At 40.7% G+C, this 63,603-nt stretch overlaps 2 protein-coding genes across 4 annotated transcripts; one reads left to right on the top strand and one right to left on the bottom strand.

The window, feature by feature from the left end:
- Positions 1–3,047: 3,047 nt before the first annotated feature.
- On the bottom strand, positions 3,048–21,510 carry FASTKD2 (FAST kinase domains 2). Of its 3 annotated transcripts, none has more exons than XM_080798993.1 (12): positions 21,444–21,510; positions 19,388–20,208; positions 16,148–16,251; positions 15,391–15,499; positions 14,762–14,885; positions 14,351–14,490; positions 12,606–12,778; positions 8,692–8,855; positions 7,518–7,724; positions 7,041–7,122; positions 5,502–5,616; positions 3,048–3,479 (listed from the first exon to the last, which is right to left on the bottom strand). In XM_080798993.1, the coding sequence occupies exons 2-12, from the start codon at positions 20,108–20,110 to the stop codon at positions 3,360–3,362; spliced, it is 2,061 nt and encodes a 686-aa protein (XP_080655119.1). In that variant the 5' UTR covers positions 20,111–20,208; positions 21,444–21,510; the 3' UTR covers positions 3,048–3,359. The 3 variants fall into 3 exon arrangements, with proteins under 3 accessions (XP_080655119.1, XP_080655120.1, XP_080655121.1); XM_080798994.1 differs by lacking the exon at positions 21,444–21,510 and adding an exon at positions 21,308–21,441; XM_080798995.1 differs by lacking the exon at positions 21,444–21,510 and adding an exon at positions 21,046–21,164.
- Positions 21,511–30,060: 8,550 nt separating this feature from the next.
- On the top strand, positions 30,061–47,174 carry MDH1B (malate dehydrogenase 1B; the record flags this gene model as incomplete). The annotated part of the gene is made up of 10 exons (XM_080799451.1): positions 30,061–30,190; positions 30,741–30,883; positions 32,864–33,360; positions 36,918–37,059; positions 38,404–38,567; positions 41,527–41,666; positions 41,972–42,023; positions 43,197–43,277; positions 46,467–46,535; positions 47,134–47,174. The coding sequence occupies exons 2-10, from the start codon at positions 30,765–30,767 to the stop codon at positions 47,172–47,174; spliced, it is 1,305 nt and encodes a 434-aa protein (XP_080655577.1). The 5' UTR covers positions 30,061–30,190; positions 30,741–30,764.
- Positions 47,175–63,603: the final 16,429 nt, after the last annotated feature.

The raw sequence follows: 63,603 nt of genomic DNA on the forward strand, positions 1-63,603 counted from the left end.
GTTATATAATAAAGCTATTTTCTTTTTAATATGAGGGGAGGGGAGGGGTCACAAAATGTATTCCAGAAAGGTGTTTACATTCTACCAGCTTCATATGCAAGTGCCTACCTCATCACACCTTCTTCAGCAGTACTGGAATTCTTAAAAGGAAGAGGAAAAAAAAAAAAAAACACAGCTATTTTAAAAGACAAACGTATCTCATTTTTTTGAATGTGCATGGTTTGATCAGTGGTAGACTGAAATTCGTGTTGATCAGCTCTTTGCTCATTTTTCTTTTGTTACATTAGTGTTTCTTATCAACTTATAGGAGCTCTTTAAATATTTGTCAAAAATATGCCATCTTGGGGCACTTGAGTGGTTCAGTAGGTTAAGCGTCTGCCTTCAGCTCAGGTCATGATCTCAGGGTCCTGGGATTGAGCCTCACATGGCATCAGGCTCCCTGCTCAGTGGGAAGCCTGCTTCTCCCTCTCCCACACCCCCTGCTTGTGTTCCCTCTCTCCCTGTCTCTCTCTCTCTGTATCAAATAAATAAATATCTAAAAAAAAATCTATTTTTCCCCTTGACTTGATGTTTACCTTTGTGTATACTTGATGTAATTGTAATCTATCCAGATATTTTAAAGAAGTTCAAGACTAAAAAAAATAATCATCTTAACACTGCTCCAAACGCACACAAGACTCAGTCAGAACACAGATTTAGACATAAATGAAATTGAAGTCTTTTCCAAACACCTAATTTCTTTCACAAGGTGGCTCACTTATTGCCACAGACCGCATCAGAAGCAAGCTGTGTATATAAACGCATCAACTTCCATCTTTCACATTCACTCTTTTGTTCGGTTGATACAGTAAAATGGGTTAGTTTCATCATTTCTACAGCGTGGAGATAGTGGTACTAAGATACAAAATATGTTGTGACTTGATCAAGAGTTGCCAGAATTTGGATTTATAAACTCCCATTTTATTGATCCTCTCTCACTGTATGAGAAATAGGTCTGTGAAATCAAACTGGGGCTGTGTGGTTGGGTTTTTTGTTTTGTTTTGTTTTGTGTAAGTCAATTGAATGAATACCAGAAAAGGAAAATATATGAATATTCTCCTCGAGGAATAAATTTCTCTATTCTGATAAGACTTATATATTATTAAGCTGTTTCCCTTTGCTGTACCTGGAGTCTCACAAGACTTTTTTATACTACAAACCAATAAAGAATACCGATCCTAGTAATACTAGTATAAAAGAGGAATGTGTTTATCTGCCATGCCAATTGATACAAATGCAAAGAAACTACTTCCCCAAAAGCTAGTTACAAGTCTTCCTGAAACTGTCCAATCTTTTGACCATGAGTCATAATTAGCCACTAGAAGCAACAGATACATGATAGTCAAAGAATGAATCTTTGTTTCTCTAATAAAATATTTTCAATTCTCATTCTGAAGCTTCTAAGGATTAAATCATTTGACCAAAGACACAAAGCTCCTCAGTGCTGTCCAATATGGAACCAGAATCCAGACTTCCTGAGACCCCAGCCAAAGGGCAGTAGAGGAAGGAATGATGTGAGCCCTAACCTTTTCTAAATGCAGCCTGGATAAGCAGGTAAAATCTCTGACAGTTGAATAGTCCTGTGCTGGAGATTTTTTATGACCGACCCAGGGTTCAAGTCTCTCTTAAGCCTGTTTCAGCTCGGGTTCACGCTCCAGCCCTGCCCTATTACCTGCATAGTCGTGGCAAATAATTTATTCTATTAGAGATAAGGAAATGAGGGCCCCCCAAGAGGATCCTACTAGCAGCTACACCTCAATGAGTTAATTAAGATAATGAAAAGAGAGCACAGGTGAGTACTTCGCTGGGTCTGGCGGAGAGCAAGGTGTCCAGGTCTGCGTATTTGGGGCATCTTAGTTCATTTGGGCTGATGTTAACAGAATCCCATCAACCCGGTGGCAATAATTTATTTCTCACAGTTCTGGAGGCTGGGAAGTCCAAGATCAAGACTCTGGCAGACTCAGTGTCTGGTGGGGGCCCTCTTCCTGGCTCATAGGTGGTCATCTCACTGTGTCCTCACATGGTAGAAGCAACAAGGGAGCTCCCTGGGGTCTCTTTTATAAGAGGGGTAATACATTTCATGAGGGCTCCACCTTCGTGGACTAATCACCTCCCAATGCTCTACCTCAACTACCATCACATGGGGCTTAGGTTTCAACATATGAATTCAGAGGCGGGGACATACACATCCAGTCTCTTGCAAGGAGGTAAAAATCATCATACCAACTTAATATGGTGCTCAGGATTCATAAGCGAAACTCACTGTGTCCACAGTGAGCCAACACTAGGTAGACAGCTATACCGCAGATCTGAACAAATATTTCAGTAAAAGAATTAACAAACATAACTGAAAAACAGTCCTCAGGTCTGACTCACAACGTAGTTCAGCTATATATTTAATCTAAAAGACTTCATGAAATGGTGGGAAATGGAAAGGGGAAAGAAGGGAAAGGAATGATCTCAGCAACGGCAAAAGTGATGTTAGCAATCCAAAGCCTAAATAAATTCGGGCTCCTTGACATCTCTGCACGGTCTCTTCTGTGCATCTCTCAGCGTGGCCCACGAACCACTTCCATCTCAAATGCCTGTTACGAATGCAGACGCCCGATCCCCACCCACTCTGCACATGCTACTTCATTTCTTCTTACACACGCTGCGGTTCGAGCACTTGGCTAAACTGCCATGTGGTCAACACTGAAAAATATGGTCAATGCCCGAGTCCTAGAACGGCTTACAGCAAGAGTGCAGATGTACAGATTTTGAACACAAGACCTGCCCAAGCCACCTCGGCCGCAGCCCATCACAACTAAGGAACCAGTGTTTAATGCATGAAAGCTAAAGAGCAAAAGTAAAACCTACAGCCCACGAATCTGTCAAATATCTGGGACCTAGAGAGAATAGGTATGGTTGGAAAAGTGACCCTTCTGGGGTCACCTTCGAAAATGCCAAGAACATTTCTTCCACTCTTAAAATTGATTTTTTTTAAAGTTTTTTGTTTTGTTTTTTTTAATTTGAGAGAGAATGAGTGAGAGAGAGCATGAGAGAGGAGAAGGTCAGAGGGAGAAGCAGACCCCCCAAGGAGCTGGGAGCCTGATGTGGGACTCGATCCTGGAAGTCCGGGATCATGACCTGAGCCGAAGGCAGTCGCTCAACCAACTGAGCCACCCAGGCGCCCTTAAAATTGATTTTAACAGTGAACTGAAGCGTCACGTTCTGCTACGTTGAGCAGTCAGGTGAATTCCATTGACAACTCAATTGTAGTCTTTATTAAAATTCTTTTACAAACTTATGTCTGCTAATACGAAAAGGCTGCTTTGACTTTAACACGTGCTTTGCAGATTTACATCAGCAGTAAGAAAGGCTTCAGTTGAGTAGAGTTTGGTCTTCAAAAATGTGATTACATCCTTCTTCTCCAGCCTTTCCACCTCCCAATTATGGACCTTACCAAAGAAAGGGGAAAATCATCAGTTTGCAAGAAGATAATGACATGTAAAATAAAAACTAGTTTTGAGATCCAAGCATACCAAAGTAACATCAAGCCAACTTTAAAAAAAAAAAAACAAGTGTTCTCACTACATTTGTATCTTCAGGGTAAATGCCCAGTAGTGCAATTGCTGGGTGGTAGAGTAGCTCTATTTTGAACTTTTTGAGGAACCTCCACGCTCTTTTCCAGAGTGGCTGCACCAGCCTACATTCCCACCAACAGTATAGGAGGGTTCCCCTTTCTCCTCATCCTCGCCAACAACTGTCCTTTCCTGACTGGGTAATTTTAGCCATTCTGACTGGTGTGAGGTGGTATCTCATTGTGGTTTTGATTTGTATTTCCCTGATGTGGAGCACTTTTTCATGTGTCTGTTGGCCATTTGGATGTTTTCTTTGCAGAAATGTCTGTTCACGTCCTCTGCCCATTTCTTGATTGGATTATTTGTTCTTTGGGTGTTAAATTTGTTAAGTTCTTTATAGATTTTGGTTACAAGCCCTTTATCTGATATGTTACGTGCACCCGCATGTTTACAGCAGCAATGTCCACAATAGGCAAACTATGGAAAGAGCCTAGGTGTCTATCAACAGATGAATGGATAAAGAATATGTGGCATATATATACAATGGAATACTATGCAGCCATCAAAGAAAAACCCCAAATCTTGCCATTTACAATGATGTGGATGGGACTAGAGGATATTATGCTAAGCAAAATAAGTCAATCAGAGAAAGACAATTATTATACGACCCCACTGATATGAGGAATTTGGGAAACAAGACAGAGGATCATAGGGGAAGGGAGGGAAAAATGAAACAAGATGAAACCAGAGAGGGAGACAAACCATAAGAGACTCTTAATCTCAGGAAACAAACTGAGGGTTACTGGAGGGGAGGGGAGTGGGAGGGATGGGGGGGGGGTGGAGGGATGGGTGGCTGGGTTATGGATATTGGGGACGGCATGTGCTATGGTCAGTGCTTAGAACTGTGTAAGACTAATGAATCACAGACCTGTACCCCTGAAACAAATAATACATTATATGTTAATTAAAAAAAACAAGTGTTATCTTATAAATTACTCATATTTTAAAGGTTTAGTAAGACTATGTGCTAGGGTTGAAGAAAGCTCTACCAGTGAAAATTCTAAAAACTTTAAAGGCCCTCTAATGGGTGCAAAAACTCTTTTCTTGTGATAATCTTCCTGAGAATCTATATAATATCCATTAAGGGAAAAAAGTCTTAAATTGTAGCCCATTAAGAGAAACGTGTCATCTTAACCTCAATAATCCACACGTAATCCATGTTTGGATACAGAAGTACCATAATGAAGATGAGAATTTCACACTTCACCTTATGTGCAAGACCAAGTGAGTGGCATTTAGACAGACATAGATATAGACAGAGATATAGAAATATATATGTAGATAGATAGATAGATAGATAGATTCATTCATAAGGTTCTTGCTCCATACAGAGACATCTGGAAAGGCTGGCCTAGCAAAGCTGCAGAGCTCAGAATCAAAATGAGGTGTGAGGAGGAGGGAAAAAAACTCTCTTCTCACGTCCATCTAGCTTTTTCCAGTGACAAACACCTGACAACAGCCTCACAGCAGCCCACGATAACACAAAGCTCTAATTCACATCTTTACTTCCCTTGTTCAAGAAACTCTGGAAATTGAGTATCATGTCATGGGTCTTAAGTTAAATAAGAAAACAAATTATTTACATTTTCCTCTTAACAAAAAGGAATAAAGTTTACCAAACATAGCACTTATAAAACTCCTAGTAAATAAAAGTTATCCGCTGAGTAGGAACCACATCATGCACAGAAATGTTCTTTTCCAAAGAAAAAATAACTAAGGTACTTATTCCAACACTGTCGACAATTCCTCTAGAGTCCTCGTAACCAAGCTCAACCACAAAATCCCCAGCAGAACAGACATCAGTAACGGAAAAGTACTTCGTTTGCATTTTTTTCTTACCAAGATTACGTGAAAACCCATTATTTTCAAATGTCGCAATTTCATAGCAAGGAATCCTCTGGGATGGGCTAAATCCAAACAGTAAGTAGATCTAGGAACACACAGTACAGCTACTCTGAAAATGAAAATGCACAAAAGGAGACCCATTACTAATGAGATTACATCTACAATCGGGCTGCATTCCTCTTCTTTGGAGATTTCAAAGTCGAGTTCTCTGCTGACCACGGTTGTCACGGTTGTCACCGTTCCCTCCTACCCAACTGTCCTCCACCTCCTTGTTACTTGGCCTCTGCAAATACTCCAGTATATGAAGGCTACAGAAACCAAAAGCTTATAATAATGCTTTATATGATTATCTCTCAACCATCTTTAAGGATGGCTATATTCTTGATGAGCAAAATATCCAAAGAGGAAAGCATTTTATGGCCTTCCTGTGTAGTGTTAATCTCTGATCTAAATATAATTATTTATGCTACTAGAAGTACTGATGTAAAGAAACCAAATGGCAAATGCTCTCGTTGTACATATTGTCTCCCAGAGAGAGAAGCATTTAAAAACCAGAAAGGAGAGAGCAAATACAAAGAAGAAAACATGAAGAGAAAGGCCAGACTGTTAAAATGATAAAATCTGTACGTGTAACGAAACGTGGAAGGTGTAATTTGTTTTTTTCATTGTTCTTGGCCTTTTGGAAAGATTAAGTTGGTTGGAGGGAAAACAAGACCTTTGTATCCTTACTGTCTTCTGTTATACTTTGGCTGTTATCTGAGATAGCATAAAAGAAATGTTATTTTTTAAAGGAATGCTCATTATTTCCTTACTTCTCCGCAGTACTTTAGGCTGAGAGCTACTATATTATGAGGCCCAAACAGTGCAGTACCTGAAAACGAAAAATAATCTTTCACAGAGGTTTGAGAGAAAGTCTTTCTTTCAGGGGAGATGGGTAACGTGTATAGGGAGGGTCACCGTGAAAAAGATGGCCGAGGAACAAGCTAGATGGATTCAGAAAAGGGGTAAAGGTTACAGAGTTGGAAGAGAATGCAAAGGCATGAGTGGACAGAGTGTGAAGCCCTACAGGTTTCCAACGTTCTCTGCCTCTCTCTACTGTAGTTCTGTGCACATCCTATGAAGCAATGAGGACAGAAGCTCCTTGGGGTCACAATCCATGTCTGACTCATCTTTGTGTGCCCCTCAGGGCCTAGTAGCACCTTTCCACAAAGACTGACTGAACACGCGGTGTGTGCGACAGGACCTGAAGCATCTGCACGGATAGCTTCCATCATGTTAACGTAGTTTTACTGTAGTACTCAGCTTTAAAACCTAATCTGTAAAAACTGCCTAGTTCATTACATGGCTCAACTCCAGTCCACTGTCTTTAAGGAACGTCTGCATTTACACCTACGCAGTAGATTAATGGAGGAGAAGTCTCTTGGTATATCACAAGCTCTGCAGAAACAGGTCTTAGTATTGTTACTGCTATTTAATATGAAGTCTTTGAGAATTAAATTCAGAAAGCTCAGCAAATGAATGTATGTCAGCAACCTTTGAATATCGGCAGCAGAAGTTACCGCGTCGGAAAATGGAAGCACTTGACTCCTGTTAGTATCCATTCTGACTTCAAAATCTGAAAGAAAACAATTTTTCAAACATTGCTCAAAGTGATATTCAGTTTCAAAACGTATACTAACACTACCAATAATGATAATGGCATCAGACACAACACGAGACGAGCTTACGATGTGCCAGACTCCAGTCTGGAGTTTACACGCATCATCTCATTTGTTGATCACGGGAACCGTATGAGGTTCCGCTACGTTTACTGCCATTTTATGGACAAGGGGAAGGAGGCAGGCAGCTCGCGGACACAGCACTAGTACGTACAGAGCAAGACTCCCAACCTGGCAGTCCAGCTCCAGAGCCGACGCTCCACTAACCTGCCATGGAAAACTCTTCATCTTTGTCCAAAATAAAGGAAAAGAAGTAAAATACAATAGAGGAAAATCACAGAGAGCCCCATACCGATATGATAATTGTGTGGCAACTGTATGTCTTTTGAGAAGTATCCTTCTCCCAGAAGGCTACTTAGCGCGTCTGCTACCTTCACATTTGGATATAACGTCGTGGATGGCCGTGGTGGCAGGTCGAAGTCTATGGCCTTGTGACAAGGAATATCCAGTTTTAGGCAAGCAGCCAAAATACGAAGCTTGTGAGCATTGCTCTCGTCACCTAAAAAAAGGAGAAAGAAAAATATACAGTTAAGAAGAAATATTAACATCAAGCTTAAGACATTGTATTAATGTACCTATATTGCTAATGATCTGTTTCTTATCAGGAGGAATCTCTGTGTCTCCCTAGTTCCCACAGAGCCTACATCGGTGCCTGGTATTTGATAATGCTTTAAAGTTTAGAAGATCCTTCCAGGTGACTTAGTGTAAACTCTTCACTGAATGATGAGCAATGCCCAGGAAGGTTCAAATGCCTTATGATTAACCAAAGGCCAAGCTGGGACTCAAATCCATGTTTCCTGGGTTTAGGGCTGTTTCCCCCACGGTCACTGCCTAAAAAAATCAGCACGTGCTATTCTGCTTCACAATTTGACTTTGGAATTTCCATTGTTCTTAAAAGAATTTAAACTTCTCTATTCTCAGACACATTACTGAATTACCCAGCCAGATATTGCTTTTCTTTGTAAAGACCCAAAGTCAACAATTAATTTCATTCCAAGGGTAAGTTAAGTTCACTACTTTGGAAACTATCTGACTCCTTGATCTAAAAGCTTGTGTCCTCATTACAGGCCAGGAGTGACAAAGTGATTAGGGCTGCAAAAGCTGACTGAACTCAGCTCCAAAGGTGGTATGTAAGGATTAGGAAATACAAACACCTCCGATCGAGGCATAAAGAACACGGTGAACATGCGGCCTTTGCACAAGTGTAGACGGTATAAATGAAAGGAACAATGGGGATGTGTTTCTGATCCTTGCCTTCTATACGTAAGAGTCTGTCATTAAAGGAGGCTGCATAGGTTTGCTAGCTTGAAGCACTGACCTCTGACTTCACCATTTTGGGTCCTTTCCTCAGTAGCATCTGCGTGTTTTAACTAACTCTGCTCTAACAATGACCCCATTCAGAATCACAAGGTAGCTAGCTAGTGGGACTGCCTTATTTCGGTCACGACCGTATGCTGACATCATACCTGGTATCAGCAGCTCCTTGATGACATCCTTTTGGAGAAGTGGATTAATAAGGGCCATGGGGAAATGATTCATCAAGCAAAATGAACACACAGCACTCAATAGATTTTCAGAAGAGATGTTGTGAAGATAACCAGTCAGAGAATTAGCCATAACTTCTTGGAACCTCCAAAGGAACAAAGGAAAGTCAGCTTTCAAATATAAATAGAAAACAAGGTTGTGGTAGAGAAAGCGGGGTGTCAGAGAACCAGTGGCTTTAAGGAGTCCAAAGAAAGGAAGCGAGAAAATCAGACTGGCAGTATCCGCATGTCTTTCACGTCAGGTGCCTATCTCACAATAAATATAGATTCTCAATAAATCTTAGTTGGCTACTGCTACATGTCTTGTACAGAGTAAATACTTCATAGGCTGTGACTCATTTAATTACTATTAACACTTTATGGGGTAGGTATTCTTCTTCTTCTCATAATAAAGATGAGTAAACAGCTTCAGAGAAGCTGAGGAACTTGTCCAAGAACAGCAGGAAGTAGCAGAGACAGCATTGGAATGCAAGTTGTCAGGCTCCAGAGCCTTTTAATCATTCTCCTGAATTTTTACCATGAGTATGTCTGTAAGGTCTGGAACACTCCCAGTTTTACAAGCAATTAAAATGCTCTAGCTATCAATATTCTGAGTTAAAAGAACTTCCAGCCTAATCCTACCATGTAGAACTAATGTTCTACAGTATGACAAAGCAGTTAAGCATCGATGAAGAGAGCGAAGATCAAATTAGGCAGGGTCTCTTGCTCAGGGTGACATGATAACAAATGGCACAGACAGGTTCTGAACCCAGGTTAGGCTTGGGACATAAGCTATCTAACGTTCTGTAAGAAAAAAATGAATGACATGCAAAGGATGGTGATGGCACATGGGAAAGGAAGTAGACAGAGCAGCTTTGCGGATATGGAGAATTTCCGGAAGTGGAAAAGATGCAGTGAGCCCTTCCGCACGAGGCTGTATAGGAAATGGCCTCAGATCAGCTGGGAGGTCCCATGGGCAGCAGCAGATGGCTGAGGGACGGAGTGGGAGGCCGCGACAGGCTAGGGCAGGACTGTGGGAGTTACTATGGGGTGGGAAGAAGGGAACAGGTCCTAGAGAGAGCAGTGAGGCAAGAAAGGGTGGGTGGCAGATGACCGCATTTGGAGACTGGGGGGGTAATCACCTCTCGGATCTTCTCATCCCACTTCTGTACCTCCTGCTTTAGTTAACACCCAACTTTACATCCTTCCCCGCACATGCTCTGCTGTTTCTTTCCTCCCTGACTTGAATACGGTGATCCCTTCTGCTCAGAATCTTCTTTCCTGCTTATCTTTCTATGGTTGCCTCCTATCTCCCCACCTTTGAAGATCTGCTCAGGTACCACCTCCTCCAGGCAGCACTGCTTGGAGGTAGCCCCACATCACCAGGTTAGCGTCCTGGAGCATCCTTCCTCTACTGTCATATATTCTGCATAAAATCTATCACTCCAATTTTCATGCTGTCTTTGCCAAAATCTGTGTCTATCTCACCCATTACACAGAATCCTGGCAAAAAGGACTATGTCATGGGAAGCCTGGCCGGCTCGGTTGGTGGGGCATGTGACTCATGATCTCAGGACTGTGAGTTCAAGTTCCATGCTGGGTGTAGAGATTACTTAAATATCTTTAAAAGACAAAATAAGGATTGTGTCTTACTCATCTTTGTCCTGAGTACCCAAGTACTTGGTATAGGTTTTCTGGCCAAATAAACAAATTTAGATGAGGAAGACACAAAGAAGAGAATGTTTGTCGAAAAAGATGAATCAAGAATAAGGATGTACAACAAGTTGTATCCACTAAATATGTATAGCTTTTTACATGTTAACCATGAGATGAATAAATAAAAGTGGTTTTAAAAATCATTTCATTTAGTTTTTAGTAAAAAACTGATGGAGGAAGAGCAGAGGGAAGGGAGAGGGAAGAGGAAGCCGGAAAAGAGAAGAAGAAGATCTATGGTGACCACAAGTAAGCCACAGACATTCTGGAGTTCAGGAGCACACGGAGGCCCAGAGATGCAAATCTGGGATTATCTACAGGGTGGCAAGTACAGATCATGAAGAAAAAAAAGGACTGAAGTGACAGTTGAAAAGCTACATGTTTTCTTTCTTAGGTTTCAAACCCAGGAACACACTCTGGATTTAATACACCCTCTATCCCAGAAGCCACCACATAAATAAAATCATTAATGTACCACATGTGGATATACAACGTGCTAAGCCAAATTTTCTACCACTCTCTGCTAATCAACTTCTCACATGCTCTGAGTTAGCCTGCTTCTAAAAATCCGCCACTGCAGCCAAAGACACCATCCTCCTCTCTCTCTCTCTCCCCTGAAGTGTTCCCTTGGTACCTCCATTTACTGCCTTCCTCTGGAAATCCAAGGCTTACCTCCTGAAGTAGTATGGAAGAACAGGGAACATGATGCAAGGATGTGGACCAAGCTGTCTCTTGGGATGGCCACAGTGAATCGAAAGACTCCTTAACCACCCAGTGTTTGTTCTCCTAATACCATGGAATCCATGCGGCTGTTCCTGGAGTTCTACTTACCACTCAGCTTGCCACTGTCAAGAAAGTGCTCAAGGTACATGGGAGCCAGCCTCAGAAGAAAACCAATCGAGGGGACCAGAAGACGACGGAATTTGGGGGATACTTGGAAACCTTCATTAGAAGCCTATTCCGTGCCAGGTCTTGTGCTAAGTTCAGAATAACAAGAACCTGGGTCTGACGCTGGAGAGCCTTCCAGCTGAGAAGCAGACACGGGCTTTCTGACAAATAATCACAGCTCTGTGTCAAGGTTCAACCAGGGATTCATATAAGATGTGACAAGCACAGGGGCTCTGGCGGCAACAAGCAGGGAAGGCACAGGGAAAGCAGCACGAACCAAGTTCTTCAGCACAGTGCAGGCTACGGCGGGCGGGCAGCCGGAGGCCAGCACTTCTTTGGGTACGTACTCCAAAGGGAGGGTGTGGGACCCAAACTCAATCGGATCTCCTCTTTTAGAAATGCAAATCCTGACGGAAACCCCAAGGACAGAAAGCCGTGGAAGTCAACTCGCTCACCTGATGGCGGAGACGGTCTGTGACTCCTGCCACTGAGACCCTGGGAACTGGTCCAGTTTATTCCTGCCATCCTGTGACTACACTGCAACTCTTTTACACAGATTCACCCACTTAATCCTCTTAAAGACTCAATGTGATTAGGAGTAACTCTTATGTCTTCTCCCCATTTTAACAGATGAAGAAACCCAAGCACAGATCAGTGGCTTGCCAAAAGTAGCTTATGAATGGCAGAGCCGGGCTTCAAACCTGAGTAATACATCTCCAATGTCTGCGCTTCTACAAAAATGGCATCTTACATACATTTTCTTTCATTTTTAGTGAACTCAAACTGATCCAGAGAGGTAGAAAAGATGTTCTGGGGGGGAAAGCAGAGGTATGAAAGAGCCCAGCATGTCTGAGGAACTGCTGTATTTAGTAGTAGAAATGCATGGTTGTGGTTAAAAATGAAAATTATAGAAAGCAGTAATTTGGGACCAAATGAATAGTCACGGTCAAAACTGAACTATGAACTCAGGGGCTGAGGGAATAAGCTAGGAGAGTTTCAAATGAAGACTCCTACGCTGAATTAACAAATAAAACCATAAAGAACAAAGAAACAAGCAAGACAAAAAAAAAAAAAAAAACAAAACCACAGCAAAAAGAACTTCACAAATAAAGACTACCAAGCCTTGTTTCTTGATACAGATGGCAGCCACGGATGTGTTCACTTGTAACAATGTATTAAGCTTATGATAATATGTAACCTTTCCTTGAAGTATGTTACATGGCAATAAAAAAAAATTTAAAAGAACAAGTACATACTCTGAGGTCTGGCATTTGTAGAAGTGATTGAGAGAAGAATACACATGAAGAATACAGATAATGCTTTTCATGTTTAGAGAGGCAGGATCAGCTATCACTTTCTTCATGAACACGTCCATCAGATCAGTATGTCGAAAGCCAAGGTTTTCAAATAAAATGAGGAGAAAGATAACCTTTAAAAAAGAATGAATTGAGGGAAAACTTTTTAATAATTATAGAATGCTACCAGTAATTTTTTTTTTAGAGCTCAAAAAATTAAAACAGCAAGAGAACTGTCTGAATGAAGAGAATATTCCCTAAAGAGAAAAATTCTCTTTTCCTCACAAAATCTATTCCAGCAGTTCTTGAATTAGATATTAAGTTAATAAGCAACCTCTTTTTATAAATGAGAACCAGGGCATACAATGGTTTCCATAATTCCATCTCATTTAAAAATAAATCCTTCCTTACATGCTTTTCACACATCAGATCTAAAAACTACATTAACATACAATGGAGTATTACTCAACCATCAGAAAGGATGAATACCCAGCTTTTGCATCAACATGGATGAGACTGGAGGAGATTATGCTGAATGAAATACATCAAGCAGAGAAAGTCAATTATCATACGGTTTCACTTACTTATGGAACATAAGGAATAGCATGAAGGACATTAGGAGAAGGAAGGGGAAAATGAAGGGAGGGAAATCCAAGGGGGAGATGAACTATGGACTACAAGAAACAAACTGAAGGTTTTAGCGGAGAGGGGAGGGGGATGGGTGAGCCCAGTGATGGGTATTAAGGAGGGCATGGATTGCATGGAGCACTGGGTGCTATACACAAACAATGAAACCTGGAACATGACATCAAAAACTAATGATGTACTGTATGGTGACTAACACATCATAATAAAAAATACCTTAAATATACCTTTTCTAAGGTTTTTCAAAATGACCAACTCAATTTTGAACTATTCCCTCTTCCAAACCTAGACAGTTTCTACATTCAAAACATGTATGAGGTAACTCAAGAATTTCTATATTCAACATTGAGTTGTACAAATGAGAACAGAGATTAATACACTGTGATTAAATTAAAATTTCCAGTTCACTTCTCATTTCCCTCTTGGAGATTCCCACTATTAGTATTTCTTTTTCCAAAACCAATTTCCATGGCAAACTCAATATGCACCTTACCCTCCAAAGTAAAGTGAACCTAGGGACTGAACACAATTACCACTGTTTCAGTACAAAAAGCAGCTTTTACCAGCTGCTTCATTAGATGTTTCTATTACTAATACAGCCCCCAAATTTAAAGGTCCTTACTCTGGGAGAAACAAAACAACTTTCCATAAATAGAAGATAGACATAGTCACTAAGTAATGACATTTTACACCTCAAAACGCATAAGCCTGTCACATCATCTGTTTTTACTATTCTAAGTCTAAAAAAGAAAAAGAGAAAGACAGAAATAATCCTAATTATCCAAATTATCATACTATCTTTTAAAAAGCAAACAGAAGAACAAACTTTGGACAACATAGTTTCTCTTTCGGAAAGACGGTTAAAAGATTAAATAGTATATTAACAGGAAACTTCCAGACAGAAATGGTAAGGAGCTATTCTTTCAAAAGTCATTTCAACATTGGAATATTTTGGTCTCTTAACTGCTATAAAGCTGATACAGAAATACCCAGAATGTTAAATGAATTGATCTGCTTCTTGAAAGTTTCTGAGGTTTATTCTAAACTGTCAACAAACTTACTTGCTTTAACTTCCAGATGTCAATAGTCGTAGCCACATAATCTGCTATTCCCTTAAAAAGATCGAAATTATGGTACCGGAGGTCTTTGCAAGACTGCAATATGTTGATGAGTACTTTAAAAGGACACCCATGGATATTACCTTTAAAAATGAGTTAAATAAACAAACAAAAATTACCAGATAGCTTTGAATGTAAAATCTAAGATACTCTACACTCAAAATGTTTGTTTCTTTAGAAAAATATAGCACTGTATTTTGTAAAAGACAAACACAAAAAAACGACAGGCAAAATTAAATTTAGATCTAATCATATCATCAGTTATTGTCTGTATAACAGTAAAGTTTTTAAAACAAATACAGTCCAGAACAGTAGGTCAGATGCTAAAAATCATGAAAGAAAAATTTCCCTTACCTATGACCATCTTACTGCACTCATCCAGAAGAACAACAGAGCGGTGATTCATGGCAGCTAATGCCTCAAACATGTGCTGGCTATTCAAATCAGAAAATCTGTCTAATTCTCTCAAGGCTTTCATCTAAAGAAAAACAAACTTCAATTTATAATTTCTGGCAAAGTAAATTAAACTTTTATTTTTAAGTAAAAAGGATAAAGTTTGAGCAAAGTGACTCAAATAAATATACAGGTCAAATATATACATTTATATATACAGGAGCACCTGGGAGGCTCAGTGGGTTACACATCCAACTCTCGGTTTCAGCTCAGGTCATGATCTCCTGGGTGGTGAGAGTGAGCCTGGTGCTGGGGCTCCACACTCAACGAGGAGTCTGCTTGAAGACAGTCTCCCTCTGCCCCTCCTCTCACTCCCAAATATATTCTCTCTCTCTCTCTCAAATAAATAAATAAATCTTTAAAAATATGCACATATTCATATATACAAATAAATACAAATCTACTTCTATTACTTCACTCTAGCAAAATTGAACCTAAAAGCACAACAAAGTCTAGGACCTAAGAGCAGATAGTAAGAAATTTTTTTTTCCCAATCTTACCCACTTTAAGAAAATTCAAAATGTGTTTACCTCCAGTTTCCTTTTAAGAGCAATTGGTGCATCTTTTCCAACACATCTTATCAGAGCTTGTAATGTAAAGACACGTTCTATATTCCAGACTCGCTGATCAGCTAGTATCCTGTAATTAAACACAATAAATACCACAATCCTAAATTCTGAAAACCAGAAGAATTATTTTAGAAGTCATATGGTTGAGCTCCTACTTCTAGGCGAGGAAGATGGACCCTACAGAAATAATCTACCTGCCCAAGGGAATGTAAGTAGCTAAAGATTGAAGACCAACCTAGCACTATTTCCTCTCACATTATTCTACTATCATGAACAAACAAACACATCAGGAGATTATAGTAAGATATCCCAATGCATAGGCAAAGACAGAGGAAATTAAGTCTTATTCTCACTGACCTATGACATTAGATCAGTTGCATCAATTTTATAAATTATAAAACTCAAGCTCTTTTTTGGGCCAGTTCCTTATCATGTAATCCCACAAAGTAACTGTTATGAGCTGAATACATGTCCATGTGCTCCCAGCCCACGTCAGTTATAAGATCAATTTAGAATTCAACGTCACCCATACTTTTTTTATGCTGGACCCTAAAAGAAGCATTATTTCTAGTGATCCAGAATCAGGATTTTAAGTTAAATAAGGTATTAAAGTCTCTCCCCACCCAAATAAGGCAAGTCAACTTTCATTGTGGTTTTTGATTTGAGATATACACGGAGTAGAGAATGCCACATGAAGAAAGCATAGGAGAGCGCTTACCGCAATCCTGCTCGAAGAACGTCCACGTTCTTACATGGTTCCATTGCCTCTAAAATAGCTGACAAGACTGAAAGACATTTCTCATCACACTCATTGATACGTTCCTATTGAAAAAATTACAAAAACACTGCAGATAAGCCTATTGTAGACTACCTCACCTAAGCAAAAGCACTGAAGCTTTCAATTAAATGATTAAGTATCAAACCAATAATTCATAGTCAGCCCACAATAAACATCTTTGAGAAAAAAATGTCCTATGTAGTGAATTTTCCAAATAACCAATATACACTTTTACCTATCAACACATTTTTTACATTTACCATTACCACTGAAAACCCACTTGATATTGATTGCATGCCTCTGCTTCTGAAATAACCTTTATCAAACACAATTTTTACTTCTTCTTAGGACTCAAGCTCAGCATGAAGACAAGGGGCAATTTGTCCGTTCCTAAAGAACCTTAGACGGCTGTCCTCTTGTAACTTCTCTATATGCTTTCCTGGCATCAAACTGTAACTTCAGTTGCGAATCTTCTGATCCACATCTGCTATCACATTTTACCACCACTATCTGGGTATCAAGGGGAGCTCCAGGCTCCAATTTCTTTCACATCTATTGGGTTAAGGCACTTATCTAGATTCTAGAAATGGCAGAGGGCATAATTCAGAAAGTTAATAGTAATGACACAGCTTGCTTAGTGCTCTACAATTTAATCACAACCAATTCATACACCTCACAAGAGTAGTTGTCATCACAGGTGGGAAACTTGGGCTGAAAGAGGTATGCTTTTTTGCTAAAATGGCATGACTAACAAGGTACAAAGTCTCAGGTCAAAATCAGGTACTAAGTAGAAATGGATAAGGCTGAAAGAAAAAGAAAGGAGGGTTTCCATAGCAATTCACAACATCCCATCAATATCTGCTGTGAAAGAAAAGACCGTTTGGCTAAAAGGCAAATTCACTCATGACTCACTTACCTGTCATCTTTAGCTAAAATGTCTTTACAACATTCCAACAGGTCAATGAGACACAATCATACATATATATATTCTGACTCCAAATATCCACTCATACCGGACCAATGCAGATGCTATGCTGATTTGGATACCTGTCCAAAATCTAGTAAAAGCATTACCAACCAGGTAGTGACTTATTACAATCACTTTTAAATAACTACATAGGGAATACAGTCTACCAAATAAACATGGATATATTGTGTGGTTTAAACACACACACACACACACACACACATAAAAATTCATTCTTAATGAAGGACATACAGAAATCACGGTAACATAAAAAGTTAAAGTTAAAAACTTATATCCTTAAAAACTTAATTTTATAATAGGATAGGACTATAGGGGCGCCTGGGTGGCTCAGTGGGTTAAAGCCTCTGCCTTTGGCTCGGGTCATGATCTTAGGGTCCTGGGATCGAGCCCCATATCAGGCTCTCTGCTCACTGGGGAGCCTGCTCCCCCCCACCCCCCCGCCTGCCTCTCTGCCTACTTGTGATCTGTCTGTAAATAAATAAATAAAATCTTAGGGAAAAAAAAAAAGGATAGGACTATATATGAGATCATCCTCAAGAAATTTAAAAATTATTTAATTCTGATCACTGAGTCTAGAAGTCAGTGTCCACCCTTAAAAGGTAAATTATTACTTCAATGGACTATCATTTCTTCATTACATCTGGTGCTTCAGTGAGATCAAAAAGGACACTGACTCCCTTTGAAACTTTTTGAAACTAAAAGTGGCTCTTCTAACCAATTTCACCCTTCCTCCAGTCCATTTCTACTCATACAGTGATCTAAAATATAAAGTTGAACATGTAAACACTTTGCTTAAAATACTTCAATGGATCCCCAATGCCCATATGATAATTCCAAACTCCTTACGAGAGCATAAAAGGCTTTATGATTTAATCCCCCTCCTCCCGATTCCAGCCTCATATCTTGCTCCTACACCCGTAACTGCTCCTCCCCAGCCAGAATCACACAATTTCTTCCCTACTCCCTCAAACACATAACCCCAGCAGTCTATACTTCAGCACCACTGAACTACTTTCAGCTCCCCAAAGCTGCTGAACTTTTCTTCTGGATGAAGGGGCAATCCTCTTCTTCAAATACTACCCCCTTCACTATCCAACTTTCACTCACAAACTGCTGCTCGTTCCTTGGATTCAACTTGGATATCATCTCCTACTGAGCTTAAATCCTTGTTCTACCATGAACTCGGGGTTTGTTAATTCACCCAGCAAATTAAGACCTACAAATATGATATTAACAGAAAGGTAAACTTGGGCAGGTTACCTAACCTAAGCCTAAATTTCCTAATCATTAGTAAGATGAAAGCAACTGTTTTACAAGGTACACTGAGGATTACATGAGGCAATTGTTTTCAAACTATATACATATATCTCTGCCTCAAACACTAATCCTGTATCCTCCTCCTGTCTCCTCTTCCCATCATAAAGGCCTTCTCCTAAGTTAGAAGTCTGTTATACACTCCTACAAGACAGTGTTTTTCTTTCACTGTGCTAGAAGCTCTCTTGTGGCCATTATTTTGTCCATAATTATATTCCCTTGAGCTCAGCTCAGTTCGTATAATGTAGCAAACGTCTGACTTCCTAGATGACATTGGTTATTTTTGCAATTGCCTACAAAATATGTCTTCTCCTTTACATTATAAGAACAAGAATCATGTCTCCTAAATCTATCTAGTGACAAGTGTAGTAAATTGATACATAATTGACACCAAATAAATGTTTACCATATGAATAAATGAATTCACTAGCTGTTGACTTCAGCCAAGTCGTTTAACATCACTAAATCTGTTTCCTCATCTGCAAAACTGAGGTAAACATTGACCTGGCAGGGCTATTGAGAGGATTAAGTAAGTAAAAAGTGTAGGTACTCAATAAATATTAGTTCTCCCCTCTTCTCTCTTACCTTCCAACTAACCAGCCTTTTCTTGTATATTTGATATCTCTCCTCATTTTAGTTTATTACTATTAGTCACCTCTGGCAAAGAAAAATGGTGCAAGCTTTCATAAATTTTCATAGCAAAAGGAAGGAAAGACCTGGTTAACTTATGGTCTCTAAATCATATATATGCAGAAATAAATATAAACTACCTATTCCACTAATAATTTCTTCCAAGAAGGATACATCTCTATTTCCCCTCATTCTTTTAAGATGTGCCAGCCGTGTAAAACGATATTTACGTCTCCTTTTGATTTTACCTGGACCACCCTCAGCAAAGTCTGTACCAGCAGAGTGTTCTGAGGAATTCCAAGCTTCACCATAGCATGAAGACTGAACAGCAGGTGGTCATAGTGCATGATCTTGGATTCTCTCATCATTTGTTCACACAGCTGATTAAATGCAGGATGGTTAAACATCAGTTGCTTTTCAACACGCTTCTGGTCATCAGACATCCGTTTAGCAATTATCCACATTGCTGAAAAATAATTACTACTGGGAAATGTAGGTCGTTCTGAAAATTTATCTAACACATCACTCAGAGAACTACACTCCTCAGACAGTTTTTTACTGTTGACAGGGGTTGGTTTTGTTTCCTTGGTGAGCACATCTTCACTGGAGGCCTTATGATGAAATGCTTCCTTCTTCAGTGCATCATCAGGGTCAAGAGAGTGTTTTGAATCAAATGACAGTCTTCTAGGACAAAGCGGTCTGTCGACTGTAAGGACTGTTTCAGTGCCTATCCCCTTCGTTTGAAAATTATCTCCTGATTTAAAAATTAAGGCATCCTGAAATAGATGTCTAGCAGATGACTGCACTCCATTACCAAAGTCACTGAAAAGAAGGTTTCTTGGGTTCCAGTTTGAATAAACAACTTTTGGTCTGGAAAATCCCAAAGGATAGAGCCTTATCGTTCTGCTTGTAGGAACTAAAGTACTTAATTGTCTGAGGTTCAATAAAATGGCACTTGCTCTGTTATTCATTGTGCTATCCACTCAAACACTTTCAAATCACTTTAAAGTAGTCTCTGATACAATACCACTTCAAGAAGGAGTGAAAGAGAAGAAATGCCGTTGTTTTCCTGTAGGGAAAGGAGTTATAAAAGGAACAAAAATTAAAGCAAAACTTTTACTTAATGAAATGAAATGAACTTAATAGACACCAAAGTGGGAACCTATAGAGACTTTAAAGATTAAAACGGTAAAACTACTACGGGCACCAGGGTGGCTCTATCGGTTAAGCGCTGCCTTTGGCTCAGGTCATGATTCCAGGGTCCTGGATAGAGCCCTGCATAGGGCTCCCTGCTCAGCAGAGAGCCTGCTTCTCTCTCTCCCTCTGCCTGCTGCTCTGCTTACTTGTGCTCTCTGTGTCAAATAAATAAATAAAATCTTAAACAAACAAACAAAAACCCAGTAAAACTACTTTACCAATATGGACTTCCTCCACTTCTCCCACAATGTGTAAACTGTCTTAGAGAAGCCAGGTTACCTTGGAAGTAGTCGTTGTATAAATGAGTTTAAAAAATAAAGAGAAATCTCTGGTGAAAAGTGTTCCCACAAAGTTTCTTAAGAAAGGGATTTTAGATATGATCTCTTTGATATGAGGAATTTGAGAGGGGGGTTAGGTTGTGGAGGGTAGGGAAGGAAAAAATGAAATAAGGTGGGATGGGGAGGGAGAAACACCTTAACAGACTCTTAATATCCCGAAACAAACTGAGGGTTGCTGGGGGATGACGGGGGTAAGGAGAGGGTGGTTGGGTTACGGACACTGGGGAGTGTATGTGCTATGGTGAGGGCTGTGAAATGTGTAAGCCTGATGATTCACAGACCTGTACCCCTGGGCAAATAATACATTATGTGTTAGTAAAAATAATTTAAAAAAAGAAAGAAAGAAAGAAAGAAAAGGGATTTTATGTTACCATTGCTTTGGAGATGCCTTCAATGAAAAAGTTTTAACGTTGACGGATCCTTTTTAACATGAAGATTTAGCAACGGCAAACCCGGACTTTAAGAATAGGGACTGGGACAAGAAGAACCGCTGAGGAGAGGAAGCAACAAACCAAAGTGATGCTTGCACGCTACCTGCGACTGGGAGGGTGACACAATCGGCCAGTATCGCCAGATCTCATGAAGTGTTAGGAGATAATATTTCCCAAGCTGGGGCACCCAGAATTAACCCACCTCCCTAAAGTTAAGGCCCAAGCAACTCCCGAGACTCTTCTCCAATGGCAGGAAGTCTAAGGTGTAGCACAGCAAAGTGCTCCGCCTATTCTCGTTGCCCACACACCTGAGGTCAGAACCCCGTGGTCTCACTCACCTGAGGTCAGAACCCCGTGGTCTATATAGGCGCAGCCATGACAGCTTTCCAGCGAGAGGGACGTATCGCGAGATTTTACGGATCCCTCATAGGTCAAAAAGCTTATGTTCGCGGTCGTCGGAGAGGCTTGTTCAGTGAGAAGAAAGTTTACCGAAGAGAACGACTAGTTTCCTCGGGTTCAGGGATAAGGAAAAGCACGAAGCTTTTTTTTTTTTTAATACATGTTTATTTATTTATTTGACAGACAGAGATCACAAGCAAGCAGAGAGGCAGGCAGAGAGAGGGAGTGGAGGAAGCAGGTTCCCCTGCTGAGCAGAGAGCCCGATGCGGGGCTCGATCCCAGGACCCTGGGATCACGACCTGAGCCGAAGGCAGAGGCTTCAATCCACTGAGCCACCCAGGTGCCCCCCCCCCTTTTTTTTAAAGCACGAAGCTTTTAAAGACAATGTATGATCGTGTGCTCCAACACCTAGCCTCTCTGGCAGGGTCCCCGACCCTGCGCTCAACTTCAGAGTGCGCCTGCGCCACGCCGTGGTTGCCAGGAAACCGCCGAGCCGCGGTTGATGCCGGTGGGTCGAAGATTTAAAATGGCCAAATTCGTGCTTGCGGGTGAGTGGTCCCCACGTCCGCCCGTGGATCGCTCAAAACATCGACAACTACTCACCCCCTGTGGTCTCTGGGCAGTGATCTTCTTAACTGCCTTTTGTTTGGCAACTCCAACCTCTATATGGGCCACCCCAGGCTTCTTATGCATTTATTTAAAGATGTTTATTGGGCAGGGTCCTGTGCAAAGCACTCCCGGACCCTGGGGACACAGAGGGGGAAAAGATATACCCGGGCCCTCGAGGAACTTTCAGTCTTACGGAGTACAGAAGCATGTAAACAAGTAATTTTGATTCACTGTAATTAATGAAATGAGGCAGATGTGCACAGGGCTCTGGGAGGTGTTTCGGGAGCTGATTTTTGAAGGTTTGGGATGGGGAGACCATTCCAGAGAAAGGCACAGAGGCTATAAGTCTCATAGCCTAATGGAGGAACTAGATATGGAGGAAGTGACTGGATCTAGGGCCAGAATGGGAGAAGCAGCCAGATCCTTGCACTTCAAGTGTACCAAACAAAGGTGTTAAAACTGAAAGCAATGACAAGTCTTAAAAATTCTTTGAGCAAGAGAATATCTTTATTGGGTTTGCATTTTAGGAAGCCCATCTTTGTCAGCAAATGGAGGAAAGGGATGGAAAATGTCACTGGCATCCATAAAACCACTAAAGGGTCTTAGTAAAAACAACAGGCTATTGTACCTGCCTCCGTCCCTTTTCAGCAAGTTTCCTGAAAGAGTAGACTGCTTTACGTATCTTCAGATCCTTCTTCCACTGAATCTGGCTTCTACTTCTGCCTCCTGTCAGAAATGGCCTTCACCAGAGTCACCAATGACTTTTACAGAAGCTGTCCAGTCCTTACTGGAACTTTCTGATGCATTAACACAATTGACATTTTCCTTCTGCCTAGAAACCTACTTCCTTTGCATCTTTATTCATTCAGAAGAACATTTTTGAGCCCTGACTGATTATATGTTGGGAAGGCAGCAATACAGACACATACAAAGAATATTGTATTTGGGCCGGTGGCAGAGGTTTCTATAGGAGCAGTAGCAGGGGCCTTTAGTCAGGCAAAGCCTTCCCAGAGGGAGAGGTTTTTTAAGAATAGACCTTTAAGCAGAGTTACCTACTGGAAAGGAGGTAGGGAAGAAGAGAGTGATTAACGGATGGGTGGCAGGGACTGGGGTTGGAATGAGGAAAGCTAGAAAATGGAAATAGATTTAGTAGGATTGTAGCAAAGGGTACAAGAAAGAGAGTATCATAGGCTGAAGCCAGAATTAGGTATAGATTCTTATGAGCCATGTTCAGTGTTCCAAACTTTATCCAAAGTACATAGAACGCCTTTTTGGAAGGAGAGGACATAATCAAATTTGCATTTTATTTGAATGGTGTCCTCTATGGAAAAAGAAAGATTAGATGCCAAGACCCCAGTTAGTTGCAATAGTCCAGAAAGGAGATAGTGGTGGCCTGGCCTAGGATGGTAGGCAATGAAAATGGAAGGAATTGAGTGGACTGGAGAGATATTAGGGAGGCAGAATTCATAGAACTAAATGTCTGATTGGGTTGAGGAAGGCAAGGGAAAAGAAAAAATTAAAATTATTTCCAACCAGTGGTTTGGGAAAATGGGCTGATGAGTCATTAAAAAAAAAAAAAAAGTGGAAAAGTAGGCTTAATACTCTGGATATTCCTAATTCTCTTAAATAACTGAACATAAAGAACATAAGAGAAGGAACAAATTTAGGGGGGGAGTTGTGGCAAAATCTATCCTAGATATGCTGAGGGCCTATGAGACATTCAGAGGGAGATGGAAAAATACAGGAAGGTATAAACATCTAAACAAGGCGATAGCTCAAAACTGGATGTGCAGATTGCTGCCTGAACCCAGGAAATGGAGATCAGCCAGGAAGAATGCAGAGAGTATGCAGATGCTTTGAGGAATGCTAACCTTCTAGTGGATCGATAAAGGAATAAGAACCTACAAAGTATAGTGAGAATGACCAGAAAAGTAGGATGAAAACCTGAAGAATGAACCCAACATAGTGGGTGTTTCAGAAAGGTGGAAGAAGGCAAATGCCAACAAGAAAATGTCTACAAGAAAAGGATCAAAATGTATCCATTGGATGGAGTGACATGGAGGTCCTCGATAAGCCTCTAGAGAACTGTGGTCAAAGCCAGGTTGCAGGGGGACGGGAAGTAAACGGAAATTGAGAACTGGGGATGGCGAGTATAGAGAAATCTCTCAAGAAGTTTTAATAGAAGAAGACGGGTGGAACACAATAGCTAGAGAGGGACACACGCTTTATGTTTCTTAAGACAGGAGAAATATGAATGTAACTTGACTGTATTAAATAGGATGGGAAAGGACCATTAAGAATAGGGATAAGATGGGGGTACCTGAGTGGCTCAGTGGGTTAAGCTTCTGCCTTCAGCTCAGGTCATGATCTCAGGTACTGGGATCGAGTCCCGCATCGGGCTCTTTGCTCAGCAGGGAGCCTGCTTCCCCTTCTCTCTCTGCCTGCCTCTCTGCCTACTTGTGATCTCTAGCTCTCTGTCAAACAAACAAATAAATAAATCTTAAAAAAAAAAAAAAGAATAGGGATAAGATGGTAAAAGAGATGTTAACCAATTAAGCAGAGTTGGCGGCAGTTCTGAGGGAGGAAGAGGGTGGTGTTTAGTGTCTACGTGGTGAGGTTAGAGCTGAACAGGAAGTAGAAGCTGCCTTCCATGAATAGGAGAAAGAAGGAAAGGATGAGTCCAGATGCAGACAGGCTTGAAGGTATGATAGCAGGAGGTTAGGGGATTCCCCAAATGATGACATTTTGTATGACTTTGTTTTGTTTTTAGATCACTCTTTTTTTTAAAGATTTTTATTTATTTATTATGTTAGAGAGAGGAAGAGAGCACAAGCAAGGAGAGCAGCGGGCAGGGAAGAAGCAGGCTCCCCACTTAGCAAGGAGCCCAATGCAGGACTTGATCCCAGAACCCTGGTGTCATGACCTAAGCCGAAGGCAGACACTTAAACTACTGAGCCACCCAGGCATCCCTGATTTGGTTTTGGTTTTATAAAGCAGAAAGCAAGTTTCTCTCTTCTGACAGTGTGGGAAAATGGAGAGAAGGAAGAGGTTTGCAAGAAGTGGGCCACGTTTGGAATGGAAATTGTAGAGAACAGAAGAGAGTGCTGATAAGGAAAACAGAAGGATCTCCAGGCAGAGTTGAAGGCCAGTTGAGGCTGGTGACCGTGAATTCATAATGGCACCTCTCTGCTTGCTTCTACCATGTTTCTCCAGGGGTGCCTAGAAACAGAAAGGGCAGGCAACTGTGTTCATCCAGGGTGAGAGACTTTTACCAAGCTGATTTGCCAGAAACATAGTGGGGCAAGATAATTTAAAACATGAGCCAGAGTGTGGTTTGAATTCATGAACCATGGATTTGAACTAAACAGGGAGGCCAACAGACAGGGAATGGTTGAGAGGGCTTGTGATTTAGAAGTCGCTGTGAAGTGGAAGAACTCATGACTGGGAGTAACTGGGGAAGACTGTTGCAGAGGGGTTCTGCCCCTCCTACTCCCATCAGATATCCAATCCATCAACTCTGGTGGCTTTATCTTCCTTCGTGTTGATGGCTGCAAAATATGTCTCTTAGGCCCTTACATGGGGCCTGCACTTCAGACATAGGTACAGCTACCTGCTGAGCATATCCACTTAGATAGACTGCACATACCCCCAGCTGCACTTGTCTGTAATTAAACGTCTTACCTGTGGCTTCTGTCCAGTAAGTGCAGGATCATCTACCCAAGCCAGAAAGTAGGAGTTATCCCAGACTTTTTTCTCTCCCTCAGCTTCTCTTCCCCACCTCCGCAGTACCACTCCCCACAACACATATCAAATCTACATGTGATTTTACCACCACTCCTCACTTCACCCTTTGCCTTTTACTGGCTACTAATGAGTAGGTCATTATTAGTAGTTCATGCTTAGTTAGTAGCATGGCAGCCCCTTAGAGAATGTGAGGTCTAGCATACTCCTGGAGAAGAGTAAATATCCAATAGCCTTTTCTTCTTTCCACATTTTATTACTTAAGATTTTGACCTCCTATGAGATAATTTTTTTACTACTGTCAACAAAAATCAGAATTTATATGATTTATATTTATATTTATATTTATATATTTATATTTTATATTTTATATATATATTTATATTTATATTATTATATTAGATTTTTATATTTATATGGTGGCAGTTTATACTATAATTCTATGTTATAAAATGTATCATAACTATATGATTAGTTCTATAATTATATGACAAATACTTATAACTACATGATGGTTTCTGTGTGATATAAGAAAATGTTGCAAATTTGAACTCTTTTAGGTAGAGCAGATTGCCCATATTATGCTAAAGCAGAACTCCTAGCAGACTACTTACAAAAGAATCTTCCTGATTTTCGGGTACATAAAATTACACAGCATCCTCAGGTTTGGGAGGTAAGAAGACTTTGTTGTTTGTTAAACTCACACACTCACAAAAATGTGTTCTGATTTAATGAAATACTATTAGTCAGTGTATCAGATGGGAATGCAAGTTGGTGCAGCCACTTTGGAAAACAGTGTGGAGATTCCTTAAGAAATTAAAAATAGAGCTTCCCTATGACCCCACAATTGCACTACTGGGTATTTACCCCAAAGATACAGATGGACCTCCAATAATGGATGTTCATGTTCTACTGATATTTTAACAATAATAAAATTAATTCCTACTTAGCAGTCTCAGAACATTATGTGTTTTTTTCCTTGCACCTAGTAAAACAAATGAGGCCCTAGCCAATCAGTAGAATAAATTTAGCTGTTTTTTTCTCCCAAGAATCCAGGTAACCTATATTATCCTTTTTAACATTTCATTCTCCTTCATTTGATTTCTGACATGAAGCACTTGCTTATTTGAAATACCCTTCTTTGGGACTGTGTTTCCCCACAAACAGACAGAGATTTGGGGGAAGGAGTTTCCTTTGGGGGGGGGAGCTTTGGGAACAATGCCCTGGGAAGGAATGAGGACAGCAGAGCTGTACAGTGGGAGAGGTTGAACCACTGTGGTGCTGTGGCAGAGGGATCAGCCAGCCCTGACCGCTGAAGCTGGGGTGGCCCTTCAGAGATACCTCAAATACAGACAAGGGAGCAGGGCTTTTGTACTGACACAACTAACAGTCCTTGGCTGCAGGCTGCTTCTGGGCAGGGGACTTAACTCTAGGCCAGGGAGCCTCTCTGAGGTCATTTCCTGGAGAGAGACTCAGCACTGAGCCGTCATGTGACCCAGGGAATGAGTGTCTCAGTCATAAAGGGGGAATCTGAATGACATATGACAGGATCTGCTACAGCTCACCAATTGTTGTGTCTTTTGGATCTACATGCTCCATGTAAGTTCACACCATCTAGGAACAGCTCTTCTGGGGTTCTAGGTGGTGTCTTTCCCTGGAGAAACTTGACAAGAGGATAGTCAGTGAAAGGAACCATAGTCTCTACTGCATATCATTTTAGACCTGTAACAGACACTCATCACTGTTCTTATCTATGATCCAGTGTCGATCCCCCTCCCCTTCTGCTGGTCTAGGTGACTTCCAAGGTATGATGACCTAGACCTGTATCTTCAGGGGTCTGAGTCCTAGTTTCCCAGGATGTGACTGGATGTGACTGCGGCAAGTGTACACTTGCTGTCAAAATTGAGCAAGGCAGTACTGAGGATACCCCAGTGGCTCACCTAGGTGCCTGCCCACATGTCCCTGATCAGCAGGGCCAAGTACTCCTTCCAAAATGGTAACTCCTCTCCTTGACTGCTGTCTCTTGGCGTAGGAGCTCAAAGTGACCAAGCGGTAGCCATACCTTAGCGTTTAATGGAAGGAACTCTTCCTGATAGAAATACCCTTGCACCTCTGGAATTTAAAACCTCCAGATCCATAGAAACTAGAGTTAAGTGGGCTTGGGGAAGCACAAGTGGGTCACTGGGAGTGATAGTAAGCAGGATCACTCTTAATTCCATCCCTCAGTTCCTGGACTCACGTGTTTCACCTAGTGGGGAAGGCACTATACTGAATCATGGTGTATATTGCATCCTGAAAGACAGTGCTTTATCCTTATAAGGTAGCAACCTCTAAGCACCTTCAGTGGACAGTCCTATCCCTCTCTCAGGCCACAAGGTGATGTAATATATGATAGGGCCAGTGCATCCCATGGTTACATGCCCAATCCCACACATGCTTTACTCCAAAGTGGTTCAAAGTGATGTTATACAGAATCCCATGTTGCTAGGTTGAACATTTTATAAGCTCTTGGGCAGGGTGCTAGTCAAACCCTATAGGCATAAAAAGTAGTTCTTTGCCCAGAATCTATGTTGATTCCAGTCAAGATGAATCACTGCCCTTTCTAGGTTGGAAGGGGTGAAATGCAATCAGCTTGCCACTAAGAGGCTGGTTAGTGTCTGTGCGGGATAGTGCCATCATCAGGGAGTCAGTGTTGGTCTCTGTTGCCAGCACATTGGACACTTAGCCACAACAGTGGCTCGATCAGCTTTGGTGAGTGGTGGCTTGTTCTCTAGGGCTGTGGCATAACCTCTGTCTCTTTTGTGAGCCCATTGTGCCTTAGCAAAGTGACTTTATCTGCTGGATTTTCCCGTGCTTTTATCACGATAGATGTCCTCTGGTGGGCACTGCCCCAGCCTCTTTTATTTCAGGATTCTATCCTCCTTGATTCCACTGGGGAGTCCAGCTCTATAATAGCATGTTCCTCAATAGCTCTGGCCTAGGATGGACAACAGTCCTTATCATTTTGATGAATGTGGTCATCCTTCAGGCCCTTCTGGAGAACATAATGGACTAGTAGGTTTCTAGTCTTCCATAGTAGCATATCCACTCCAGCATGCCCATTTTTCTAAGCTTTCTGATTCCTTCTCGCATTGTCTTCTGTGGTGTTCTGGCATTTCTGTTCCATTTAACACGAACCATCACTTTGTCCAAGCTTTGGAGAGCCATCCTAGCAACATGTTACCACTGTCTTCTGAGTGCTTGCCAGGATATGCACCCTTGGATTGTGGAAGAGTGATTTACATTGATAAATTCTCCTTTGTCCAACTTTATATCCCACTCTTGATTTGGCACCCTCAGAGTCCAGTCCTATACTTATTCCCCCAGTCTTACCAAGATGTCAACATGCCCCCACTTCATGCTGAAGGTCCTTTGGGGCAGAATCCCTTTCCTCCAGAGGCCCAGCACTTCACTGGTCAGGCTAGGTAATGATTAGGGGAACCATGGGGAATCCTCACAGCAGCATTATTTGCTTTAAAGGAAGATAAAAGCAGAAGAGAGATCTTCAACATCATCAAGAGAAATTAGTTTCTAAGATTTTATGTGTAAGGTAGTCTCATTACCCATGCCTCCAATGACAAGAATGTTGTCATGTACTTTACTCACAAGAATGTTGCACTTTGTCTCTCCTCAGCTCTTGTCATTGGAAGGCCTGGTCTACACACACCAAATATTAATTATTTAAACTCTCTCTAATGAATACTATTATAAATCCACAGATAAATTTTAACTCATTAATTCATACCCACATATTTAGACAGTAATACCAAATTTAGGTGGCCCTAAGACTGGAGATAACTCACATAGAAGAGCAAAGGAAGAACCAGTTGAATTTTTTTTTAAATCAGATAACTTGGAAGACTTGGCTTCTCTTTTAAGCTAAGCACTTGCATTCCCGGTCTCCTCGGCAAAGAGAGCAACTTTCAGTACATTTACTTGGTCAACAAATTTGAAGAAGTCTTTTGTATTTGATTAATCTGTTATTTCACTCACCACTATTTTCTCTATTTACATTTTACAGTGTAAAGATATCTAAATTTTATTATGTATATTCAGTGGTAGGGGAAAAAAAACAAGGTAGTTTGTGTTTGAATTCTGCGGTATGGAAGTGAATTCTGAAACAGATTCAACGGATGACTTCTCTTGGAATATCATTCAATAGGAGTGGTTGAAAGATCTGTGTGAAAAGAATAAGTGGAGACACGAAAAGTCCCCCGTCATTTGGAGAGAGCTGTTGGATCGTGGAGGAAAGGGGTTGCTTTTGGGAGGATATAATGAATTCCTAGAATACGCTCAGGTATATGTGTTAATTTTGTTCGTCTGCTCAAAACATTACCATTCTCTCACGTTGCTCTTCAGATGTCTTGCTTTCCAAAGTATTCTCTCTGTTCTCTTTATTCTTTTTTTTTCCATTTTTTAATTAACATATAATGCATTATTTCCCCCAGGGGTACAGGTCTGTAAATCATCAGGCTTACGCAATTCACAGCACTCGCCGTAGCACATACCCTCCCCAATGTCCATCACTCAGCCACCCTATCTTTCCCCCCACGTCCCAGCAACCCTCAGTTTGTTTCCTGACATTAAGAGTCTCTTATGGTTTGTCTCCCTCCCTGGCCCCATATTGTTTCATTTTTTCCCTCCCTAACCCTCATGACCCTCCCCCCCACCTCTCAAATTCCTCATATCAGAGAGATCATATATGATAATTGTCTTTCTCTGATTGATTTGTTTTGCTTAGCACAGTACCCTCTAGCGCTCTCTCTATTCTTTAAAGTTTTGGCTTTAAACAAGAACTTTCCATTATAATCATTGTCAGTTTTGACATTTTCTGTCCTAATATTTAGCTTTACTATGGTGTCACCTCTAGCATGACTACTGAGCTGATGAAGTTAATTGCTCAAGAGAACCTGGAGACACATAAGGAAAAAGAACTGGAAGAAGAAACCAGGAAAGATCTCATCCACCCTTTGCAGGTTTGGATCACCAGGTGGGACAGTCGAACTCCAGGATTCATGAGATTGGGTGTTACATTTAGAAAGGACAGTAATATGGGATTAAATCCATGGTGGGAGAACATCTGAATCTCAAGCTTGAGATTTGTATGTATAGATATGTACATGTATAGATATGTGAATATATACATATATATCCCCCAATATAGCTTCATATTTAAGTTTTAGATTATAGGTATGTGTACATACACACACGTATGAAATCTAAGAGCAACTGTATAGCAAAGATCATTACGTCAATAACCCAGTCCTTAGCTCTTGTCCCCTCACTCCATATCTCTCATGCTATCTGCTGCTTGTCTTCTTGCTCCTTGCCGCGCCACCCTTCCCTCCCATTCCCTTACTTTCTTTCTCTTCTCCCCACTCTGGTCGCACTGGCTGCTGCCTTCCCACTCTTTCCCGCTTGCTAGAGCTATCCTCCTGTTGAGTGCCAGCCTCAGTAACCAATGTGTGGCTGGACCAGCCTGTGGTTCTTATTACGTTTGCAAGACCCCCTTAGCAATAACCATCAGGAAACATGGGAAAAGGGGGGTTGTTACCTACACATCCTGGAAATGACATGGCACCCCTGAAGCCACACAGTGAAGTCACCGGTGGGGAGAGACAGAGACAGAGACAGAGAGAGAGAGAGGGAGAACATGTGAGCACACATGGGCCTGGGGCTTTGCTTTTATTGGGGTTGAGAGTGGGGGACTTAGGTTTTGTGGGCTCACTCTATATTGCTGAATTTAAAACTTAGGAGTGGAAACTTACAGCTTGGAAAGAGAAAAAACAGGTAGTCCAGCTGGCTGGTTATTGACATCAAAGATCTCTAAAACAATGGAGCCTCGGAGTGGGAGGACCCCTAGCTCCATAGTGGTGTGGCCGGCAGTACATTTATTACAGATAGACATCTTTGAAGCGGATACCTCCTCAGCAATTAAAACTTATAAAAAACAGAAAGCAAACCTGTCAGGGTTCATTACTACACCTCAGTTTTGCTCCTTCTTCCTTTTTCTTATCTCTTGCTTCTCACTGCATTCAGTCTTGGGCACACCTTAGTTAGCACCTTTTGTCTCTGCACTCCCTCTCTCTCTCCTGGTGTCCTTTGCTGTTCTTCTCGCTCTCTCTCCCTCCCCGCCCCTCATTGTGTCTCTCACACACTGCCCTTCTTTCTTACTACACCTGCATGTATCCTAACATAATGCTTCTTTGGGAAATTATTTGTTATGAAATAGTTCAATACAGAAAAGAATTAAGAATGATGTACCTCATTGTACAACATGAACCTCACACCCAGATTGAATAAATATTACATCTCCTTTAGATATTTTTAAATGATTAAAATGGTACAGATACAGTTGAAACCTTCATTGAACCCTTCCCTAAACCCACTGTGAAAATCAAAAATGCCCAGATGCATTTCCAAACTCCCATCGGGCTGATTACACCTGTAGATTGGTAGTCAAGCTATAGAGTACCCAGATACTTGCTGAATTGTGGGTACAGATACATGATACCTAGCCTAGGCTGATCCTAGGCTTCTTTACAAGGATTTAGAAAAGATAGTCCTCTCCCCAAAAAATGTCATTACTTTATAGATGAAAGTATAAAGTAGGAAAGAGCTATGGTTAAATAAAACTTGTTATTTCCTTGCCTTTTTATAAGAAAATGTAAATATGTAATTAAAGTACTATGAAACCATTCTTTTAAATTTTGCTTTCTCCATATTCTATTTTATTTGAAAAGTCTTTTAAACAAGGACATTTCTTATTTGGGGATTGTTTTCAGATGGCCAGAGCAAGGGATTAGTAGCGAACTTTTTTGTTTGATCACTAGTAGCGAACTAGTGATCGCTGTCTGTCAAATAAATAAGTAAAATCTTTAAATAAATAAATAAATAAATAAATAAGAATAAAGGCTTAGCAGGAACAAAAGATTTAACTGTTCATAATCTGGCTTTGCATTTTTATTAGTGCATCTGGTCGTGTCTGCTACAACCTGATTCCCATCTTGACAAGTGGCGAAGTATTTGGAATGCACACGGAAATTAGCCTGAATCTATTTGACAATAAGCAGGCAGAAGAAGATCTCCACATTATCGTGACAGAGACGCGGGACCTGGTGGCCCCCTTGCTCCGGAGCATCTCCATCTGCACCCAAGTGGAGGACGCCTTCCTCCAGGCGCACGTGATCATCATCCTGGATGAGAACACTGACCAGGAGGTATACAGTCTAGAAGACTGCATCCGAAGCCGGCTTCCCCTGTGTAAGCTCTATGGATACCTGATCGAGAAAAATGCTCACGATTCCGTCAGAGTTATTGTGGGAGGAAAAACATTTGTGAATCTTAAAACATTTCTGCTTATGAGATATGCCCCAAATGTCGCCCACAACATCATCGCCGTGGCGCTAGGTGTGGAAGGCCAAGCTAGAGCTATACTGGCCAGAAAACTGAGAACAACCCCCTCATGTGAGTGATCTTCTGTTTCTGATTCTATTTTTTTTAAGATTATATTTATTTATTTGACAGACAGAGATCACTAGTAGGCAGAGAGGCAAGCAGAGAGAGAGGGGGAAGCAGGCTCCCTGCTGAGCAGAGAGCCCGACGTGGGGCTCGATCCCAGGACCCCAGGATCATGACCTGAGCTGAAGGCAGAGCCTTTAATCCACTGAGCCACCCAGGTGCCCCCTGTTTCTATTTTTCAACAATATGATTTCAAATCTACTAGGAAGAACACCATGCCCCTTAGGATTATTCTAGATATTTGGAATAGAAAGTATGAAGCAGATACAAAGAACTCCCTACTGTGTGATTTGCCTGCGGTGCAAACATTTTTTTCTTTCAGTTTTTCCTGACAGGCTGACTTTGTCCATCACTTAAAAGATTAAACCAGTGTTTACTATAATAAGATTTCTATTTTTCATGTTATAATTTGACACCTAATATTTCAATTTTTCATAATAATAATCAACTAAGGTAATCTGTGTTTAAAAAAAATCATCAGGGATGTGTTTAAGTGGCCCCACCCCACCCTCACCCATGTAACATCTGCAAGGTTATTAAACTTGTCTGCAGGGTCCTGCTCTCTGGTCAGTCTCTGCCCCCAATTAGTCTTGGAACTGGTAGACATCAGAACCTCATGAGGATGAGACTAGATCAGAAAATGGATTATTGTGTTTAAAAGGGGAGTGCTGTATTGGAAAACATTTATCATCTTTAACAAAGATGTTAGGTGTCGGTGCCTTTAGATGGAGCAGGTGCAAAAAAGCTCATTGAGAACACAGGGAGGTACAAGGCATTCCCTCAAGACAGTGGGGAGATGATGAAATGTAAGCCTGGCTTGCTCTAAATCAGGGCTATAAAGGGCTTCCAGGAGCCCCTAACACATTAGAGCAAGAACTGTTTCACCCATCGCTTTACAGTGAGGCCCTAGAACCATCTCTTTTGGTATTCTCGCATGCAAATCTTCAGTGCCTCACCCCCAGGACCAGTGATTACCCTAGCCAAATTGCTATAAAATTTTTCAGTAAGAAAAAGAAAAAAAAACATTTTCTAATCATTTTATCTCTGTGCCAACCTTACATACAGGCATGTAGACACTGCTTTATCACAAAAGACTTCTGATATGTCTGATAATGACATCAAAGTGCCAAGAAGAGGCAGTGTTACAAAATTTAAAACAAGGTGGGGACTTTCAACAAGAAAGCTGCTCTCATATGGGCCTGGTGGTGCCATAAATCGTATGCTCTCCTGTACCCAAAGCCAATAAGCATATGAGAAACAGAAGAAAGAGAAACGGAGAAATGTTGGGTAAAGGAAAGAGAGACTTTGGAGGGACAGCAGTCAATGGGAATGGTCGCAGAGCATAGCCAACAGCGCCAGTTGAGCAAGGGGAACTAACACCAACGATGTCCCCTTGACATCAAGGGGAGTCATTCAGGGAAGAGCCCAGATCCCAAGAAGGTAACAGATCTTTCCAGGATATCCCTTGAGTTTTGTTCACACATAACCCTATTACGTGTGACATATCCCTTGGGTTTTGTTCACACATAACCCTATTATGTGTGACATCAGACCATGTGCATTGGGTTGGTTGAAACTCTGTTGCGAGTGACAGCAAGTCCACTCAAAGAGGCTAGTCAGAGAGAGAACTTTTTTCCAGGCATGGGTGGATGCTGAGGCTTCGTTGACGACATCGGGACTGACTTGCGCTCTCTCTTGACCTATTGCTCTGTTCTACTTTCCTCAGCATTGGTTTGATTCTCAGTCAGGCTCTCTGTACGAAGCAGCGAAGTGGCCACTGGTGTCTCCAGACTTATACATTCATAGCTGAGCTTACCCCAGGAGAAAGAGCGCTTGCTCTCTCGAGTGTACAAAAGTAGCAAAATAATATCTCATTGGCCAGGCTCGGGCCATTTGGCCGTCTCCAAATCAATCGTCATGGCCAGGAGTCTGGAATCTGGGACTCATGCCTATTGATAGACCTGAGGGGTAAGGACAGCCCCACCCAAACCATATGGACTGAAATTGAGAAAGGGTAGTTATTTAAAGGAAAACTGGGATGCTGTTAAAGAAAAACAGTAGCTTGCAATGTTAGGAGGAAAAACAGCAGATGTCCACTATGATTTTCTCTAGCAGAGCTATATAGAGCCTCAAGTCTGATAAGAAAATTATTTTCCCTACTGCCTGCCTTTGAACACAACCATGTGAGAATGTGATACTTGGAGCTGCTGCAGCTGTTTTAGGACCATGAGGGGCAGGCCAAGAGAATAGCGTCTTTGAGCTGCTAAGCAACCACCAGTGTTACTGCCTACCTCAACTTGTTATTGTCCGAGAAAAGTGAACTCCTAGATAAGCCAAGTCAGAAAGGATATTTCATTCCTTGAAACCACACAGCAATCTTTTTTTTTTTTTAGTTTCTTTTTTTTTTAAATTAAATTTTTTATTTATTTTCAGCGTAACAGTATTCATTGTTTTTTCACCACACCCAGTGTTCCATGCAATCTGTGCCCTCCCTAATACCCACCACCTGGTTCCCCCACCCTCCCACCCCGCCCCTTCAAAACCCTCAGGTTGTTTTTCAGAGTCCATAGTCTCTCATGGTTCACCTCCCCTTCCAATTTCCCTCAACTCCCTTCTCCTCTCCATCTACCCTTGTCCTCTATATTATTTGTTACGCTCCACCAATAAGTGAAACCATACAGCAATCTTACCTCATGCATAACAGTAGAGAATTTAATCTCCACCGTAGGAAGTGGTATGACTTTGGAAAGTCTTTAAGCAAATAAATAAGTTAATAAATCAATAAAATTACTTATTTTCACTTCAGTTACAACGTTCCTAGAAGGTCCACAGTTTTAGAATCATAGAGATTTTAATCCCTATTTCTGTCTAACCTCATCCTCTTACTTTCCTTCATAGCACATATCACTTTGTATAGTAGTTGCTTTCTTACCTGCTCCCCTCCACACCCAGAATGTTGCAAGGGTTTGGGGTGATGCGTTTCCTTCTAAACCTTCCACTTAAAAATGCCTCACACACAGAATCTAATTCACTTACTTACTGATTAGAATGTTCCTGGGGTCCTCTCATTATAACGCCTTCCTTCTGCAAGGAAATGAAACCCATCCAGGAGTTAAGTGATTTGCCCAAATTTCTATTCCAGTCTAGAATCAAGAACTCTTTGTCAGAACCAAAGCAGCAGATAAAAAGTTCTAATGGTAAGCAGAGTGTTTACATTAGGACCATACCAGTGGTATAATTTTCAGTAGCAATGTCTTCCAGGGAGCATTTCAGTATTTCTTGAACTCACTTACATGGTCTACGTATGAGCATGATTAGGAATTGCCAAACGCTGATGATTCAAGAAATCATCCATGTCATTTGTACATTCAGGGGAAGCATAAACATAGATCATTTTATAGCAAAAAGATCAATCCTAAAACAAACAAAAAATAGAGTACAGGCCATTTTTTTTCTATTCATGCGCATTATTATGTTAATTTTAAATTTCTTTTTCTTCACAGGCATCAAAAATGTGATAGTTTGGGGTAATATTAGTGGAAACAACTACATTGATCTGAGAAAAGCCAAGATTTACAGATATGAGAGTGCTATTTGGGGACCTCCTAACTATTCACGCCCTGTTTTGAGCTTGATTTTTGATAGGTAAGGTATATTTTTAAGTGAGGTATGCTGACAATGTTGGAGACATATATAATGGTTGTTATAATTCTTTAAATCATCTTAGAAGTCTTTGTACAACAATGATGTGACACTGGCATTGTTCATACTCACCTTTGTTTAGGTGCTCTATTGAAGATACAGAAAATTCCACAGAATCACAACTGGTCAATCCCCATGCCCAGTTTATTTGATTTTGCAATTATGAATTTTTGTATTTCAGAGTATCCCTAAAGTAGCTCACATAGCCCTTTAAATTTATCTCTAAAACAAGCACATGCAAAATGAGTCTTACTTAACACAGAGAGAGAGAGAGAGACATGTATCCAAATTGAAATTGGTGGAAACATTTTTGAGAATAAGGAATTAAGACAGTGAGCGGGCCCTGGCCATGCTGGACGTTCTGTCCCAGGAGAGGCAGGACCGAGGACTGGGAAAGAGCACGATCTCTAGAACCAAGCCGCCTGGGTTGGGATTCTCAAGCAGCTACTTCCTAGCTGTGTGACTTTAGAGATGTCATGTAACCTCTCTGTGCCTCAGGTTTTTCATCTGCAAAATGGAAATGGTCTCATAGTCTGGGTCTTACAGGGTCGTTAGGGAGATGAAATGGCTTGGTACAGCCCCAAGAACCCTCCCCCCACTGCAGTCAGCACTATCTTTATGACAGGGCAGGGGAGGAGAGAAGGGAAGGAGCGGCTCTGAAGCCTCTTTCTAAGCTTTGCAGCCCCTTTCCAGCTGTAACACTTCCTTTCCATTGGCCAGGGATACTCCATCCGCGCTCAGAAATGGCGTGCCCCCAAGCCCACCCTCCTGGTGCCTGTTTCCTTTGGGTAAAGGCAGTGTCTCCTGGAGCTGTAGGCACTGGCTTAGGAGGAACAGCCCTTTATCAGCTGGACTGCTCCCTGAATTTAAACTTTAGATGATAACAATGACTTAGTTATTTCCCCAGTTCTCAATGTGCATTATTCAATGTGTTAGGATATCATTTTCTTAGGATAAAGGATACCACTGGTTCCAAGATAACATCTGCATAAAATAAATTCTTTGTAATGAGAGTAACTGTTATTGCAGTCTGACTGCTTTTCTGTGTTCCTATATTTCTATTACCATGTTTTTCACTGGACACTTCAGGATTCCTTTCTGTGATATTTCATTGCTTTTCGATTGACCTTTTACAGGATTGAAGAAGCTTGAAGAAGGAAGGTGCACAGGAAGTCATATTTCTCTTTTATGGAGATGATTTCTTGTACTAAGATCCATTGACCAAGGAGCATTGTTTTATTCCCATTCCTTCCTCCATCGTAAAATCATTTCTTTCTTTCCTTATAGTGAGTGGGTAAATAGACAATATGTAGAAACTCTTAAAAAACTGACAGCCACAGGAAAACAATTTGGAGCCATCTTAGCTGCGCACAGTATAGCTACTACACTGAAATACTGGTACCATGGCTCGCCACCTGGGGAGATCGTGTCGTTAGGAGTACTGAGTGAAGGTAAATCTGGGTTGGTTTGTTTGTTTTTATCTGGTATTACTTTCAGACCACCGTGTATACCTATGCTCCTGCTTCTGTGTCCCCGCCTTCTGCCTTACCTGGTCTGTCAGCTGTTGGATTTCCACAGTTTCATATTCATGTACGTATTCATTCATTCACTCACTCAGCCATTCAGAAATTCTGTGACGTTTTGTGTGAGTGCACAGGGAACAGGCACAGCGCTGCTGCCTTGAGGAGACCTAGAGCAGAGGGAAGAAGAGCCAGCTACAAAAACCCGAGTTCCACTAAGCTGTTCTCACTGTATCCCAGCAGAGGAAGGGAAAGCAAGGTTGATTTTAGGAAGACGGCGGGAAGAATCAGGACGGACTTCAATAAGGTGGTGACCCTCCAGGAAGCCTTCAAGTCTGAGTAGTGTTTACCTGACAGACTAGTGTGGGAAGAACATCCCCCAGGGGCCACAGTGGCTAAGGTGTGGGGTCAGGATATAAAGGGCACATCAGGATGCAGACCTTAGGGCACCAGTGGGAACATGGAAAGCTTGCTCTCCAGCTGCAAATACTGTATATGTATTTTTTTTATTTAATTTCTTTTCAGTGTAACAGAATTCATTGTTTATGCACCACACCCAGTGCTCCATGCAGTATGTGCCCTCCGTAATACCCACCACCAGGCTCCCCCAACCTCCCACCCCCCGCCCCTTCAAAACCCTCAGATTGTTTTTCAGAGTCCATAGTCTCTCATGGTTCATCTCCCCTTCCAATTTCCCTCAACTCCCTTCTCCTCTCCATCTCCCCGTGTCCTCCATGTTATTTCTTATGCTCCACAAATAAGTGAAACCATATGATAACTGACTCTCTCTGCTTGACTTATTTCACTCAGCATAATCTCTTCCAGTCCCGTCCATGTTGATACAAAAGTTGGGTATTCATCCTTTCTGATGGAGGCATAATACTCCATAGTGTATATGGACCACATCTTCCTTATCCATTCGTCCGTTGAAGGGCATCTTGGTTCTTTCCACAATTTGGCAACCGTGGCCATTGCTGCTATGAACATTGGGGTACAAGATGGCCCTTCTTTTCACTACATCTGTACCTTTGGGGTAAATACCCAGTAGTGCAATTGCAGGGTCATAAGGAAGCTCTATTTTTAATTTCTTAAGGAATCTCCACTCTGTTCTCCAAATTGGCTGCACCAACTTGCATTCCCACCAACAGTATAAGAGGGTTCCCCTTTCTCCACATCCTCTCCAACACACGTTGTTTCCTGTCTTGCTAATTTTGGCCATTCTAACTGGTATAAGGTGGTATCTCAATGTGGTTTTAATTTGAATCTCCCTGATGGCTAGTGATGATGAACATCTTTTCATGTGTCTGTTAGCCATTTGTATGTCTTCATTGGAGATGTATTTTTACAGCCTCACTGCTTTCGTCTGCTAAAAACTATTTCAGAGGACTTCAACCGTTTTTGAAGAGCAGGAATGAGAGAAGAGATGATGTTCTGGGTTCTGGGTTCCATCTAAAACCTCTCTTCCGTTGTGTTTTACTTTCTCCCTGTGTAAACTCATTCACTGCTAAAGCTTCCCGCCTCAGCCTCTCTTCACACTGCCACCTGAACATCATATTGTCACCTCAGACCGACATACACCAAACCAAACTCATTGTCTTTCCTCTCCATCCAATCCACCTCTTGTGTTCCTTATGTTATTAGTGGAACCACCATCCTGCCTTTTATTCCAGGGCTAACAGTGCAGATCAAGGAAATCTCTCTGAAATCTCTCCAAATCCCCCAAGTCAGAAGTCATCTATCTGTCCTCTGTACATGAATAGCATTTTGTTCCTCTGTCCGGGAGCACATTCCAGCCCCCTCATTGGTGGTGTGGTTCATTGTGTAAGTCCTCTCCGTTAGAATGCATACACCCTGGGGGCAGGGCTTTGGCTGGGTCTTCCTTCACAGTTAGACACTCAGCAAATCTTGTTTCAGTTGCAGTAAGGTATATGGGCATGCTTTTAATGAATAAGGTGAATCAAATCAGCATGTTACCTTTTTACTGTAATAGGCATTCAAAACCTTATCTTTATTTGCTAACAGTTTAATTAATCTCTGTAGTAGTTTACCAATAGAAAATGCAATATTGGAGGTGAAGAGCAGATAATCCCTGTCTCCCTGAAACCGTGTGGTTATACTCTTGTATGTTGTCCACCCATAAGGTTGGCTCTTTATAGATAAAAAAGAGAGTGAGCAGAGAACCACAGAAGCCCTTTAAGGAAAGGTCTTTTAGGTCCTGGTTTGTTCACTATCCTCACATTTTTTTTCTACTGACAGCATTTTAGAGGACTAAAATGGCAAGAATAATTTTCTCGTTTGATTGAGGCACAAAAGGCAGTGGGGGGCAACTTTATCTGAATGTTGCATATTTAGTAGTAAGTATTGTCCATCTTTTTATTTGGAACACATCCAAACTGGGCCCTGGCAGCTGCTGGGAAATCATCCACTTCCCCAGCCCCTTCTCTCTTCCGCCCCAGCCTCACACTGTAGCTATGGGACTACCACAGCGGGCTAGAAGAACACAGGGACAGGCAGACAAATGTCTTGGGGTCTTAGGCTACTGAGGGGGAAAGGAAAGGCCATAGGGAGAAGACAAAAGAGTGCAGACAAAATGGAGGAGAGGCAGGGGGTCTGAACCAAACCAGAGGGAACAGAAGGGGTAACGAGAGGGAACAGTAGTTCTTTCAGAGAGTGACAAAGAAGAGAGAGTTGTCTGAACTTGGAGGATGCTCAGGCAATATTTCTAGGTTAAATGTTTCAGTCCTCCTGGGAAAGGAATTCTCAAAAATTTAGTTCACCATTGCCAATAAAAATCATGTACGATCTCTGTCCTTTTCTACAATGCTTTACATGACAGGTTTATTGTTCTGAGCACTTCTGTTCTGCTTTGCTTTCTATTTGCTTACTACAGGCCAGTTTGGTATTCCTGAAGGGATCGTCTTTTCTATGCCTGTAAAATTTGAGAATGGAGCTTGGGTAGTTCTTACAGATCTCAAAGATATTGAAATCAGTGAACCAATAATGACCAGAATGACAAGTGATCTCATTCAGGTAATGTCCGAATAGATACAAGAGTGATGACTTTGATAATGGCCATAAACCGATTCCTCTGGGCTAAGGCATACACTGAATTTCTGTGGGTTCAATTTATATCCTCTTCCTAAAAACAATCAGGAGGCAATAGGAGCTTGAAGAAATCAACAGAAGACCCTACTCATTACATTACATAATGTGTGGCATGTTGAAAATATTTGTTGGTTACTTAAAAATCAAGACCCAAAATGTTTTTCTATTGAAGGTGGGTTAAGTTAGCAATTGTGGTCATTTACTTCTCTGATTCTAAAATTTTTCAACAGGAGAAACTTGTTGCACTTGGAGATTTGATCAGTTTTCAGCCCTATCAATCAGGTAACCTTTTCGATGTGATATTTTATTGAGCTGCTACTAAAAGACTATTAAAATATATGTTGGGGCACTTGGGTGGCTCAGTCAATTAAGCGCCTGCCTTTGGCTCAGGTCATGATCCCAGTGTACTGGGATTCACATCAGGCTCCCTCTGACAGGGAGTCTGTGTCTCCCTCTCCCTCTCCCCGCCCCCGCCAAGTTGTGCTCTCTCTTGCTCTTAAGCTCTTGTCTCCCTCAAATAAGTAAATAAAATCTTTTTAAAAATTTTTAAAAAATTGTTAAAACTGAATTGCTATTGAATATTGATAACTATAATCCACATTTTATCACTTTTAAACAAAATTGTTGACAAAATAAACTGCGAAGTTCAATGTGTCCTTCAAAATAAAACATCTCACAGATTCCACTCAATCAAAACAGATGCTGCCTCTCAGAATGAATTAACCGGTAAAAAGAACCTGGTAGGGGACAGCAAGACTGACCTTGGTCCAGAGCAGAGAGGGTTTAAGTGAGGTCATATATGGCAGTGTGGAAAGCACAGAGAGACCAGACCTCGAGGAAAAGATGTTTAAGGCAGAGGATGGGCTTTGGGAATTCAGATCTTGTTCTGCCTAGTGGTCAATCCCTGGGAATGGGCCAAAGGAAGTAAAGGCCAAAGCAGCACGGAATCCAAGGGCACAGTCACAGAGGTCCGAAGAGCAGTTGGTTTTCACTGGAACTCTTTTATCCCCAGAGTTTAGAAGCCCTCTGTGCGGCTTCCTGCTTTTGCAGAGGAGAGCTGCAAATTCCTTTTCTGAGAATGGGCTATAAAGCAGTCAGTCTAAATTTGACTCCTTTGACTGGTAGTTAATCCTAAATTTTCCATAATACATGCATTATAGAGGGTTTGATGAAAAAGAATAACCTGATTTTATGCTATTTTCATTAACAAAGGTCAAGGTATAGATAGCTAAATAGCTAGCTAGCTAGATAGATAGATCGATTGATCTTGATTCTGTCAACTTCAGACCTTGCCCAAAGCACTGTTCCAGAGATTCCAAGATCAGAGCATTGAAAATAATCAGAATTTTGCACAGTTTGGAGATCTCTGCTTATTAGCATAACAATGAGATGATTCATGCATGGGGTTTGTTTAATCTTTTTGATTAATTTAATACTTAATTTCTTGACTTTAAGAGACTGACTTAGCCAAAAGCTATGAAAAGACCACCTTACCTACCTCATACAATGACCAGGAAAATCAAAGAGTCTCAGATGGTAGGTATATCAATTGAAAAAAAAAAAATGTCCTTTTTATCCAAGGCTTAACACTAAATTTCAAAGAAAGGAATTTGACCATCTATTAGCCACAAGGTGGGAATTAAGTCTTTTATCACTCTCACCCTATATTAAACAACCAGGTCGTATTTAAAATCTATTAAAATCTTGAAGGAAATTACCAGATATTCGTTGAGTACTTTCTGTATGCTGATCACTGTGAGAGACGCTGGGGACACCATGACAGAGTTATAGCCACAAGACATGTCTGGAGAAAGGAGCCCTGAGAATACAAAGAAGTAAATGCCAGGATGCACAGTGAATTAAAAAGTTCAATAAAACAAAGCAAGACAGATCAAAAGGAAAGAGAACATATAATAAATAATACAGAAATGCATAAGGAAAAGAGAGTTCCTTGTAATATATGAAGGAGATGACTTAGTCGTATCTTCAGATCTAGTTGGGACTTAAGATGGCTAAAGATAATCAAATGTTATGCAGAAACTACTGGTTCTGTCACACAAGGTGAGAATATTCTAGAGATCTATTGTACAACAATGTATACGTACATATACAGTACAATGTATTGCACTGTACACTGAAAAAGCATGTTTAAAAGGTAGATTTCATGTTATATGTTTTAGCACAATGGAAAGAAAGAAAGAAACAGCACTAGGTCCTAGGGACATGAATGGAAACCAAACATTGTTCTTGCTTTCAAGGTGCTCACCATCTAGCATAGGAAACAGCAAAGCCAATCAAAAACTACCCTGTTTAGGGGCACCTGGGTGGCTCAGTCAGTTAAGCATCTGCCTTTGGCTCAGGTCATGATCCCAAGGTCCTGGGATCAAGCCCACATCAGGAGCCCTGCTTAGCGGAGAGTCTGCTTCTCGCTCTACCCCTCCCCTTCCCCCTCTCCTCCCCCTGCTCAACCTGGCTCACTCACTCTCTCTCTTCCTCACTCTTTCAAATAAATAAATAAAATCTTTTTTTTTTTTCTTCCTTAAAGGGACGCCTGGATGGCTCAGTCAGTTAAGCGTCTGTCTTCGGCTTGGGTCATGATCCCAGGGAGCTGGGGTCAAGCTCCGAATAGGGCTTCTTGCTCAGTGGGAAGCCTGCTTCTTCCTCTGCCTGCCTCTCTCTCTCTCTGTTTCTCATTCTCTCTGACAAATAAATAAATAAAATCTTTAAAAGCAAACAAACAAACAAAAACCCTACCCTGTTGAGAAAGAAGTGGTATGTAGAGAGATGTCTGGGTATAACTGAACCACATTGGGGCTCTCCTGACAGGGACAGCAAGGTTAGGAAAGGCTTTCAAGCACAAGGGACATGGGAGCTGACTCTGGAAGGATGAGTAGGAATTACTCATGTCATAGTGAAAAAGAAGCCCAAAGGTGGAGGAGTCAGAGGAACTGTGAAATGTGCCCCACCAGGAGAAGACACGGGCAGAGGATGCATTTCAGGTGGCCAGAGGTGTGAACCTGAGGAAATCTAAAGTTGTATTGAGAAGACAATAAATGGAGTAGCTGGGATAGAATAGAGGATCCTGAAAGGATGAGTAGGACTGGAAGAGGCAGGGGGAGGTCATCCAGTTTGGTTGCTTGAGAGCTCAGCAAAATGGCTGGTAGGTGGCAACACAAGCATGAAATGGATGCCATCAGGCTTACAGAACTAATCTTGCTTTCTCATTGGCCGCCTAGAGGCCCAAATCACTGCCTGGAGGACTGTGTTGAGCTCAGTTCCAGACAGAATATGTATTTAAAGAGGTCCAGTCAGACAGTATCTCTAGGTATCTGGGTGGCCGCACTGTTGTTCCAGTTGGCCCAGCTGGTATTGAGCAATACTCAAGGAAACAACTGAGGGCTCCAAGGCCCTGGTGAGAGAACTGAGAAAAAACTGTCAGATCTGTCATGACCAAGGTGACTGGCATCTTTCCAGCATGGTTGAAAAAGAGCCAAGTAGAGTATGTATTCCAGAGTTTAGGCATCAGAACGATCCAAGTTGTTGGTTAAAATGTTAGATTCTTAGACCCTCTACTAAGACATAACCTTACACAGACAAAAGAACATTAGTAGTAATAAAGTAGAGAAAATGGGGCTGATTTCAGGTTGTTTGAGAGGCTGTGTGTTGAATGAGCATTAGACTCAAATATCACTTGATAGTGCTTTCCACAATGGGTTCGGTGGGTCATAAAAAAATTTTGTGGGTGGGGCGGCTGGCAACTCAGTTAAGCATCTCGCTTTTTATCTCAGCTCAGGTCTTGATTTCAGGGCCGTGAATTCAAGACCCATGTTGGGCTCTATGCTGGGTATGGAGCCTATTAAAACAAAAGAAAAAAAATTTTGTAGGTGATGAAACTTTTTTTTAACAACTGGCATTTTTTCCTTGAACTGGAATAAAAGTGATAAGAAAAGAGTAAGTGAGAAGACCAGATTTTTTTCCCAATGCACTAGAATATAATAGAAAAACAAAGATGAGTAGAAAAAATAAGAAAAGGGTAAGTTCTATTTCATGTAACTTCTTCTGTTTTATTGTAAGCACACAAGCGCACGTACTGGACTATAATGTAAAATGCATTTTTAAAAAGATTTTATTTATTCACTTGAGAGAGGGAGAGAACAGAGGGAGAACGAAAAGGAGAAGCAGACTCCCCACTGAGCAGGGAGCACAATGTGGGTCTCGATCCCAGGACCCTGGGATCACGACCTGAGCCAAAGGCAGATGCTTAATCAACTGAGCCACCCAGGCGCTCCTGTAAAATGCATTTTTTACTGTGAGTTATGCTCAATAAAGTTTGAAAAACACTGACCTAGAACATTTCATGGTTGTTAGTTATTTTCTAAATCCAGTATGTTTTAGCTTATTTTGGTTTCAGAATATAAACATAGAATGTGTTCTGATCTAATCCAAGATAACGAAAAAGACCTGGTTATGTCAGACACTAAGTCAATCGAATCACAAACCATCTCTGTAGTGCTAATGGTCATGACTCATGTTGTCCAGTCTTAGAGAATAATGTTGTGGTCAAATGAACATAGTCCAGTTCTCAAAACTCCATATACAAGTGATCAGGCATCTTGCAGTTCCCCAAGAACAAGAAGGAACAGGATAGGAGAAAATGATACTAACTTCAAAAATCAATGTACTTTAGATACTAAAATCTCTGTTCTGCCCTTTCTTTCTTTACAGCAGTGAATCTTTTAGATCTGACTCCTCAACCCACCTCTGAAAAGCCATTTGGTCAAGAAGCCATAAATGGTAGGTGGGGAGACAAAACATCAACTAGTCTTTTCTTATTCTATTAATAGAACTGGATAGAAGAGATCAAATGTCCCCCAGATATAATTAAACCCTCCCCCCACCCACATCCCCAGCTTTGCTTGCTGACATTTTTGGAACCTCCCTTTCTACATTTATAACCAGGGCTATGTTAATGGCAACTGAATCCTTCCTGAAAATGTATAGAATGATGGGCTTTGGAGTGGGGCTAACTATGGGGAATTAGAATTGGTACATAGACAAGAAGCAGGGCCAGGAGAAGAAATGGAAATATGTAGCTACAAAATTCAGAATGGGAGACAAAGGAACCAAACAACACTTCACGTAGAAATAGATAAAGGTCAGGAGGGAGGCCAGAATTAAACTTTGCTTTATATAAAAGATCTAATGATGGTGTTGTGGTTTGACGTCCCTCACAGATAGAAACCCTCTCACACACACTCCCTCAGCTGAATCAGATTGAATGCAGGAAACCAGGAAATAGGAGAAAGAGGAGAGCAAAAGTAAAGCTAGTAAAAACGTAGGTTACTAATGGATTTTTAAATAGTTACACCTTTTCATTCTTCTCCTTTTACAGATTCTGAGGACAAAAGTGTGGAAGAGCAGCAAATAAATTAGACCAACCATAAAGATATTTGGTGTTGTAGTACATATGGAAAGACCCATGAATGCCTGTATTTAGGGAAGAATAGTTTAAAAGATTGGCTTCCACCTTAGATAATGTTATGCTAGACAATAACAGTGACAGTGCACACACAAAAAAGTGAGTTCAATCATTTTGTGTTACCTGAATCCACTCACAGATTTGCTTATTGTCCTATTTTCTCATATAGTTTGGTGTCAATTGTCTTTTTTTTTAAATTACATTAAAATACAATGGTCAGTCATTGCATCCTTGCCTGTACATGCTTCTAAGAGAGCCTCCTTGCCCCAGAGGCCATGCCTAAGGCAGGGACAAGAGCGGCCATGTTTGCTCAGCTGTTCTCACCACCTTGGCTTCAACTGATTGGGCTAGAATGAACACACCTTACTCAAGGGGAACCATTTAGATTTTCTCTCACGGTGTCAAACAACTTGCACTGAGAAAAATGGCTGAGTAAGTTGGTGTCTGGATCATGGTAAAGGCAGTGACTTAGAAAGATCCACACAGTTCTGCTGTGAGGTCTTCAGAGCTAGACAGATTCACCAGTTTCATAAGGTCTGGCTGTGTATTCTTTCTTCTAGGATTTACTTGGGATAATTATCTTTATAATAAATCACACTTTTACTTTAGCTCAGTTGGAATAGGTTTCTGTTTCTTGACACCAGATGTGGCCTGAATAAATGGATTTTTCAAAGGAAAGCACAATATTTTTACCATATAATTATATAGTTTAAGTAAAAATTATAGTCTTTATTAAAGTAGTAGTAGTCAAACCAATATGTTCATATATTTTCAAGCTAATAGAATCTTTTACAAATGCCAATTAAGAACTTTTGAGAGCCCAGGAGTTGCTTTAAAGACTGCTGATCTCTGTGCTTTCTGTGTAGTTTAAATAGCTTTTACAGTATAAATTACTTTCTGAAAATTCAGGAAATTTTCAGATGCTCCTTCATTGCTTCTGCACCATTATGGTTCAAAACTGTGCATGGAGCACTGGGTGTGGTGCATAAACAATGAATTCTGTTACGCTGAAAAGGAAAAAAAAAAAAAATCCCAGAACTGTGACTAACTTGTTTGTTTCCAAAGTCAGCACCCCATTTGATGTTATTGTAAAGAAAACTTAATATCTGTTGGTGTTAAGGACTTTGGGTAAGGTTTTGTGCCCTGATCCTACCATTTCCCCTGCCTCTACTTGTGGTATCCTCAAGGGAGTACAACCACAAAGAACACTAACTGGATGGAAGTCACATGGTGCTCTACACATCGCTGAGCAGGTGGTGGTCATTCCTCCACATACAGGGCTTCTTCATGGTAAAACTGAACTAGATTAGAAAATGTGACTTAGACCAAGAAACCCAAGCAAAGCTTCTTGTTTCTTCCCCCTTGAATCAGGTATCTCGATCATGTACCAGCAGAAACCAGATGGCAAAGCCGCGATAGAGAATATATCTATGAAGATCCACCACCTTTCAAGGCAGTGACCCTGCCCTTTAGTGATATACTTTCCAGCGGGGGGAGCCCTGACCATTCAGATAAGTCAGCCACTTCTCTAGGTGGACATCTAGAAGGGGCTAGAGAGAGGGGCAGAGTTTCTCCTTTGTAGAGACATTGTAGGAAACATTCCGTCCCAGCAGGCTTCTTTTCCAGCATGAATATGAGCTATTGTATGTTTGAACCACTACAGGATGACCAGGATACTCTAGGATAAATTCCCATAGGAGCACACAACAAACTGATATTAATCATTACACATAGTATCACACATTTGTCCCAAATGAATATAAAATATGGAATTACACCAAAAGGAAAGTATTAGTGTTTGTTATTTGTTTAAAAATAATGCTGGTACCATTTCAGAAACATCTATCAGAGAGTTTTGTTTTGTTTCAGCTAATGCACTAGCAGTCACAACAGCCTGATGTGAATAATAGACCAACCTGGAAAATCTCAAGTCCAGTCTTCCTATTAGAAATAACTTTATGGGTGTGGTGAAAAAACAATGAATACTGTTACGCTGAAAATAAATAAAAAATTAAAAAAAAAATAACTTTAATATGAGGTTATTAAAAATAACTCCTCTCTATTATTGAAACTGTCATGATAAAGGCAAGAGGACCAAATATTCAGTAGACAATTTAGATTACTCAGAAGCAGTATGTGAATAAAATAATTACTGATCACAGAAATATAGGTTAAGTGTCTATGTCCTTATAACTATAGCAAGCACTGCTGCTTGCTCTCCCGGCAGCCCTGCCCCATTACCCTAACAGAACTCTGATTTTATTAGTATGTACAGTAGGCCCAAACCCAGGGCATGGATGTTGCTAGATCTAATCTAGTCCCATGTGCTGGTGGGTGGTCTGGGGGGCATATCACTGTTTTGTACGGTGATACATAAGAAGTCTTCTGGATGTTTATTCTTCCCATCCAAGAGCATGGAATGGTCTTCCATCTTTTTGTGTCTTCTTCAATTTCTTTTAGGAGTGTTCTGTAGTTCCTCGAGTACAGATCTTTAACCTCTTTGGTTAGGTTTATTCCGAGGTATCTTATGGTTTTTGGTGCTATAGTAAATGGAATCGATTCTCTAATTTGCCTTTCTGTATTTTCATTGTTAGTGTATAAGAAAGCCACTGATTTCTGGACATTGACTTTGTATCCTGCTACATTACTGAATTGCTGTATGAGTTCTAGTAGTTTGGAGGTGGAGTCTTTCGGGTTTTCCATATAAAGAATCATGTCATCTGCGAAGAGAGAGAGTTTGACTTCTTCCTTGCCAATCTGGATACCTTTTATTTCTCTTTGTTGTCTGATTGTTGTTGCTAGGACTTCTAATACTATGTTGAACAAGAGTGGTGAGAGTGGGCATCCTTGTCGTGTTCCTGATCTCAATGGGAAGGCTGCAAGCTTTTTCCCATTGAGGATGATATTTGCTGTGGGTTTTTCATAGATAGATTTGATGAAGTTCAGGAATGTTCCCTCTATCCCTATACTTTGAAGCGTTTTAATCAGGAACGGATGCTGGATTTTGTCAAAAGCTTTTTCTGCATCAATGGAGAGGATCATGTGGTTCTTCTCTCTTCTCTTATTGATTTGTTCTATCACATTGATTGATTTGCGAATGTTGAACCATCCTTGTAACCCAGGGATGAATCCTACCTGGTCATGGTGGATAATCTTTTTAATGTGCTGTTGGATCCTGTTTGCTAGGATCTTGTTGAGAATCTTAGCATCCATATTCATCAGTGATATCGGTCTGAAATTCTCCTTTTTGGTAGGGTCTTTGCCTGGTTTGGGGATCAGGGTAATGCTGGCTTCATAAAAAGAGTCTGGAAGTTTTCCTTCTGCTTCAATTTTTTGAAACAGCTTCAGGAGAATAGGTGTTATTTCTTCTTTGAAAGTTTGATAGAATTCCCCAGGGAATCCGTCAGGTCCTGGGCTCTTGTTTTTTGGGAGGTTTTTGATCACTGCTTCAATCTCGTTACTAGATATCGGTCTATTCAGGTTGTCAATTTCTTCCTGGTTCAATTTTGGGAGTTTATAGTTTTCCAGGAATGCATCCATTTCATCTAGGTTGCTTAGCTTATTGGCATATAACTGTTGATAATAGCTTCTGATGATTGTTTCTACTTCCTTGGTGTTAGTTGTGATCTCTCCCTTTTCATTCTTAATTTTATTAATTTGGGCTTTCTCTCTTTTCTTTTGGATTAGTGTGGCCAATGGTTTATCGATCTTATTGATTCTTTCAAAAAACCAGCTTCTAGTTTCGTTGATACGTTCTACTGTATCTCTGGTTTCTACCTCGTTGATCTCTGCTCTAATCTTGATTATTTCCCTTCTTACGTGTGGAGTTGGTTTGATTTGTTGTTGATTCTCCAGTTCTTTAAGGTGTAGAGACAGCTGGTGTATTCTGGATTTTTCAATTTTTTTGAGGGAGGCTTGGATGGCTATGAATTTCCCCCCTTAGGACCGCCTTTGCTGTATCCCATAGGTTTTGGAGTGAAGTGTCTTCGTTCTCATTGGTTTCCATAAATTGTTTAAGTTCTTCTTTGATCTCCTGGTTGATCCAAGCATTCTTAAGCAAGGTGGTCTTTAGCTTCCAGGTATTTGAGTTCCTTCTGAACTTTTCCTTGTGATTGAGCTCCAGTTTCAAAGCATTGTGATCTGAGAATATGCAGGGAATAATCTCAGAAGAATAAACATCGTTAAAATGTCTATACTGCCCAGAGCAATCTATACTTTTAATGCCATTCCAATCAAAATTCCACCAGTATTTTTCAAAGAGCTGGAGCAAATAATACTAAAATTTGTATGGAATCAGAAGAGACCCCGAATTGCTAAGGAAATGTTGAAAAACAAAAATAAAACTGGTGGCATCACGTTACCTGATTTCAAGCTTTACTACAAAGCTGTGATCACCAAGACAGCATGGTACTGGCATAAAAACAGACACATGGACCAGTGGAACAGAGTAGAGAGCCCAGATATGGACCCTCAACTCTATGGTCAAATAATCTTTGACAAAACAGGAAAAAATATCCAGTGGAAAAAAGACAGTCTCTTCAATTAATGGTGCTGGGAAAACTGGACAGCTATATGTAGAAGAATGAAACTTGACCATTCTCTTACACCGTACACAAAGATAAACTCGAAATGGATAAAAGACCTCAACGTGAGACAGGAATCCATCAGAACCCTCGAGGAGAACATAGGGAGTAACCTCTTTGATATCAGCCACAGCAACTTCTTTCAAGATATGTCTCCAAAGGCGAAGGAAACAAAGGCAAAGATGAACTTCTGGGACTTCATCAAGATAAAAAGCTTCTGCACAGCAAAAGAAACAGTCATCAAAACAAAGAGGCAACCCACGGAATGGGAGAAGATATTTGCAAATGACAGTACAGATAAAAGGTTGATATCCAGGATCTATAAAGAACTCCTCAAACTCAACACACACAAAACAGATAATCATATCAAAAAATGGGCAGAAGATATGAACAGACACTTCTCCAATGAAGACATACAAATGGCTACCAGACACATGAAAAAATGTTCATCATCACTAGCCATCAGGGAGATTCAAATCAAAACCACATTGAGATACCACCTTACACCAGTTAGAATGGCCAAAATTAGCAAGACAGGAAACAACGTGTGTTGGAGAGGATGTGGAGAAAGGGGAACCCTCTTCCACTGTTGGTGGGAATGCAAACTGGTGCAGCCACTTTGGAGAACAGTGTGGAGATTCCTCAGGAAATTAAAAATAGATCTTCCCTATGACCCTGCAATTGCACTGCTGGGTATTTACCCCAAAGATACAGATGTAGTGAAAAGAAGGGCCATCTGTACCCCAATGTTTATAGCAGCAATGGCCACGGTCGCCAAACTGTGGAAAGAACCAAGATGCCCTTCAACGGATGAATGGATAAGGAAGATGTGGTCCATATACACTATGGAGTATTATGCCTCCATCAGAAAGGACGAATACCCAACTTTTGTAGCAACATGGACAGGACTGGAAGAGATTATGCTGAGTGAAATAAGTCAAAGAGAGAAAGTCAAGTATCATATGGTTTCACTTATTGGTGGAGCATAACAAATAATATAGAGGACAAGGGTAGATGGAGAGGAGAAGGGAGTTGAGGGAAATTGGAAGGGGAGGTGAACCATGAGAGACTATGGTCTCTGAAAAACAACCTGAGGGTTTTGAAGGGGCAGGGTGGGAGGGTGGGGGAACCAGGTGGTGGGTATTAGGGAGGGCACAGATTGCATGGAGCACTGGGTGTGGTGAAAAAACAATGAATACTGTTACGCTGAAAATAAATAAAAAATTAAAAAAAAAAAAAAAAAGAAGTCTTCTGGATGGGGGGGGAGATGGGAGTTGGAGATGAAGGAATGGCATAGGAAAAGAAAGCACTCTGGCTTCCACCAACTTCCCTCCTGTGTAAAATGCTCTTCTACAAGGATATAATGCTTGCAGCTTGGGCAGCCATTTTGTGGGCCTAAAGAGACACATCACCAGTGTGGTGCCACCAGGAGGCCGGCCGTGTGGAAAGACTTAAAAGCCTGCCACTTAGGAAAAACCTGGCACCTGGGACTGAGACCTTGATGAATTAAAAGTGCCTCTAAACCCACTCTGGACCAACTTCAGAATTTCTGTCAAATAAACAATAAACAACTATGGTTTAGGCCCCTGTTAGTTGTTAGCCAGTGGAGATAGTCATATATATAAATATATAAACCTATGTACACTTAACAGCCAACAGCTATATAACTTGATAAAGAAATATCTTTCAATTTGTTATTATTATTTGTTTCAGAGGACCAAATAAGAAATATATTTAGATAATTTAAACAACTGACTTCTCCCACCCAGCCAGGCTCAAAACCTTTATTGACTCCTACGTTTGTAATATGCTCCCCAATTCCAGTTAGTAAATACATAGTTCAGTCCTAGACCAATGTTTTTCAACATTAGCATGAATCAGAATCACCTGTTAAAACAGATTGCTGGGCCCATCTCCAGAGTTTCTAACTCAGTAGGTCTCAGGTAGAGCCTGCGAATTTGCATTTTTAACAAGTTCTCAGGTGATGCTGATGTCACTGATCTGGGGACCATAGTTTGAACAACACTGCCTAGCCTATGGGCAGTCACGCCCTAAGTCAGCCACATCCCTGGTGCCTTCTACTTACACCTATAGCCCAGATAGTTTAGTCTGAATTTCACTTTCTGACCACAGGTTTCCTCTCCATACTTAAGAGTAAATTGTTCTGGGCCTCTTTAATGTTATCCAAACTGGTCCACCACAATCCTATGAACCTTAGGTTTGCAGCCTGCCTTGCTTTGATACATATCGTCTGCTCTGCCTAGAGTGTCCCCAAACCTTTTCTCATTGAAGCCTCTTTAGGTCTGACACAGTGGGTGGTTTTCCCTCTCTTGGCCAAATCATTATTTCTTTCTTTTTATCTCAGAGAAATGAAAATCATGGGACTCCAACATATAGAAATAGGTTAAAGAATCTTTTTTCCTCCCTCTACTCCCCACCAGGTACAAGTGGGTGATGATGTCCTATATAATTGTCATTTGCACATTTGCTGGCCTTAACACAAAAAACCTTAACTCTAAAAACAAAACAAAACAAAACATCTTTAACTCTAAAATTGCCTTGACCCACAGCTGAATGCTCACTCATTCTGCAGAGGACACAGAAAGGTTATGTAAGCTTATAGCTGAGCTGCTAGAAGCAAAACTAGTAACCCTCCCAAGAGTAAGCAACTGCTCTGTCCTTCACATTAATTTCTTTTGGGCAGAAATTATGAGCCCACAGGGACATCTAACCACAACTTTCTCACTTCACTGGTACAAAGAAGCACAATTTCTATACAAAGGTGTCATAAGCAGGGGTGTTACAGAATACATAGTCACCTCCTTATGATAGGTATGCTACCTGTCTCTGGGACAGTGGCCACAAACTGCAGTGCGTCTTGCTCAAGAACAATATGCCATGGTCACAATCAAGTAAGTCCACCAAGCAAGTTTTCATCCTCATTCCCCAAGAGCTACCTCAATGTTTGAAAAATCCCGTTATGAGCTCTCAGTCCCCATGCTGACTTCACCTACCATCAGTGTTTGACATGGTTGATCATTTACGCTCTCTGATACACTTGGCTTGCCTTCCAGGGCATGACACTCTCATGCTTTTTCTTCCTACTGAATGTCCATGAAGTGCCCCCCCATTCTTTCCAGTATCCCTTGCTAGTTCTTCCTCTTCTCACCTCATAATGCTGAAGAGACCCCAATGATCTGTCCTTGGTTATCTTCTCTATTTACATTCATCTATTCATGATCCCAACTTGTCCCATGACTTTACATGCTATCTATATGTAAGTAACTCCCAAATTTGTATTACCAGGCATTCATCTATTCCAAACCCATCATCTATGCTGCTTAATATTTCCAGTCAAATGGCTAGTAGGCAAGGAAATTAACAAGTCCCAGACTTGCCTTTTAACTCCAACATCTCCCACCCCAAACCTACTCTTCCCACAAAATCTCATTAAAGGGAAACTTTATCCTTCCACTTGTTCAAGCCAAATCCCTCAGAGTCATTCCTGACTTTTCTTTTTTTCACATTCTGCACTTAGTCTCTTAGAAAATTCTGTTAACCCTACCTTCAAAATATTCTGGATTCTCCAGAAGCCAGTCTCCACCATTACCACCCCCTTCTATCTTTGACCTCCTATAAACTATTCTAGGATGGTGGCCAAAGTGGTGCTTTCTTTTCAAATATGAATCATATTCTACCTTCTCTGTGTTAAAAGCCTGTTGAGGCTCTCACTTTACTTCAGAGTAAAAGCCAAAGTCCTTACAATGGCCCCAAAGGCCTTATACAATATTTCTACCCCCACCTTTGTGTCTCTCTACTACAGAGAGACCCATTCTCATCATACTCTGCTCTGGCCACACTGGCCTCTTGGCTGTATCTTACATCTGCCAGACACCCCTTGTTAAATACCACTATTTCCCTAAGTGGTATTTAACAAGCATCTTCACTTCAAGTCTTCACTCAAATTACTCTTTCTTAATGAAGTCTACATGTACCATGCTACTTAATACTGTAATCAGCCCTTCTTAGCAATCTCAAGCCTATACTTTGTTTTATTCCATAGCACTTAAATAGTCTAAAATTATGTTGTTTGTTCTATGTTATACTTATATTGTCCAACTCCCACACTAGAATGAATGATCTTCATCTGTTCTGATGTTTTCTGAACATCTACAACAATGTCTGACATACAGCTCTGATCATTATATGTTTTGATCCCTCTCTTCTAAATTCTGACAATATTCATTATTATTTTTGAAGTATAAAAGAAAAGGAAAAACCAGCGAGTCTCCCAAGGAAGCAGGAAAGTTACTATTAGAGTGACACTACTTGGTAGAAACCACCACGAAAACCTGTTTTTCATCTTTGCAGTATTAGGAGTATAGTTAGCGGGCACCATTAGTGATCCTCACACAACCAAGACAGTAAGACTAATGGTGGAACAAGAATGCCAATTTATAAATCTGAGATTTAAAATAGAACTACTGAGGATACCACATGTCCACAGGACTAACAGTGAATTCACTTCATGTGCAAGACAAAATTACTATCAGAAGGCTTAGTCAGAACAAGGAAAATTATTTAGATGATTTGGAAATCTGATGACCTCAGACTCTAAGCCATATACAACAGAGACTGGTTGAGATGGGCAGGGCACTCTCTTCCTGCTTAATGCCAATCAGTTTCTCCTGATTCATTTTTTCAACACATTTCTTGAGTGCTTATGATGGGTCATACAGTGTGGGAAGTGAACCCTGAGGATACAAAGCACAATTCTGCTCCCAGTTCTGAGATGTGGGGGTTTCCTCACCATCAAGCAAGACTCCAACACCATCTGGGTATACTACAAATCAACTCAATTCTGAAACTATCTACCCGGAGATAAGATCAGACCCCACAGGTTAAGAGCTCAGTCCTAGAAGACTGCCCCCCACCATCCCACTTCAGATACCAATCCAAAGTCCAAGTTGTCCCCTGTGCTTCTGACTCACCCGCTTACAGATCAAAGGTCACAACAACTCTCTCTTTGGATTCAATTAATTTGCTAGAGGGGTTCACAGAATTCAGAGAAATATTTTACCTACCAGATTACCAGTTTGATACAAATCGATATAACTCAGCAGCTAGATGGAAGAGGTGCAGAGGGCAGGGTATGGGGAAAGGGCACAAAGCTTCTATACTCTCTCCAGTGCACCAGTCACTCCAAATCTCCACACCTTCACCAATCCAGAAGCTCTCTGAACCCCACCATTCTGAGTTTTTATGGAATCTTCACTGCATAGGGATGAATGATTAAATCACTGGCCACTGATGATTGATTTAACCTCTAGCTCCTCTCTCCACCCTGGAAATCAGGGGTAAGGCTTAAAAGTTCCAACCTTCTAATCATGGGGTTGGTTCCCCTGACAACCAGCCCCCTTCCTCAGAGGAAGCCAAAAGTTGCCCCATTTGCATAATGAAACATATGTTAACTCTCCCACCCCTTAAGAAATTCCAAGGTTTTTTTATTTATTAGAGAGTGCAAGCAGGGGAAGAGGCAGAGGGAGGAGAGAGAGAATCTCAAGCAGACTCTGAATGCAGAGCCCAATATGGGATTTGATCTCATGATCCTGAGATCATGAACTGAGCCAAAATCAAGAGTTGGACACTTGACCAACTGAGTCACCCAGGTGCCCCAGGAAATTACAAGGGCTTTAAGAGCTCTGTGCCAGAAAGACAAAGACCAAATACATATTACTTATTAAAAATCACAATGTCACACAGGGACAAACAAGAGAGAAGAGTTCTTTTTCCTGCCCTCGAGAAACTTGTTTTCTAGTAGAGAAGAAGAAGAATCAACAAATTAACATAAAAAAAACCAAGATGACCACAGTTTGTGCTTATAGCTGTGAATAAAGTAATGTATTGAAGCTACTTCAGAGAGGGTGGTCATGGAAGACCTCAATGAAGCCTAAAACATGAGTTTATACCCTTGATCAGAATCTCCCATCCCATCCTTCCCCTATTTCTGGTAAACACTATTCTGCTCTCTATTACTACGAGGTCAACTTTTTTCTTCTTTTTAAAAAAGTCCATGTATAAGTGAGATTGTGTAATATTTGTCTCTATGTCTGGCTTATTTCACTTAGCATAATATCCTCCAGGTTCAACCACATTATTGCAAATGGTAGGATTTCCTTCTTTTGGGGGGTTCTATAGTACTTGATTGTATATACATGCCACATACTCTTTATTCTTTATCCCTTAGCACTTAAACAACTTAGGTTGTTTCTATATTTTGGCTACCGTGAATAAAGCTATAGTGAACCTAGGAGTACAGAGATCTCTTTAAGAAACTGATTTTGTCTCCTTCTGATATACACCCAGAAGTAGAATTGCAGGATCATATGGGAGATCGATTTTTAATTTTTTGAGGGATCTCCCCATTGTTTTCCATAATGGCTGTACCAATTCATCCTACCAACAATGTACAAATGTTCCCTTTCCTCTATTTTATCTTGAGTCAATTTTAGTAACTTAATTTTTTCTTGAAATCATTCATACATATGTAAATATGTATATAAAATTATCCTGTAATTTATATAAGAAGCTACCTACACATTTTAGGGTGCATTGTGTCAAGAATCTTCTTCCTCTCTTGGGAGGTTGAGTCTTCAAATGTATATGTAAAGGGTTATCAGATAGAGGGTAAAAAGAACGCTGGCTGCCTCAAAAAACAATACCTGTGCAGACCCAGTTTCTGGTTGGTGTGGAGCCTGTTAGGTCCAAATCAGGTCACATTGTATAGGAAGTTTGAACCCTCTTCCTTCCTGTTTCCTCAGGTTGGGGCTGCTCTGATTCAGAAGGTAAAGACTGATCATTGCAAATTACCATTTACAGAACTTACTGCTATGTCCACCAAAAATGCCTCCCAGTTGGTTATAAATGATGTAGTAAAATTGCAGTAACTGGTTTTCATTTATAACCCAAAACATTCTATGAAAGAGAAAAGTCTTAAATGTGGCTGAGTCTACCTGAGCTTGAACCAGGAAGTACAACAGTAACTAAGACTTTTCAGTTAACAGAAGTAGGTGAAACCCGGTCCTAGTAGCTTTTATCTCAGTCAGTCTAAAATGGTCAGATGGAAGGCTCAGATGATCAATTGCCCATTTGCTTAAGTTACTTTCCAACAAACCTTAGCTCATTTGTATGTCCTTAAATATTTGTCTATGTAATTATGTCATTTTGACTGAAACTTCAGACCACTTTTTTTTTCTGCTAAGATTCTTGAGCCACATAATTAATCAGCACCAGAGGGTTGCACAAACCTCAACAGGGCAGCGTTCACCAAAACATCCCAACGCCCTCTATTGCCAAGATATAATGGAACATAAAACTTATAAATATGATTTCAACTTTAAGTCTCCAACACTCAAAAGACATAGATTTCATGTGAGATAAACTGACTCTCTTCCCGCACTGTCTTATCTGGTCCCAGAAAATCAGTATAATTTGCATAGGAAAAGGCACATGATAGGTTATTTTCTCCCCTTCTCTTGATCCATTCTAATCCCATCATTAATCCATTTTTCATTCTTTAAAATGTCCCAAGTTTGTTTTTTAAGAAACCAATAGTGTGATACTAAAACTTTTCTTAAAGAAAGGAATACATTGACTATCTTTGGATATCATACTGACTTTTGAAAACTGATTTTTATTATGAGACATTCTGGAGTGGATTAGTGACCAATTGTCATAATTGTTTTAAATGCTTCAGTTGGGACCATGGACTCCCAGACATTCTGGTTTTCCAGGGCACGGAGAAGTAGTATATTTATGAAGTAATGTACCTGTGCTTTGGGTTCTAACCCTTTTGAGAGACATTAAAATCAGCTCCTTACTTCTCCAGCACTCTGAAAACACTAGTGGTAAAGTTTTAATACATTTGGTTCATTAGACACCATTTTTTATTTATAAAATACTAGGATTCCAAAAGGTTTATTTTTAATCTGAATTTCTCAAAAATAGAGACATTTTCAGATGATACTAAAAACTTCAGGGGAAATATGCACAAATTATTACCATTTTGAACATTTGCCTTATATTTTGTGCCCTTTAAAAATGTGTAGCAGTACCTCTGTATTTATGAGAGAATTAATCAAATGAATTAGATTCCATTTCTAGGTCACTCTTATCTGGGATGGTTAGTAAGGTGGCCATCACCTGGGAAATGGAGCCCTTCTTACCATATCTTGATCTCTATGGCAACCCTTGCTCTCCACAACACCCAGAAGATGCTTTACTTGCCTCTCCTACACATGAGAGTAATACAGAAATAGCCCGTTGAAACAGAGATGTAGGAGTGGCTTTAAATTATTCAAGATCTTTATTACTAATGAATGCACTTTTGTGAGGCCTTAAAAAGGGTTGTAGCCTCAATGTCACTGCTTTGCATGAAATTGCTGGGCAGTCAGAATAAGGCATCAGCTCTCCATAGGAATGCCACATCTGGAAATCTGTTATTACTCAGCTTTTCCCTCTTCCAAAACTGCTGAGTAACCTATATAGACTGTTTGGCTAACCTGCTTTCCAGTAAAGTAAGAAAGGTAAGGAGCTGGCGAGGAGGCAAATCAATTTCATCTCTCGCTGCACTGTGGATGGAACGGGAGGCTGGAACCTTCTGCACCTTACCTACCTGGGGGCTTTGGGGAGAGCTCAGGGGAGAAGTTTCTACACCAAAAAGAGTTCTGATCTGATTATCCTTGCTATAAATTTTCAGAACAAATCTTACTTGAATATATTTGGAAACTTCCTAGTTTGGGGCAAGTCTGGGATTATCACTTTTGCTGCCATTTTTTTAAGTAATGAATGTAGTCAGTTTTTGTTTGTAAAATTACCATTAATTCATCCTTTCATTAGAAGAGGAGGAAAGTGTTATTGAAATCTAATTATCATGTGACTTTAAAAAACAATTTTCAACTGCTTATGTTAAAAAAATGTTTTTTCTGGGGCGCCTGGGTGGCTCAGTGGGTTAAGCCGCTGCCTTCGGCTCAGGTCATGATCTCAGGGTCCTGGGATCGAGTCCCGCATCGGGCTCTTTGCTCAGCAGGGAGCCTGCTTCCCTCTCTCTCTCTCTGCCTGCCTCTCTGCCTACTTGTGATCTCTCTCTGTCAAATAAATAAATAAAATCTTAAAAAAAAAAAAAAATCCTTTAAATAAAAAAAAAAAAAAAATGTTTTTTCTTAGAACCGTGTAAGGTTTCTCATAGCGTAACCCATTAACCCATTCTTTTTGTTGTCTCTAAAAATATATATATATACACATACATACATATATACACATGGGTAATTTGAACAATAGTTACAACATGAAACAACAGGTGACTGACTACTTTTTTTAAAAAAAGATTTTTTTATTTATTTATTTGAGAGACAGCACAAACAGAGGGAGGGGGAGAGGTAGAGGGAAAGGAAGAAACAGACTCCCCACTGAGCAAGGGGACCAACACGGGGCTGGATCCCAAGACCCTGATATTACAACCTAAGTCGAAGGCAGACACTTAACCGACGGAGCCACCCAGGTGTCCTTGACTACTCTTCTTAAAATAAAACATTGATTGAAATCTGTGTATACACACATATATAAATATATGTGATAAGGTGTTCAAATGGATACTATTTGTCAGAAATTTAATATGTTTTTTAGATTATTTAGCATGGTACCGTTAGAAATTTAAACACTGAGAGCTTCAAATTTTGTGCTTAAAAATTCAAGTAAGTTTACATTTTTTTGAAGTGAGATTAAAATTACAGTACCTCAAAAGTTCCAACTATTCACCATATTAGTTTCAGGAGCTGCTCTCAGTTTCAGAGATAAAGCTCTAAATCCCCATGAGGATATATGTGTCAGAGGCACCTAGCCTTATTTTTTTTATCCTCCCAAGAGATTACACAGGCTCCCTGAACACCTTTTACTCATCGTTCCACAGGTGAAATGACTTTGCCTCGTTGTCATTTTGTTCTCCCATCTTTGCCCTTCCAACTGCAAAACCTTTGCTTAAAATATTGGTTTATTTTCTCTTGCAGGGACCCTCTTACCATCTGCCGTTCCAAGAAATTCCTGAAATGGACCCAGGTAAACAAGGTGAGTATCATTCTCAAGTTTCTGAGCATAGTTTGTAAACAAAAAATTGAGGCACAGATGTTGTATTTTCAGACTTCTGAGTTACAAAACAGGAGACATTTGGCATCTGGCAGAAAAAGAAATTAGTGGGTGATTAAAGAAGATTCTCTTTCTTTTCTAAACAGAAATTTGTAATACAGGGAAGAGCATTTGGTCTGTTGCCGAAAGCACCAACAGTAACTTAGCAAAAGACTTGTTCTGGGTGTGGTGAAAAAACAATGAATACTGTTACGCTGAAAATAAATAAAAAATTTAATTTAAAAAAAAGAAGACTTGTTCTCAATATAATTATACCTTAAATTACTATCCAAATACACAAAAAGTAGCTTACCTAATTTTTGTATATTTTCATGGTTTACTGTTAAAATGACATCACTGTAGGTATTTTAACATCAGGGGTAGGTTCACAGTACTATGCGGGCCCAAAGTTGGGTGAAAGGTCTCACAGCTGTCACTATATAAATATTTGACAATTGGGTATGAAGGCACTAATTCTCCTTTCTACCAATACCTCTGAATGCCAGGGTAAGCCCAGGAGTGGCTTGTGATTTTTTTTTTTTTTTACAGATTTTATTTATTCATTTGAGAGAGAGAGAACATGATCTAGGGGGAGAGTGAGGGAGAAGCAGACTCACCTGCTGAGCAGGGAGCCTAATGCAGTGTGGAGGGTGCCTGGATCCCAGGACGCTGGGATCGTGACCTGAGCCAAAGCAGACGCTTAACTGACTGAGCCACCCAGGTGTCCAAGAACATGCATTTCTAATAAGTTCCCAGGCGATGCTGATGCTCCTCACTTGGAACCACACTTTGAGAATCACTGGCCAAAAATATCTATTTTTGGATCATCCCACCAGAGATGATAGCCTGTTCATTAGAGTCTCAGAATCTGTAGAAAGTGACAAAATAAGAATCATTTAAAGCAAAACATGTTTCCCAGTCAAATTGCTTTCATGAACAAGACCATATGTAGCTTGGATTATTATTTCTTTAAGCATCTAAAACTGCTTTCTGCATCATTGTGGGCCTCATACATCCAACGACTTCTTCCTTTCTTGAGTTTTCTCCCACCAGCAGAAAAGGGGAAAAAAAAAAAAAAAGCCTTTAGGAAGCAAAGCTGGTAGTGAATCACCTGGGATGCTCATTCATTTTCCACATTGTACTCGATCACAGCTTGCCGTGTTATGCTGCATAACTTCATCAGATGACACTGCAAAACATAATTTGACAGGAGTGCCATGGGCCAGATGGTACAGCAGGTACACAATCGCTCTTCCACCAGCAGCAGCATCTGGGAAAACCTGCAGAGCCCGAGTTTGCTGATCCTCTGGATTCATTTGGTGCATCTGAGAGGAACCAGGGCACAAAAACTGGCCAGTTTCCAGAAGGAAAGAAAATGTTGGGCATTACAGTTTTGTAAACTATTTTTGCACCATTCTGGCTACTCTCGATGTGTTTTCCCTTCTCCAGATAGAGGGCAGAGGTGTTTCTTTTAACTTCTCCATAGTCTAATGCTGGCAAGCTGAAAACTGAAAAGTATTTCCAAAACATGGGAGAATGTTAAATAATAAAAGATTAAGAGCAAATTGTAGCTTCTTTGATATGGTTGCATCTGTTCAAAAAAAAAAAAAGGAGGGAAATA

This window comes from Martes martes, assembly GCF_963455335.1.
Source record: "Martes martes genome assembly, chromosome: 3".
NCBI lineage: Eukaryota > Metazoa > Chordata > Mammalia > Carnivora > Mustelidae > Martes > Martes martes.

What these genes read in the sequence shown, in the direction of transcription:
- FASTKD2 (XM_080798993.1), bottom strand. Translation starts at nt 20,110, where the DNA reads ATGAATAACAGAGCAAGTGCCATTTTATTGAACCTCAGACAATTAAGT. An exon ending in CTTTGCTGAGGGTGGTCCAG is followed by an intron (nt 16,252 to 19,387) that starts GTAAAATCAAAA and finishes TTTTTTCAATAG; the next exon opens with GAACGTATCAATGAGTGTGA. An exon ending in ACATCTGGAAGTTAAAGCAA is followed by an intron (nt 12,779 to 14,350) that starts GTAAGTTTGTTG and finishes TCTTTTTTAAAG; the next exon opens with GTTATCTTTCTCCTCATTTT.